At 47.6% G+C, this 72,089-nt stretch overlaps 6 non-coding genes and 3 pseudogenes across 6 annotated transcripts; all 9 read right to left on the reverse strand.

The window, feature by feature from the left end:
* Positions 1–33,948: 33,948 nt before the first annotated feature.
* LOC120026576 lies at positions 33,949–34,065 on the reverse strand. Its single transcript, XR_005473149.1, has one exon. It is a non-coding gene; the product is annotated as a U5 spliceosomal RNA (small nuclear RNA).
* A 265-nt stretch (positions 34,066–34,330) lies between these two features.
* Positions 34,331–34,518, reverse strand: LOC120026516. Its single transcript, XR_005473095.1, has one exon. It is a non-coding gene; the product is annotated as a U2 spliceosomal RNA (small nuclear RNA).
* Positions 34,519–43,968: 9,450 nt separating this feature from the next.
* On the reverse strand, positions 43,969–44,085 carry LOC120026574. The gene has a single exon (XR_005473147.1). It is a non-coding gene; the product is annotated as a U5 spliceosomal RNA (small nuclear RNA).
* Positions 44,086–44,394: 309 nt separating this feature from the next.
* LOC120026646 lies at positions 44,395–44,574 on the reverse strand (annotated as a pseudogene).
* A 10,313-nt stretch (positions 44,575–54,887) lies between these two features.
* Positions 54,888–55,004, reverse strand: LOC120026526. Its single transcript, XR_005473102.1, has one exon. It is a non-coding gene; the product is annotated as a U5 spliceosomal RNA (small nuclear RNA).
* A 309-nt stretch (positions 55,005–55,313) lies between these two features.
* On the reverse strand, positions 55,314–55,493 carry LOC120026647 (annotated as a pseudogene).
* A 12,456-nt stretch (positions 55,494–67,949) lies between these two features.
* On the reverse strand, positions 67,950–68,066 carry LOC120026527. The gene has a single exon (XR_005473103.1). It is a non-coding gene; the product is annotated as a U5 spliceosomal RNA (small nuclear RNA).
* Positions 68,067–68,546: 480 nt separating this feature from the next.
* Positions 68,547–68,724, reverse strand: LOC120026645 (annotated as a pseudogene).
* A 2,747-nt stretch (positions 68,725–71,471) lies between these two features.
* On the reverse strand, positions 71,472–71,588 carry LOC120026528. Its single transcript, XR_005473104.1, has one exon. It is a non-coding gene; the product is annotated as a U5 spliceosomal RNA (small nuclear RNA).
* Positions 71,589–72,089: the final 501 nt, after the last annotated feature.

Consider the following 72,089-nt stretch of genomic DNA (forward strand, 5'->3'; position numbering starts at 1 on the left):
CTTCACAAGTTCCTCCGTCACCCAACCTGGTCCCGGGCGGACACTTGAAACAATTGTTATGCCATCAGCAGCCTTCGCTCAGGGTAACAAAATGCACCATCACCAATAATAGCAACATGGTTGTGACATGGGTTGAAGAAAGAGACCGCTCTCTTAATCCTAGTGAAATATTTCACAACGGTCCAGCCATGGAGGAACCGTCCAACCAATATTAAACATGTGTAAGCAGAAACTAGGCAGGGATCGTCCAACCAGAAACATCCAGCCATGGAGGAATCGTCCAACAATGTTAACCTCTTTGGTATAAGTGGAACGGTAGCGTCCCACTTCGACAACAGCCAGTGAAATTGCAGGGCACCAAATTCAAAACAGAAATTCCATAATTAAAATTCCTCAAACATACAAGTATTATACACCATTTTAAAGATAAACTTCTTGTAAATCCAACCACAGTGTCCGATTTCAAAAAGGCTTTACGGCGAAAGTTCACCACGCGATTATGTTAGGTCAGCGCCTAGTCACAGAAAACCATACAGCCATTTTCCAGCCAAGGAGAGGGCTCACAAAAGTCATAGATATCGATTAAATTAATCACTAACCTTTGATGATCTTCATCAGATGGCACTCACAGGATTTCATGTTACACAATAAATGTGTGTTTAGTTCGATAAAGTTAATCTTTATGTCCAAAAACTTCAGTTGAAATTGGCGCGTTATGTACAGTAATCATTGTCTCAAACAAACATCCGGTGAAACCGAGGAACATTCATCCAACCGAGGACCATTTATCCAATCACGGCTCATTTATCCAACCAGGGCTCATTCATCCAACCGAGGACCATTCATCCAACCGAGGCTCATTTATCTAACCGAGGACCATTTATCGAACCGAGGACTATTTATCCAACCACGGCTCATTTATCCAACCAACGGATTGTCTATGGGAGAACATTCATCCAACCATAGGTCATGTGTCCAAACATGTTCAAACTGTACCATATATAAATTCACAGCAACTCAGTTCCACTATTCACAACCTCGGTCTGTATAATGAATTCCCAGTTATTGAAGAGCTACAAGCACGACATAGCCAACATTTTTCTGTTCTTTGCTCAGGACCACCTTATATTCTGCGCCGTCGTTTAGGTAGAGCTCGGGGACCTCGTGCCCCTGCAGACACAAGATCTTCCTCTTCTCACTGGTAGACGGGGGTGTATCCAACTCGGAGCCCGATAGCGGACTCTCGTCAGATGTGGGGCATAGCGTTTCGAAGATGTAACAGACCGTCTTTGTACTGACACAGCCTTTGTCTACAATGAGCCCCAACCCATTTAATATGTTCTGGGCGTTTGACTCGAAGAACCTAGACAGGAAGGTGCGGTAGAGAGATCCCCTGATCCCGCCTAGGTACAGGTACATAGCTACTGTTTTCTTAAAGTTGACATTACCGTGCTTATCCAGCATGACCTCGAATGAGTCGTGTTGCTTTCGAGTCATCGGCAGCAGGTATTTGTCCTCATCGGCGATGTCGAAGAGCACTCGGAACCTATCCTCACTTGAAGTCAGTTCCCTAAACTGAAGCTTGGGTGGGCGGTTGTCAGGAATGGCAAAAAGCAGCTCCCCGAAGGTCGACATGTGCATGTAGAAGCCATCAGTACGGCCACCAGGTCCGAGTCGCCGGTCCACACAGTCACACTACCTTTCAGAACGTTTGCCAACTCCACGAGCAGCGTGTCACCCTAGACACGCGTCCCTCAGTGTAGACAATTGTATAGTGTCGGGGTCCGCGAAAGTCGCCAGAAAGACGCCCTCGAGTCCCTCAGGCCTGTCTATCGAGCCGTCGGCGTAACTGGGATCTACGTCGGACAGCTCACGCTCGGGAGGTTGCATATCTTCGAGCGTGTTCACAAATACGCTTTCGTCCTGGCACTCCTGGTACTCCAGGTACTTCTGGTGGAACGACACCAGGTTATCGACCAAGGTTCCCTCTAGGAGCTCATCCTCGGAGGAGTCTCCCTTCACGCCGGTCACAAGAAACAACATGTTTTTCATACCCATGTCGGCCAACAGCTTCATCATGGTGTATTCTATGGCGCACAGATTACACTTAGAGAACTCTGTGAGGTGCAGGGGGGCGGTTTAGTCTGATCTCCCTCACGGCCGGCTTCTGTGCTCCCACGCCGTCCTTTACAAGCACTACACACCGGCTGCCTGCATTTTCCGAGATGTTACCACACACCAGTGTTCTTGCCATGCTTACTATGGACGCCTGCGAATCACCCTCGATGTAGTCACTTTCCTTGACTTTGTGGATTACCATGAGATGGTCTATCAGAGTCCAATCCTGTCACTGACACGGTCTGTCAATCAATTCAAACGGCGCCAGGTGAGGGTTTGCAAGCATTGCGTGGATAGCCTTGTGTTTCAACCCCATTTCGGTCAAAGCGTTATCCGGTCAACTAAGAGCCAAATGGAGTAAGTCTATAGAAACAGAAACAGTTCAGCCATGGGAACTTGTTGCGTATACTCTTAGAAATCGTGGGCCTTAAACAACTCCGTATGGTAACCTGGTTGGTCCCCGGCATGATTATTACCAGGTACGTGGCGGACCGCTCTGCCATGCTTGGATATGTGAGCGAGAACATCACCCACGTCAGCCACAGCTGCGTGTTGTATCGCCACAAGGTGGTCTGGTCTAGAATGTTGTTGTTCCTGGTCTTGAGCTCCAACAGCGCTATGTTGTCGTGGGCCACTAGGTTCACCTCGGTTTAGAAGCCCCATGTGTCGCGGATGGACTTGCAGCCTCGCGTACAGCCGTTGTGGTACGTGTAGGATCCGGGTTCACCGAATCTATCAGGCATGGGCACACCGGCAACCTTGAGGCCTGCGCAAATGGGAGTCAGGCGCAGAGCCTCGAACTGCGTGAGAATGAGGCGAGACACGGGGCCCACGTCACGCATTGTCTTCTTTCCGTTGAACACGTCCTTGCACTGCGCGTCTACCGCAACGCCTATACCGGTAGATATATGGCTCCTGTCCCACAGGCGTCTGCAGGCTTCTGGAGACAGGGCTTTAGACATGAACAGTTGCAGCAGCGCTTCCTTGTGACCGGATGAGCGCTTCCTGCAGCACATGATAGAATCTAGGCTTTTGGTGATACCCTGAACCTTGTACCAATGGTGGTCGGCTGTAGACTTCGCTCACAGTGCACCATGTGAGCCTCGGAACTTGATCACAGGGTCTTGGAGCTTCATTGTATTAAATGTTCTAGGATTGTTAGGTTGCTGTGATAACCGGATCCCTTTGAGAGAAACAGAAAGTGGCACCGTTAAGTTACTCCTAGTGTCGCAACGTGAGTAAGTAAGGAAGGACAACCCAGAAAGGGGGAAACAAGAACTCAGGGATCCCCCACGAGAGACATGAATCGCAAGAAACCGAGCCTGGGAGGCATCGAGTCTCTGATATCCACGAGCAAGCATCTGTTTAACAGCAGAATGTCAGCCGTCCCTAACGGCACCATCCTGAGCGCGGCGCGTTTCAGGGGCAAGCTCGGAGCCTTCATCGCTGTCATCACCTCTCTCATTGTGGGGTTTCTGACCATCCCTAACAACATTCTGTACTTCATCAACAACAAGCAGGGTACGAGAACCACGGGCAAGCTGGACGCAGACTCCACGTCGTCACCTCCTTCCGAGGGCAGACCCGACTACGAGTACGCTTACATCCACTCGGGGATAGCCCTCATCACGCTCGGGTGCCAGCATGGTCGTGAGTATAGTGCTCAGCTACTTCGCCTCCAAGAGCAAACGGAAAATGGACGACTCCGAGGGCTCCTACAGGGGTCCGGAGTCCACCAAGAGCACCAGGACCGTGCTGGCGTACCTCATCCAGATGAACACTGAGCTGTTTATGGCTGTGATCGCGGACTGCATGGAATTGCTATACCGACCTCTGATCAGCGATGCTGAGGGGCAGAATAACATGGAGTGTGCTATCGCCGTGTTCAACATCATAATCTACATCATGTACGTGGTGACCATGGTGCTGACTTCGACCGTCCTAAAGGGGAAGCATGAAATAATCCCGGTTGATGTTCAGAGAGACATCCCGGAGGCTGTGACCATACCGTCCTCAGCTTGAGACTACATGAGCAGAAGCATCAACCCTTGCAATTCACAATCCAGCTTCATGTAAGGAACTCAAGCCTCTCTAACATCTCCGCCTCCGCCTGAGCTGAGAAACAAAGGGAGCCTAGAGCTGGAACGCACCCGAACCGCACGCCCTACAGGCTGTAATTTTCAAGGAACTCGGAGTATGTCGTGTGTTGTGGTTACAGCCCAGTTGTCAGGAGCTGCATCAGCAATACACAAAAGCAGCTGACCTGACCTGGTGCTTCAGAAGAAATTAAAACAATGTCTACAGCAGTCTCTCCAGGATAGACCCTACGTCTCCTTCGAATGAGTTGTTATGTAACACGTTTTCTTTGTCTTTTTTTTATTAGTTCTTTGAACTGAATAATACACTGGCCACAACAAGGGAACAATCGTCCAAATAGCAGAATAGGCTCCTGTGTGATTGGGCGATCCCCCTTTGTGTTTTCTCACTTGTCACAGCGATATAGACGTGTGTGTCGTGGATCAACCTGTGGTATCTATGTGAATAAATTACAAGGTCCCAATTTCTTTGAGTCTGGTCTCTCTTTATTGACACACGTTCAACAGAAAAGAATATGAATAGGAACATAGAAAATATTCACAGGTTTAGGTCCATATGAAACCGTACAGTTGTCCGGACCATATAGCTGCTACACTTCACTTCTTTATTACAACCAGCGAAGCGTTGCAGATATGGCAGTGGTAGACTGTGTCCAGACACTCATTTTTGAAGAAAGGGTAAATGCAGCAGCCCACCAGGCATCTAGCGAATGATAGAGATGCGCGTTATTACTTTCATAATGACAACTGGGTACCACAGAAATGAGAAAATAATCATATCAAGACTATCAGTGGAGTCGGCAGTGGAATATGAGGAGCAGAATGAATGGTTTCCGGAGTCTGAATCCAACATGGTTGTGATGAAGAATCATAAAACACGGGACGAGATGTTAAAACTGTCCATTGTGCCAATAGATGGTATGCACTCACATGAGATTTGCCGTGATGTTGACAGAGTGGCATGGGAGGTTTATTTCTTAGACTGGGTTAAGATGTCAATTTTGGGACACATCCTCAGTAGTGTGCCTTCGAATCAGTGGGTGTTTCGGCCTTTAATCACTAAACACCCTCATCAAAGGTGGCCAGCTAAAGGGTGATCAAGCCTTAGCTTGTGTCCCATGCCCAATTAAGATTTCCCACGGGACTATGCAAGGCAGGGGTGTCCTCTTCCCTGAGCCAGCCCTACAGCTGACCGCATACCTCATATGCCCTCCTCAAGTTGGAGGGATCTGAATTGGGTTCTCAGGTGGGGGTGGGGGGTCAAGAAGTTATAGCCCAGCAAGGGTCCTTCCGTTTGATCCAGATCCACTGGCTGCCTCTTTCAGCTGCTTGAGAAACTGCTCTGACGGTCTGCCGCAGAGCCTGTCCATGGATTCCAAGTTCTTTCAGCAACCTGATGGTGGAAGAAGCCACGAATCCTCTGCATCCCACTTCAACTGGCCAGACTTTTGCATTCCAGCCACGCTGAGTTGCGTCTGCTGCCAACTCTGTGTAACGCAGTTTCTTACGCTCGTAGGCCTCTTCAACAGAGTTTTCCCATGGGACTGTGAGCTCTATGATGTACACAGCCTTTCGTGAAGGGGACCAGAGTACCATGTCTGGCCTAAGGTTGGTAGAAGCAATCTCAGGTGGAAAAATGAGTTGCTGGCCAATATCGACAAGCATCTTCCAGTCCCGGGCCATGCCTAGGTGTCCAGTTTCTGGCTTTGTAGGAGGATGCTTGGGCCTTTTCTGTCCCTCCCGGATGAATGTTGTTGTTTTGACGGGATTGCTTGTTTTTGGAGGTAATGAATTGGTTGCACTCCTCTTGGTCTCAAGTGCTGCAGCCAGGCTCTTGAGGACCTGATTGTGCCTCCAGGTGTAGCGGCCTTGTGAGAGGCTGGTCTTGCAACCTGTCATTATATGCCTGAGAGTCGCTGGAGCTGGGCAGAGGGGGCAGGTCGGGTCCTCGCCATACCATTGATGTAGGTTTTTTGGTGATGGAAGCACATCATAAACAGCTCTTATGATGAAGCTGATGTTGCTTGCCTCCATTTGCCAAAGCTCACTCCAGTTGATCTTTCTCCTCTCCAGGCCTTCCCACCGCGTCCATTGCCCTTGTTTAGCAAGAGAGACAGCCTTTGCACTTCTTGCAGTCTCCTCCTGTCTGCGCACCTCCTCGACCACCAGCTTCCTGCGTTCAGATGTTGTTGCCTTATGGAACGTTGGTTTGCTTGCTGCCAGGCCAAAGCCTCCTCTTCCATGCTGGATATTCCCCACAATGTCTTGGTGTCTCAGGGCTGATGTTGCTTGCTGCACAGCCTTGGATGATGTCCATTTCCGTCCAGTTTGTAGGGGAGGTGCAGCCTTGCTAATGGTCTGGTCTTTGGAGTCCTTCAATGTCATCTGAAGTCTTACTTTAGAGCACTTGTACTCCTCCGTTAGACTTGTAAGAGGTAGTTCAAGGACCCCTTTGCCATAGAGGCCGATGTTACTCAGGCATCGTGGGACACCCAGCCATTTCTTCACGTATGAGGTAATGGTTCGCTCCATCTTCTCCACTGTTGTTATTGGGACCTCATAGACGGTGAGTGGCCACATTACCCGGGGGAGAAGTCCAAACTGTAGGCACCAAAGCTTGAGCTTCCCAGGCAGTAGGGTCTTGTTGATGTTCTCAAGACCGTCGGCGATGTCCTGTCTTACTTGCTGCACTTGATCTTTATCCCGGAGGCTTTCGTTGTACCATCTACCCAGGCTCTTGACGGGTTGCTCAGACACCGTTGGTATCGGATCATCTCCAATGCAGAACCTCACATCTTTAACTTCTAGTTCCTCCCAAACCCGGATCCGGGAGCACCCCCATCAGTAAAAAAGCTGACTAGCATAGCCTAACATAGCGTCACAAGTAAATACTAGCATCTAAATATCATTAAATCACAAGTCCAAGACACCAGATGAAAGATACACATCTTGTGAATCCAGCCATCATTTCTGATTTTTAAAATGTTTTACAGGGAAGACACAATATGTAAATCTATTAGCTAACCACGTTAGCAAAAGACACCACTTTCTTACTCCACCATTTTTTTACTCCATCAGTAGCTATCACAAATTCGACCAAATAAAGATATAAATAGCCACTAACCAAGAAACAACTTCATCAGATGACAGTCTGATAACATATTTATTGTATAGCATATGTTTTGTTAGAAAAATGTGCATATTTCAGGTATAAATCATAGTTTACCATTGCAGCCACCATCACAACTCTCACCAAAGCGACTAGAATAACTACAGAGAGCAACGTGTATTACCTAATTACTCATCATAAAACATTTCTTAAAAATACACAGCGTACAGCAAATGAAAGACACAGATCTTGTGAATCCAGACAATATTTCAGATTTTCTAAGTGTTTTACAGCGAAAACACAATATAGCGTTATATTAGCTTACCACAATAGCAAACATCACAACAGCATTGATTCAAGCCAAACATAGCGATAACGTATAAACCACCAAAATATATTAATTTTTTCACTAACCTTCTCAGAATTCTTCAGATGACAGTCCTATAACATCATATTACACAATGCATATAGAGTTTGTTCGAAAATGTGCATATTTAGCGGCACAAATCGTGGTTATACAATGTGATTAGTGGCCAAAACTTCAAGCAATCTGTCCGGCGCCATCTTGGAGAGGCACCTAATCTAATCGAAAACTATTCATAAACTTGACTAAAAAATACAGATTGGACAGCAAATGAAAGATAAATTAGTTCTTAATGCAATCGCTGTGTTAGATTTTTAAAATTAACGTTACTGCGCGATACAGCGTGCGCTAAAGCGAGACCGCACCATAACTCATGGCGGATTTATTATTTGACATTTGTCAACATAAGTACGAATTAACAGCATAAAGACTGCTTACTATTTGCTGAGCTTCCATCAGAATCTTGGGCAAGGTGTCCTTTCTCCAGAACAATCGTCTTTTGGTTGAAAGATGTCCTCTTGTCCTGTCGAAATAGCCGCTAACGTTAGCCACCCACTGGAGAGGTGTCCAACTCGTGAAAGCGCATGACAAAGAAATCCAGGAAAATCGCAATAAACTGATATAAACTGCTATAAATCGGTTTAAATTAACTACCTTATGATGTCTTTAACAACTATAACGAATAAAAACATGACCGGAGATACAGAACTGCTAAAACGAAAGCTTTGCAGGAGGCCATAGTGATGTCCCTGATGCGCCAGGCGCACCGTTGAAAAGGACGGTACTTCCGTTCCACGGTCTTATATAGGGCCCCAGATTGCGCAATCGACTCCATTCAAATTCTCACCGCTTACTGACATCTAGAGGAAGGCGTATGCAGTGCATGTAGCCCGATGGCTTACATGGGGACTTATAAACTGACCTCAGAACAGGGACCTCGATTTCTGAAATCTCACTCCCTGACAGGAAATGTGCTGCAGAATGAGTTCTGTTTCACTCAGAGAAATAATTCAAACGGTTTTAGAAACTAGAGAGTGTTTTCTATCCAATAGTAATAATAATATGCATATTGTACGAGCAAGAATTGAGTACAAGGCAGTTTAATTTGGGAACTCATTTTTACAAAGTCGAAATGGCGCCCCCATAGGCTCAAGAGGTTAAGCTGTCCCTTGACTATGGAGATGCTTCGAGATTTGCTTGGCTTGATTTTCATCCGGGCCCACTTGATGTTATCCTGCAGTTTTGCAAGTAGCCGCCTGGTGCATGCTGCAGTGGTGGTCAGTGTAGTCGGATAGGTGGCCATGTATGCTCGGATAGGTGGGAGACTCTCACCGCCAACCACCCATCTCGATGCCCTGATGATGACTTCCATGGCCATAGTGAAGGCCAGAGGTGAAATTGTACAGCCTGCCATTATGCCATTCCAAGCGCTGCCATGTTGTTGTGAAGTCAGGTGTTGTGAAACACAATTGCAGGTCTTGGAAATAGGCCTTTACCAGTGTAGTGATGGGTTCTGGTACGTGGAAAAAGTTGAAGGATTCCCAGAGGAGTTCATGGGGAACTGAGCCAAAGGCATTGGCCAGGTCGAGGAAGATGACATAGAGGTCTCTCTTGTCCTTCTTAGCTGTTTGGATCTGGTGCCAAATCATACTAGTATGTTCCAGGCAACCAGAGAAACCAGGAATGCCTGCTTTCTGTACAGATGTATCAATGTACTTGTTCCTTTCCAGGTAAGTGGACAGCCTCTGTGCTATTATACTGAAAAAGATCTTCCCTTCGACGTTGAGAAGGGAGATTGGTCGAAATTGACTGATGTCTGTCGCATCCTTCTCTTTCGGGATTAGCACACCACCAGCCCTTCGCCATGCCTTTGGTATTATTTCCTTCTGCCACACTATCCTCATGAGCCTCCAAAGAAAGCGTAGAACATCCGGGGCGTTCTTGTAGAGTTTATATGGTACTCCATTAGGCTCAGGAGCCGAGGCCGCTCTTGCTCGTCGGACAACGTTCTCTACTTCCTTCCATTTTGGAGGGTCAGTGTCCAGATTGAATTCTGGTGGTTGAATAGGTGGGATGTCATGTGGGATGATTATCTGCTCATGCCTTTTCGTGTCCTGGTGGACCTTTTCCAGATGTTCTTCCAGTTCTGGCTTTGGAGTTTTTAGGATTCCGCACTTTTCCTTTGCGAAGAGTTCTTTGACAAACTTAAAGTTTTTTTTATAGAACCGTGTTCTTGAGTGTTCCTTCTTCCTACGAAGTTTCCTTAAGTTTTCCGCTCTTCGCAAGGTTGCCAGCCGACATTTGATGTCTGCTTGGAGTAGCATGAGACCTTCTCTCTCTGCATCAGAGGCCTTCTTCCACTGCTTTCTCAGCTGCCTTCTCTCTCTGACAAGTATCTCGATCTCTTGCTGCCTCCTAGATTTGGCTGGCGCGGGTGGTGTCTTGCCACTTCTCCTTTCGTTTACTCCAAAGCGCTCTTCTCCGTAGTGGTAGATAATGTCTCCCATCCTTTCAAGCTTTTTCTCTGCTGTTCCTACCTGTTGTTCCAAGATTTTTGTCAGGTCGTTGTTGATTGTTTCCCACTCTCTCTTTTCAACAGCTTTGGGCCACTTCACACTCGGTCTGTACCCTTTGACCTTTTCCTCTTTTAGAGGTCTCTGTGGTTGGGTGAGTTCATCCACCGGCATTTCTGTGCTTGTGTTATCCTCCTCCGTTACAGGGGTGCTGATGCTCTGCGAACTTTGGTTTGCGTCCCGTCGCTGTGCTTCATTCGACTGATTTGACTGGGTGCTTCGTAAGAAGTACTGGTCAATGCGAGGTCCCTGTCTCTGCTCTCCCAAGCACCTTTTCCTCCCTTGATGGATCCTTAACCCCCTTGCCGATGTTACTCTCTCCCAACCACAGCTGCACACCTGAAGTGTGTGTCCTGCTGCTGTTATGGTTGTCTCATGTGCTGTGTTCCTACTCGTAGTCGTTTCCATTCCTGGGTCCGTAGCCGTGTGATCAGTCGTTGAGCCATCTTGCGCCCCAGCTCTCGCAGGCTCTAGGGGTATGTTCCTTTGTTGACTTTCAGTAGCACTTAGCGGGTGTCTCCAACATACTGAAGCAGCGTCAGAGACTGCCAACATGGGTAGCTAGCCCATTACAGCCCCATTGGGGTCTATTCCCTCCGGTCAGCTGTCTCTCCAAGCTGTCACACAGACTTTCCTATGTTGTCAGCTGTCCTTTCACAGCAGTCACTGGACGAGTCCAGATAATCAGAATCATAAAACACGGGACGAGATGTTAAAACTGTCCATTGTGCCAATAGATGGTATGCACTCACATGAGATTTGCAGTGATGTTGACAGAGTGGCATGGGAGGTTTATTTCTTAGACTGGGTTAAGATGTCAATTTTGGGACACATCCTCAGTAGTGTGCCTTCGAATCAGTGGGTGTTTCGGCCTTTAATCACTAAACACCCTCATCAAAGGTGGCCAGCTAAAGGGTGATCAAGCCTTAGCTTGTGTCCCATGGCCTGCTGGAGGTCATTTTGCAGGGCTCTGGCAGTGCTACTCCTTGCACAAAGGCGGAGGTAGCGGTCCTGCTGCTGGGTTGTTGCCCTCCTACGGCCTCCTCCACGTCTCCTGATGTACTAGTCTGTCTCCTGGTAGCGCCTCCATGCTCTGGACACTACGCTGACAGACACAGCAAACCTTCTTGCCACAGCTCGCATTGATGTGCCATCCTGGATGAGCTGCACTACCTGAGCCACTTGTGTGGGTTGTAGACTCCGTCTCATGCTACCACTAGAGTGAGAGCACCGCCAGCATTCAAAAGTGACCAAAACATCAGCCAGGAAGCATAGGAACTGAGAAGTGGTCTGTGGTCACCACCTGCAGAATCACTCCTTTTTTGGGGGTGTCTTGCTAATTGCCTATAATTTCCACCTTTTGTCTATTCCATTTGCACAACAGCATGTGCAATTTATTGTCAATCAGTGTTGCTTCCTAAGTGGACAGTTTGATTTCACAGAAGTGTGATTGACTTGGAGTTACATTGTGTTGTTTAAGTGTTCCCTTTATTTTTTTGAGCAGTGTATATAACGGTTAACTTCACTGGGGCAGCATTCGGAATTTTGGATGAAAATCGTGTCCAAAGTAAACTGCCTGCTACTAAGGCCCAGAAGATAGGATATATATATAATTAGTAGATTTGGATAGAAAACACTCTAAAGTTTCCAAAACTGTTAAAATAATGTCTGTGAGTATAACACAACTGATATGGCAGGCGAAAACCCGAGGAAAATCCTACTCTGACAACTCGCTCCCCGTTCTCACCAAACCCCTCAGATAACCGAAGCAGACCTCCTATCCTCTCCTCCCTAGTAACCCGCCATCTACCCCAGGATCCAACCGAATCGACTAACGTAATGGCCACTTGGTACAACTGCCTCCTCCTGAAGAATAGGACTCTGACAGATCACGAGAAGGCAAACCTGGACCGTGTCAACGTGAGATCCGTCATCCACAACAGAGTTGATGTAATGATAGGACCCAAGGACAGTCCCTTCACCAGACACATGTACGTGGAGTTGACGCACTACCACCATCTCGACGCCCTATTAGCCATGATCGCGTGCTACGTCTACCCGACAGTGAAAAGCTTGTACGACTATCCTGTGAGACACGTGCAATTTGCAGCAGCGCAGCGAGTCGTCCACGCATCATGATCAGCTGTCAATTGCAGGGAGGAGAGGACAAGAGTAAGGGAAAGAAAAGACAAGCCAAGAGACGTCATGACAAGAGAAGCCTAAAAGTAAAGAAGATGATCGTCATCACAGTACATCCACCAGTGGAAGGAAATGTTTGACCTGGACCTTGGACCCATAGGTACGTTCAGTGAGCCTTCATGCTGTTACACGGCAAACAGCCATCGTTGGAAACAAGCAACCCCACGAGATTGACTTGACCGCGATCTAGCAACAGCTGAGCCTCATCTCTTGAATCATGACACCGTGCCTGTAAAGCATGTACTATGACAATGAAAACGAATACATAATAAATAACTGAACAGTCTATTGAACACAGCGGTGTCTCTCATTTCATTGAGTATGTGTATCTATCCCTACATCTGTCTCTCCGTCACTACTATGCAAAGCATACCGCGCAGTGTTTCATATACCACATAGGATAGTTGTTACACTCGCATGAGTTACAGAGGAGCAGTAGCAATCTGCATTTTTTTTATTTATTTAACCTTTATTTAACCAGGTAGGCTAGTTGAGAACAAGTTCTCATTTGCAACTGCGACCTGGCCAAGATAAAGCATAGCAGTGTGAACAGACAACAACACAGAGTTACACATGGAGTAAACAATAAACAAGTCAATAACATAGTAGAAAAAAAAGAAAAAAAATTGAATCTATATACAATGTGTGCAAAAGGCATGAGGAGGTAGGCAATAATTAGGCCATAGGAGCGAATAATTACAATTTAGCAGATTAACACTGGAGTGATAAATCATCAGATGATCGTGTGCAAAAGAGCAGAAAAGTAAATAAATAAAAACAGTATGGGGGTGAGGTAGGTAAATTGGGTGGGCTATATACCGATGGACTATGTACAGCTGCAGCGATCGGTTAGCTGCTCAGATAGCAGATGTTTAAAGTTGTTGAGGGAGATAAAAGTCTCCAACTTCAGAGATTTTTGCAATTCGTTCCAGTCGCAGGCAGCAGAGAACTGGAAGGAAAGGCGGCCAAATGAGGTTTTGGCTTTAGGGATGATCAGTGAGATACACCTGCTGGAGCGCGTGCTACGTGTGGGTGTTGCCATCGTGACCAGTGAACTGAGATAAGGCGGCACTTTACCTAGCATAGCCTTGTAGATGACCTGGAGCCAGTGGGTCTGACGACGAACATGTAGCGAGGGCCAGCCGACTAGAGCATACAGGTCGCAGTGGTGGGTGGTATAAGGTGCTTTAGTAACAAAACGGATGGCACTGTGATAAACTGCATCCAGTTTGCTGAGTAGAGTATTGGAAGCTATTTTGTAGATGACATCGTCGAAGTCGAGGATCGGTAGGATAGTCAGTTTTACTAGGGTAAGTTTGGCGGCGTGAGTGAAGGAGGCTTTGTTGCGAAATAGAAAGCCGACTCTAGATTTGATTTTGGATTGGAGATGTTTGATATGAGTCTGGAAGGAGAGTTTGCAGTCTAGCCAGACACCTAGGTACTTATAGATGTCCACATATTCTAGGTCGGAACCGTCCAGGGTGGTGATGCTAGTCGGGCGTGCGGGTGCAGGCAGCGAACGGTTGAAAAGCATGCATTTGGTTTTACTAGCGTTTAAGAGCAGTTGGAGGCCACGGAAGGAGTGTTGTATGGCATTGAAGCTCGTTTGGAGGTTAGATAGCACAGTGTCCAAGGAAGGGCCAGAAGTATACAGAATGGTGTCGTCTGCGTAGAGGTGGATCAGGGAATCGCCCGCAGCAAGAGCAACATCATTGATATATACAGAGAAAAGAGTCGGCCCGAGGATTGAACCCTGTGGCACCCCCATAGAGACTGCCAGAGGACCGGACAACATGCCCTCCGATTTGACACACTGAACTCTGTCTGCAAAGTAGTTGGTGAACCAGGCAAGGCAGTCATTAGAAAAACCGAGGCTACTGAGTCTGCCGATAAGAATATTGTGATTGACAGAGTCGAAAGCCTTGGCCAGGTCGATGAAGACGGCTGCACAGTACTGTCTTTTATCGATGGCGGTTATGATATCGTTTAGTACCTTGAGCGTGGCTGAGGTGCACCCGTGACCGGCTCGGAATCCGGATTGCACAGCGGAGAAGGTACGGTGGGATTCGAGATGGTCAGTGATCTGTTTGTTGACTTGGCTTTCGAAGACCTTAGATAGGCAGGGCAGGATGGATATAGGTCTGTAACAGTTTGGGTCCAGGGTGTCTCCCCCTTTGAATGGGGATGACCGCGGCAGCTTTCCAATCCTTGGGGATCTCAGATGATACGAAGGAGAGGTTGAACAGGCTGGTAATAGGGGGTGCGACAATTAATTTCCAAGTTGTAGTGACAGGCTGAAGTTAGTGTTTACACTGGGAGGGAAGTATAGAATATGTCTCCCTTGACAGATACACTTTAAATAGTCAGTCTGGCCAAGCAACTTTCCCAATTCACTCTGCGAACCGGGGATATGTGATGAATGCAATACATCTAAGAATTGCGAGTGTGATTCAGTGGCATAAAGTGTAGTTACAGAGAGAGTTTGAGAGAGAAGAGAATAGCAAATTAAATGTGCCCCATGAGCGTTTGGGTATTCATTTTTAAAACGCCCCGCACCCCCTGTGCCTAACCCTAACCCAAACTAACCGTAGGAAGGAGTTTGATCGTGACACCTAGGGAAAGTGTCACATTCTACCAGCCAATTGTAGACCTGTATCTCTGACTCAACTCATTGTTCATTTCACACTTGTAATGATGTCAGAGGAGAGTGGTATAGAAACCGACAACAGCGAGCTCAGCCCGGTAGGATACACATGACTATATCCTAAGTTACACACACCTTGTTTATACAACATGCTAATCGTAATATTTTATCTTGTACGGTTCTGACGGCTAATCTCCACTCCACAGGCATCTACCATAACCCTGAGCCGTTCTGTAGGTACACAGATAGATTGTGAATGACGATTTCGATCACGTTTCATGTACTGTTATACCATGTCTATGTAATATTTCTATCCCATGCATATAATACACATCTCAGGAGAGCAATTACACACTATCCTCTGACGGAGAGGGACCTGAAAACCCTGTGGTACAACATGAGCGTACACTGTTGCCCCCGGAGGTCCCCAACCATGCCCCAGTTGAACAGTGGTAGAAGATGACATGGTAGATCTGTAAATGTACAAGGTGATGACACTTTGCCTGTGTGTATGGCCTCTTGGTAATGTGATTATTTGTCTTTCTCTCAAGTACATGGCCGATGACGAGGAAGAGCAGGGGGGTGACGATGTTTCACTGTAGTGAGGACTAAGGAGAAGAACCCGTTTTATTCCTTTCTGGGCTCAATAAAGTTCATGTTCTTTGGAAATGAATGCTGCCCCTGCTTCCCTGGTTGTGGACAGTGACGGTTTGGGTATGGATTTATTGACAAAGTGAATGCTTCTAATGTACTCTGTCAATAAACGTGAATGATCATTCGGTTTCAGAAATACTTTGTCTTTATTCACATATTGATATGGGCATTGATGACTACAACACAAGGACTTTTGAAATGACATAGTGAAACAGGGATAGAACAGTGATTACATATGCTACCAACTTCCATCTGTAGTAATCTGCAGATTTCTTGTCGACTCTGTGACACGCGGTGGACCTTCCATGTCTTCATCCCCGACGCGCGGGTTCGCTTGCATCGTGGAACAGGGTCGAGTTGCAAAGGTGACTATTTCAACCATGAGGATGTAAGACAGTACACTTGTGATCTCGGAGAAGCGTGCACTTGTCCCAAGCGTAAACCCCAACGTATCAAACGTCACCTTGAATCTCTTTCCCTTGGCAGTTACAATCTTGAACAGGTATCCCAAACTCTCGTCATCCATATAATGCATTGCTGCACCTGGGTCGGCGTACAGTTTTTCCTTCATTCGTAGATGCTGTATCACTTCACGGTGCTCGGGTGACCTTTCGGAACTGCCGTATGAAGCTCCCCACCATGCACCTTTCAGCCCCTTTATCATCTAACACATCTCTTCCACTATATGTGTCACAGAAAAGTAGTCAGGGTTATGAGGTATTTTCCTCCGTCTAGGCAGCAAGTGCCCTTCTCCCAGTTTACAAACGAGATCTCTTATAATGTCAATAGGATTTGAAAATTCACCTTGTACCAAGTCGTTACATATGTAACTGCCTCGATGGATGAACACAGCAAATGTCACGACTGCGTCGTTGGTCTTCACCGTCACCAAACACACTACTCCGGGCGTGTCACCAAAGTGTGCTGCGATGACAATATCTCCACGTGAATCTTAGGTGTATCCATGAAAGAGCTAATCTGCTCTTCAGAGACCGAGCCCCACCAGCTGTTCAGTAGTGACCAATTAAGCTTACGTTGCATCTGCTATTTTTGTCTCGCATCTTCCTCAGCACCAACCGTGTCGTCAACCTCGTCGTTGTCGTAAACCTTGTCGTCTTCCAGAAGGTTGTTGTTGTGATTGTATTGGTGATGAGTTTCGGCTTCGTGGTCCCTGGTATCCTCCAAGTCATCACCCAGAGTTTCGTGTTCATGCTCATCGTCCTCTTGCCAGTATCCGGGATCATCCTCACACATTCAATCATTGTTTTCACTGGACCTTGTTGCTCGCCATGCTCTCTCAGAATCGGGCGAGTTGGAGGCTGAAGACTTGAATGTTTGTGGTGTAACACTGTTCCCACTTGCAGCTACTTTGCAGTAACCATAACAAGACTGCATCTGAGGCCTCTTGACGCAAACAACTGTCTCATAATGGTTCCCACGATTCTCCAAATAAATCCCCTTGTTAGACACCTGTAAACCGTTACAACTGTATTCAGTTGGTGTAGTATGCATATATGCTTACACCCAAACAATCTGCTGCTGCTTGAATCTCCACTTCGGTCACCCAACTACCTAGAGAGCTCATTTTGGATTTACTAATATATTCTGACACTGAACTGAAACCCATTCTCTAAATGCTCCTATATGTACTGTTGCTTTCTAGCTGCTTCACCACGACATTTCGAATTGTTCCATGATACTCATCTGTACCACACACCGCTTCACTGACCGCTCTCCGTTTATTTTTACATTCTTACAAGGAGCCCCTAACTCACCAGCAGCTGTAAGAGTTACAGACTGCTGCTTGCACTGCACCTTCAGCCTCTTGCACAGAAGCTGCGCAACTGCAGCTCTAACAGGGTTGAGCTGCAGCTCTCTTCATGTGTTGCCACTAACAAACTCAACGTCTGAGTCATCGCTACTGTCATTCCCCTTTCTTGTATCATAATACCTGAGTGTATCGAAACACGCTGATGTAACATGTGCCATTATTCACTCTACTCTTGCGTTGGAGTGCCTTTGCTACTGTCATTAATATATTGTGTTGGGCACCTATCGCCAAGGACCCCTGCATCCTGTACAGAATGTCTCCACATTCCCTGAGTTGTGGACTGTGTGTGTTTTGGGTATGGATTTTAAAATGCCCCCCTCCAAGACTAACTTACCTAGTTGTGGACAGTTGTTCATTTTGCCATTTGCCACAACTTTGGAAGTATTACTTGGGTTTCATTGTCCATTTGGAAGACCCATTTGTGACCAAGCTTAACTTCCTGACTGATGTTTTCAGATTTTGCTTCAATATATCCACATAATTTTCCTGCCTCATGATGCCATCTATTTTGTGAAGTGCACCAATCCCTCCAGAAGCAAAGCACCCCCACAGCATGATGCTGCCACACCCGTGCTTCACGGTTGAATGGTGTCCTTCAGCTTGCAAGCCTCCCCCTTCAAACATAACGATGGTCATTATGGCCAAACAGTTTTTTTTTGTTTCATCAAACCAGAGTACAATTCTCCAAAAAGTACAATCTTTGTCCCCATGTGCAGTTGCAAACTGTATTCTAGATTTTTTATGACGGTTTTGGAGCAGTCCTTGCTTGCTGAGCGGCCTTTCAGGTTAATTCGATATAGGACTCGTTTTACTGTGGATGTAGATGATTTTGTACCTGTTTCCTCCAGCATCTTCACAAGGTCCTTTGCTGATGTTCTGGGATTGATTTGCACTTTTCGCACCAAAGTACGTTCATGTCTAGGAGACAGAAGGCGTCTCCTTTCTGAGCGGTATGACAGCTGCGTGGTCCCATGGTGTTTATACAGATTAACGTGGTAGGTTAACAATTAACAATTAAAGTGGAAATTTCTCCCAAGGATGAACCAGACTTGTGGAGATCTACAATTTTGTTTCTGAGGTCTTGGCTGATTTCTTTCGATTTTCCCATTATGTCAAGCAAAGAGGCACTGAGCTTGAAGGTAGGCCTTGAAATACCTCCACAGGTACACCACAAATTGACTCAAATTACGTCAATTAGCCTATCAGAAGCTTCTAAAGCCATGACATCATTTTCTGGATTTTCCAAGACGTTTAAAGCTACAGTCAACGTAGTGTATGTAAACTTCTGACTCACTGAAATTGTTATACAGTGAATTAGAAGTGAAACAATCTGTCTGTAAACAATAGTTGTGTCATGCACAAAGTAGATGTCCTAACCGACTTGCCAAAACTATAGTTTGTTAACAAGAAATTTGTGGAGTGGTGTTAAACTAGTTTTAAGACTCCAACATAAGTGTATTTAAACGTCCGACTTCAACTGTACATACTGACCCACAAAGGCAGTTTTGGAGGATCCCGTATGCGAGATTGGGGGCAGAGGAACAGTTCAAGTGGATTTCAGTCAGCAAGTTCCTTTGGTTCTGGTAATGACGCATTTCCATCTAGATCCGAACATGGTTCATGTGGACAGAATGATGTAAGTAAAATCTGTAATTATTGTCAAGGTAAAGGTCACTGGAAGAATGAATGTCCTGTTCTTGGTAAAAAGGTCAGCAGATTGGCCAGCACAAATGTTAAACCTGTTGCGTTAGCTGGGCCTGTTCCTCATGTTAATCCTGTTGCGCAAGCTGAATAATTGTCCAAACCTTTTAGTACTGATTCTTTGCAATTTGGATGAAAAGGTTGTTTGACCGGCGAGCTGAGCCTCGACAATTTAGTCCAGGGGACCAGGTTCTGGCTCTGCTGCCCATTGTTGGTTCTCCTTTTCAGGCAAAATTCAAAGGCCCATACACTGTGGTTCGTCAATTGTCCGATCTGATTGCTACCCCTGAGCGCAGAAAGGCGAATCAGCTCTGCCATGTCAATTTGTTAAAGCCCTATTATGCTCGTTTGTCTTCTGAATTGGCTAAATCAGAACTATGTGCTAAAACTGACGTGGTTAGTCCTGTTCTTTTGGTGGAATCCGTTGATCTGAGGTCAGCCACGTCACCTTCACATGCAGTGTGATTAACAGGGGGTGCCGGGCCCTGGTGGTGGTATTTTGCAGGGTAGGTTGAATTCAGAGTCCCTTGCAAACTTGGAGAGTTTGTTGGGTCACCTGTCTGATTGTCAAACAGAGTTAACTGATTTGATCACTGATTTTCAGTTTGTTTTGCTGACACATAGATATGGTAGGAGAAAATCCAAATAAAAATCTTTACGTATAAAATATTATAGTTTAATTACATTTTAGGGTACCTGAGGAATAAATATAAATGTATTTTGACTTGTTGAAACAAAGTTTAGGCGCAGATTTTCGGATTCCTTTCTCTGCATGTTGAACGAGTGGATTAGTCAAATCGATGGCGCCAACTACTTGACTTTTTGTGATATGAAGAAGGATTTTATCTAACAGAATGACACTACATGTTATAGCTGGGACCCTTTGGGATGACAAATCAGAGGAAGATTTTCAAAAAGTTAATATTGAATTGCTATTTGTGATTTTATGAAACCTGTGACGGTGGAAAAATATGTTGATTTGGGGCGCCGTTCTCAAACAATTGCTTTCGCTGTAAAGCCTAATGTAAATCGGACAGTGCAGTTAGATTAAATTATTCAGCGGGGGAGAAAGAGGCCCTTGCTTTATTCTGGGTGTTGCAGCATTTTGAGGTATATTGTGGTTTACACTGACCACAACCCCCTTACTTTCCTGCACACCATGCTTTGCCCAAATCACAGGATTATGCGCTGGTGTTTGTTCCTGCAGGCGTTCCATTTGGATGTACGACATGTAAAAAGTGTGGATAATGTGGTGGCTGATGCGCTTTCCCGTGTACCAATTTAGTCGATCTTCGGACGCCTTCGTTGTTGTTTTTTATTTTCGGTTGGTGGTCTGTACAGTGTTTATTTTGTCCTTCCTGTTGCTCTGGCTTCTGCTCTCCTGTCGCTTGGTCTCCATTTCTTTCTCTTAAATTGTTGCTTCCAGGTACCAGGGTTGCTGAGGTTGGATGGGGTCAGGTGATTTGGTTGGGCTGGTATCATGAGCATCCGGTGGGCCTCTTACCTTTATGGTTTGTATAGTATTTTGTGTCTGAACCTTTATTAGTTATGGTTTTTGATCAGTTGTATTGGCTTATTTGTGTGGTTGTGGGTTTTGTTTTCAGGTCTTTGTAAGTTCCTGATTTTCATACACCCCCTCAGTTTCCCTGCCTCCTTCTCTGTGTTTGTGTTTATATTTGCAGATTGGGGACAGGTGGAGCTGATTGGGTCATTAAGGTGACAAGTTGCACCTGGGTTTGGGATCAACTAGGTGATATAAGGTCCTGGTGCCCAGTCCTGCCTTTCTTTCTCTCTCTCCACAAGCACCATTTTGGTTTGAGATCTGGTTGATTGTTTTTGATTAGGTGCACCTTTAACACTTACACACATTTTACCTTCAGTTTTTGGTTTTCTTGTTCAAATCTAGGCTAAGCACTATGCCTCCCTCAACAGTCATATGTCGAGTAATATCCCTCCCGGGAACACTGTACATCCGACTCAGATATGATACTCCCCATCACTTTATTAACACGGTTAGCAAAAACCCTTGCCAAAATCAGATCAGTATTCCGTAAATTTAAAGGCCTAACATTTTCCAGCTTCTCCCTACTCCATGTGTTTTATAATATTTAACAATCCCGTGGACAATGATTCTGGAACGATCTGTGCCCATTCCATGTACACATACAGGTCCAACAATACAGATGCAAAAATATCCACAAATTGATGATAAAACTCACTTTTCAACCCATCTGATCCCGGACTTTTTTTCCCCCTATTACTGGCCAAGATAGCCTCCCGTATCTCCTTAACCGTCATATCTTTGTCATTCAGCATCAGATAATTTAGCATCAATAAAACCTAAAATCTCCTCACTACAGCCTTGATCGCCAACCCCAATTGCCCACATACATGCACTCTTTTCAAAGTTCTCTACAGCAGCCTGAGCTTCCATAAAGCCTGCCACATCATAACCCTCCACTGTATCAACTTTTTCCAGCTCAATGTCAAGTCGTTTATTCAAAGCTATCCGCTGCCTCTAAAAGAAAATTCCTCTGTCTTGCATAGTCAACACTCGACCATCCCACCACAATCCAATATAAACACATTTTAAAATCACTCAACATTTCTGTTTAACTTCTTTGGGGTACCCCCCTTCTCAATTTCCGCCTAAAGACATACCCTAATCTAACTGCCTGTAGCTCAGGCCCAGAAGCAAGGATATGCATATTCTTGGTATCATTTGAAAGGAAACACTCTGAAATGAATGTAGGAGAATATAACACAATATATCTGGTAGAAGAAAATACAAGGAAATAAACATACGTTTGTTTTTTATTGTTGCTGCATCTTTCAAATGACCAAGAACAGCCAAACATACAGATAGGATGCTGTGGATGATTTGAATGAAGAACATAAGATGGCAACAATAGCTGAGCAAAGTATAAAAAATGAGCGAGCTACATGACATTGAACATGAAGTCAACCAGGTGTCCCACACAAATGTACCCAAATATACCCAAGTGGCCGAATTGGTACAGTGATACATTTTGAAGGAAAGAACTATATACACTGCTCAAAAAAATAAAGGGAACACTAAAATAACACATCCTAGATCTGAATGAATGAAATATTCTTATTAAATACTTTTTTCTTTACATAGTTGAATGTGCTGACAACAAAATCACACAAATTATCAATGGAAATCAAATGTATCAACCCATGGAGGTCTGGATTTGGAGTCACACTCAAAATTAAAGTGGAAAACCACACTACAGGCTGATCCAACTTTGATGTAATGTCCTTAAAACAAGTCAAAATGAGGCTCAGTAGTGTGTGTCGCCTACATGTGCCTGTATGACCTCCCTACAACGTCTGGGCATGCTCCTGATGAGGTGGCGGATGGTCTCCTGAGGGATCTCCTCCCAGACCTGGACTAAAGCATCCGCCAACTCCTGGACAGTCTGTGGTGCAACGTGGCGTTGGTGGATGGAGCGAGACATGATGTCCCAGATGTGCTCAATTGGATTCAGGTCTGGGGAACGGGCGGGCCAGTCCATAGCATCAATGCCTTCCTCTTGCAGGAACTGCTGACACACTCCAGCCACATGAGGTCTAGCATTGTCTTGCATTAGGAGGAACCCAGGGCCAACCACACCAGCATATGGTCTCACAAGGGGTCTGATGATCTCATTTCGGTACCTAATGGCAGTCAGGCTACCTCTGGCGAGCACATGGAGGGCTGTGCGGCCCCCCAAAGAAATGCCACCCCACACCATGACTGACCCACTGCCAAACCCGTCATGCTGGAGGATGTTGCAGGCAGCAGAACGTTCTCCACGGCGTCTCCAGACTCTGTCACGTCTATCACGTGCTCAGTGTGAACCTGCTTTCATCTGTGAAGAGCACAGGGCGCCAGTGGCGAATTTGCCACTCTTGGTGTTCTCTGGCAAATGCCAAACGTCCTGCACGGTGTTGGGCTGTAAGCACAACCCCCACCTGTGGACGTCGGGCCCTCATACCACCCTCATGGAGTCTGTTTCTGACCGTTTTGAGCAGACACATGCACATGTGTGGCCTGCTGGAGGTCATTTTGCAGGGCTCTGGCAGTGCTCCTCCTGCTCCTCCTTGCACAAAGGCGGAGGTAGCGGTCCTGCTGCTGGGTTGTTGCCCTCCTACGGTCTCCTCCACGTCTCCTGATGTACTGGCCTGTCTCCTGGTAGCGCCTCCATGCTCTGGACATTACGCGGACAGACACAGCAAACCTTCTTGCCACAGCTCGCATTGATATGCCGTCCTGGATGAGCTGCACTACCTGAGCCACTTGTGTGGGTTGTAGACTCCGTCTCATGCTACCACTAGAGTGAAAGCACCGCCAGCATTCAAAAGTGACCAAAACATCAGCCAGGATGCATAGGAACTGAGAAGTGGTCTGTGGTCACCACTTGCAGAACCACTCCTTTATTGGGGGTGTCTTGCTAATTGCCTATAATTTCCACCTGTTGTCTATTCCATTTGCACAACAGCATGTGAAATTTATTGTCAATCAGTGTTGCTTCCTAAGTGGACAGTTTGATTTCACAGAAGTGTGATTGACTTGGAGTTACATTGTGTTGTTTAAGTGTTCCCTTTATTTTTTTGAGCAGTGTACAAAATACATAAATGCTATTCTAAAACACCCCCCCCAAAAAAAAATATATATATATATATATAAAAAATAAACAAACAAGGTTAACTATTTACACATTTTCTATTTACAATATTGTATATTTTATAAATAAATAGATAAATATTGTGAAGACCCTCAGTCCTCTACACAATATTGTGCTGCTGGTGCCATGGCCCATAGCAGTCTATTTCTGCTGTAAAGCAGAGGCTTACTGTGCAGGTGATGGGGCATTTCCTGTGACAAAGGGCACAACGTCACCTCCCCACTGTGCCCTTTTTGCCCAGAGGCACATTCATTTCTGCAGAGATGAATCTGGGCAGGTGAACACCACTGGTTGACGGAGCAGAAGGTGCTGCAGTGGACTTGCTGTAGCTAGCAAGCTCCTGGATGAGCAGCTCCCTGAAGGTTAGCTGTGAGATGGGGGGCTGTCTCTATCAATTTCCTCTATAATTTGGGTTAAATCTGTATACCTAGACTTTGTTTTAGCTTTTCCTGATTTTATTCGCCATAATTTTAATATATAAACTTGTTAAATGCTATTGAATATGTTCTGCTATGCGTAACACTCGTGGCTCCGTCAAGTAGGATTTGCAATGGCGAATGAACCTCTTTTACACCAGAGTTTACGACAAAGGCTGGTCTTCAAACGTATAACCATTACATATTGCCGTTTACCTCAGCTCATTGGCTATCTTCCAAGCTAGATTTCAAGATCAGTGGTCATTGGGCCAAAATAGTCAATCAACGATAGACCGGTCCTACCATTGGTGCGCAATGAGGGCATTGATTGGTGTCTTCAAATCGGTTTGTTTCGGTCAATACTTCCCGGGAAAAGAGCCATCAAGTATGGTTGTGTTAGTAACAACCAGAGGATTGCAATGAAACCAACCATGACTGGATAAACGTTTGTTTAGTGTGTGTAATTACCACGAACGCTTCATCCAAAGTTGAATGAGACGGAAATCACGAAGCAACCAGTTTACAAATGTTTCGTGTTAGCCTATAAAAATAGATTTTATCAAACAAAACGAACATTCACTGTGTAGTTAGGACACTTGGCATTTGCCAAGCATTGCATTTCGTGACGCTAATGCTTGGTTGGAAAATGCTACTAATACTTGTGTGTGTGTGGGGCGCCGTCCTCAGAAAATCGCATGTTTGCTTTTGCAGAAAACCTTTTTGAAATCTGACAGAGCGGCTGGATTAATAAGACGTTAATCTTTTAAATGATGTAAGATACATGTATTTACAAGAATGTTTAATACAACATGCTGTATTTAAAATCACCGGATGTTGGCCTGGTGGGACGTTAGCGTCTCACCTACCCTAGAGAAGTTAATATAATCGGCAATCATATCAATATATTTTTCTTCATTTAGTAACTCAGCATTCAAACACCATACACCACCCCCTCTAGTAGGCACACTATGACCCAGCAGGAACCCAAGAGAGGCATGATCACTTAAAACATGTAAATCATACCTAATCTTGTGAACATATTGCACCACATTTAAAGGCGCTAAACAATAGTCAATGCGGCTTTGCCTGAGACGGTTTAAAACAACCTGCCTCCTCGAAAGCTCTCACCTGGATGCATACCCCAACATACATCACTCAATGATCCTTCATTACCCCCAGCAAGACTAGCCTAGACAGATCAGAGCACAACAATGTACTCCTTGACGTGTCCAGTTTAGTCAAACAAACGTTAAAATCCCCCAACCTATATACAGTTACCCACACAATGTTGCTCAAGTGACTGAGAACACGGCTCGGTCAATCTCATTATTAGGTGCATATTTTTTTTTTTTTAAATTACACTTAAAAAGCCTACCCTCACCCGTGTGCACTTCTCTAATATTCTGCACACTATCCCGCTTAATTAAAATAGTAACCCCACACGTCCTCTCCCTACCATTATTCAAATAAAGCAAATCCATCCACCGCTTTCTTACTCCATCATACTGTCAGTCCAGTGTTTCTTGAAGGCATAAAATATCAGCCTGAAGTAGGCTTACTGTCTGGTCTAACTTTTCCATTTGTCTTAGTCTCATTAATATTGACAGATGTAACGCTCACCATGAATAGGAGTATGATGTTTATTGTTTCCATCATATGGACTGCGTCTGAAGCTGCTGTTTTGGCAGATGAGTACAGTTGAAGTCGGAAGTTTACATGCACCTTAGCCAAATACATGTAACATCGTTTTTCACAATTCCTGACATTTAATCCTAGTAAACATTCCCTGTCTTAGGTCAGTTAGGATCACCACTTTATTTTAAGAATGTGAAATGTCAGAATAGTAGAGAATGATCCATTTCAGCTTTTATTTCTTTCATCACATTCCCAGTGGGTCAGACGTTTACATACACTAAATTAGTATTTGGTAGCATTGCCTTTAAATTGTTTAACTTGGGTAGCCTTCCACAAGCTTCCCACAATAAGTAGGGTAACGTCATGACTGATCCTGTCCAACGCCTTCTCCTGATCAACATTCAACACACACAAAGGTAGGTTTCTGTCTTTGGCCCAAATTATCACATCCCTGGTTAAGGGAGGATTGGAAAAAGCAAGAATGGAGGAATTATTAAATAATATAAGCAAAAAGCTGAACAAATTTAGAAAGGGAGGTATCCAAAAAGGAAATAGAGGAGATATTGAAAACTCTGAAAGCTGATAAAACACCTGGGAGTGATGGATTACCAAAATAATTGTATTGTCATTTTTGAGGAATCCTAGGTAAGGATTTACTGGAGGTGTATAAAGAGTTCTTGGTCGAGGGGATGATGCAGGAATCTTTGAGGTCTGGTGTAATAAGCTTAAACAAAGCTTGATAGAATTCCTGAGCGTGAGTCATTATCTTATTTTTTGATAACTTTACCCCTACCTATTCATAATATGGAAATGAAAGACTTTCTTTGTTTTTCTTTAATACTTTGAAAAAAAAAAACGTTGAACATTTTATCTTGTTATTTTTCTGCTATTTTGGCCAAAAATGTAAAGTTCTTGACCTTTGTTTCAATGTTGTGTTCTATTTTCTTTTGGATGTTTCTGTATTCCTCCCCGCACACCTGCTTACCCTCATTTATTTCAGAATATATAGCCTGTAATTCATCTTGCAGTTTTTTCTCAAGATGCCTCTTCCTTTTTTTCCTTTTTCTATAAATTTGACTAAAATACCTTATTTAGATTTTTACAGCCTCCCACCATTCAGCTGTGTTTTTAAATGCCCATTTCATATCCCTCCATGAATTATAAAAGGTCGTAAACTTGGCTCTAAATTCCGCAAATTCCAGCTCCTTCGTGTTTAACTTCCAAAATCCTCTTCCTATCTCCACTCCTTTAATTTCACAAGAAGCCCCAATTGTGTCGTGGTCTGAACCAGTTTGGATATATGAAGAAACTCAAGCTTTGGATGGTCTTGGAAACAAACAGATCATCTAATCTTTTGCTTGCTCTTGAGTTTCTCCATGTATGCCCTATACCTTTTTTATTATGTCTTCTATATATGTCTGCCAAGTTGTAGTCACCCAAAACATGTTTTAAATAATGTGCAGTAAAATCATATTCCCCTTCTAAGTATGTGTTGAAATCCCCCCCCATTATCAGTATGCGGTTTGTGCACAGAACATTGGGTTAATGCTTAAAGAAATCTAACCTTTCCTTTTAATGCAGGAGCGTACATGTTTACTAGGCGCAGCTTGTTGTTTAGCCTGCCATCTACGTATACAAGCCTCCCTGGAATAGGGCATAGACAGAGTGGAGATCGTACTGTCAATATCCTCTAGGGGCACAGGGACCGATGAGTCGTTCAAATACAGGGGGGCCACCTCAGCGGCACTGTCTTTTACCCCCATCGCTCGCTTGCCCGCCCCCTCCCCTAAGCCCCCCACCTCACTCTGCCCCTCCCCCTTCCGCTTCACCCTTCTCTTCTTTCCTTCATAGGGGTCTGGCCTCAGCTCTATGATTGTCCCCTCACCTGTCAGCTCCTCCCCATCCTGCCCGGGCGGGAGCGACATAATGGAGGTAGAGGTCTCCTCCCTGCCCTTGATCCCAAGACCGGCAGATTCTCCACCATCTCTACTAGGGTCCCAAGCCCCTCCACCTCATCCAGTGAAGACCCCAGCTCCTCCGTTCTGCCCCAAACCTCCTCCACCTCCGGCTGCTGGATAGTGGACTCCTTCCTTCCGCTGGCGCCAATGGTCTCTCCTGCTCTTTCCTCTCTGGGCACTCCTCCCTAGCCCCAGGGTCCTTCCTCCCTGCCGCCGCGTCGGCATACGACTGCCGACGGGACGGGCAGTCCCGGAACAGGTGCAGCCTACTACCACACCCGTGGCATCCTTCGGCTCCCTACAGTCCTTTGCCTCATGCTCCCCCAATTTGCAAAATCGGCATTTCTCCGCACAGCAGGCAGCCGTGACGTGCCCATACTCCCTACACTTCTTGCAAAAAGGGGGTTGACGGGTGTAGAAGAGCATCCCCCTGTCTGAGCCCAATGAAAGACCGCCGGGGGATGGAGGAAGCCGTCAACCTCTTATCTGGCCTCAGCAGTACCTGGAACTGGTGACGGCCATTCCAGAACCCCAACGAGTCCTTCATGTACCTTGCCCCCGACGTTACATCACAATACTGGCCCAGGAACGCTCCTACCGCAATGTCCGCCACATGCGGATTGTACATATGTGCATTGATCATCCTAAAGTTCGTCTTTTCCAGGCACGTTATGTCAAAGAATGACAAAGGCCTCAACCCAGCTGCCGCTTTTGCTCTGTCCATCACCACATCTTCTGTGTGAAGAGTCACGTCGTATGCCTCCTCCAAAGAGTTGCCCTGGAGAAACATCACCTCTGGGATTCTAAGTTTCAGGGCCCCCATCAGCACGGTTCTCCCAAATGTATCTCTTGGCATTCGTACTTCTTCTTCCAGGCAAACCGAATAGTGTTCTTCAGTCCAGTCCTAGGTATCGACCCAGTGCTGCTGTTGTTGGCCATCTCCTCACGAAAACAGCTGTAAATCCACGTTTCTTTCTGGGAAAAAATAAACGTGATCTACCTCTTACGGCCTCCGGCCATTGGCTTTTAACTCAGCAAGCTTTGAGGCACCGCAGTACCGAGCTTGATCTGAGCCAAAAGGCCGAGAAGCGATAACCCACAAATTGACCCCTGCACCCGGGGGTCTCGGCAGACCTCAGCGGTTTGGCAAAAGTTGGCTCCTCCCCACCCAACGTTTCCCTGGCGACAGGCAGGTGTTTTTTTTTTAAAGTTGCCAATGCGTCTTTAAGTCACTAGCTCTTTACGCCCGTCGTTGTCGGGCTTGAACTCAATTGCCCGAGCGACTACTTTGAGTGGAAAAATACACCGGCCGGTCAGCTCGATTTGAAGTCAAACGCCTGAGCAAAAAGTCTCGGCGTCATCTGTCAATTTCTCTTGAAACAAGATATACCGGGCTCTGCCAGAAGCAAAGCCCTTCCAAAAATACGTTGAACTCGTGAGTGTTCCTCTCCACGGAAGTCTTTAGGAAAAGGCGAAAGGGACAGAGCATGCGTGCCCTGGCGACCCACTCGTACCTGCCACGCCACATGAACTGAAACACAAGCCTCACTAGAGGCCTCCTCAGACAAGCCGGCAATGGGTAGATGTACGCCAAATACAAAAGAGATGGCAATACATCCACCTTGAGAACCAGGACCTTGCCTATAAAGGACAAAGACCTAGCCCTCCACATCGCTAGCTTCCTCTGTACCACTGCGACACCCATGTTCCAGTACAGCGTCGCTGAGCCGGAGGTCTCAAAATGGACCCCGAGAATCCTCAGGGCCCCGTTACAGAGAGAGAACCCCCCGGGCACATCCATCCTACCACGCCATCTTCAGAAAAACTTGACGGAAGACTTAGTGTGGTTAAGAACCGCTCCCGACGCTCGGGTGAAGTCCCCAATAATGGCAAGGGACCTTGTCAGGCACAAGTCCTTGCAAAGCAGCAAGGAAGTATCATCAGCGTACTGCGTCATCTTGACGCGCAAACCACCGCTTCCAGGGATCAGCAAGCCCTCCACCCCTGTGTCTGCCCTAATGGCAGCCCCCAGAGGCTCCATGTACAGAACGAAGAGGAGAGCCGAGAGCGGGCACCCCTGCCTGACCCCTGACGAGAGGTCAAAAACTTCACCCATGTTACTGTTTACGGTTACTCGGCACCCCGCTCCGACATATAAAGTACGGATCCATCCTATAAACTTCTCCCCAAATCCTAATCTACCTAACACCCTGAAAAGAAAGGATCTATTCACGCGATCAAAGGCTTTCGCCTGATCTAGCGCTGCTACCATTAAAGGCAGACCTCTATCTTCTACCCAAGCGATGGAGTCCCTGATCAACTGTAGGTTCCATCTAATAGAGCGTCCCTCTACCCCGCACGTCTGATCCTCATGGCTGACGTAGGGAAGGGAAATGCGCAACCGGTCTGCTAAAACCTTTGCAAGTAGCTTGTAATCTACACACAGCATGGTCAACGGCCGCAAGTTGCCAAGGTCAGTTGCTTCCCCCTTCTTATAACGAAGTGACAGCACACCAACAGCCATTGATCCCCCCGGGACCCCCGTCTCAAGGATGGCCTTCAAGACTTCGAGGACCACCGGTCCAAGTATACCCCAAAACTTGAGGTAAAACTCAGCCGGCAGCCCATCCATGCCAGGCACCTTCCCTTTTCCCATCCTCCTAAGGGCGCTCTGAGCCTCCATCACGTCTCTAATGTCCTCCGGCATTTGCCTGGACAAGTGTTCTAAAAACACATTTCCCTGCTCTACTTCTATTACCCTCTCCTTAAAAAAAACTCGGAAATGGTCAGTTGTCAACCTGACCATTTCCTCCGGTTTTCTAACTATACTACCATTTTCTTCCCTAACCCCATGCATTACCTTCTTACTCTGTCTGGCCCTAACCGCATTAAAGAACATAGCGGTACAAGTCTCGTTATGTTCTAGAAAGCCATTATGCGCCCGCTCCAGGAAAGCTCGAGCCTTCCGCTCCTGCAGCTCCCTGAGCTGCGCCTTCAGGGCTGCGGATCTCTCCCAATGTATCGACCCGCCGAGGTTGCCTGCCTCGTACTCGAGTTCGAGCAACCTTTTGATACGATCCACCTCCCTCCTTTCCTCCCTTTTTTTCCTCCTGCAATACCCTATTATAAAAGCCCTAATCCTCACCTTCACTAAATCCCACCACTCCAACACCCCCCCACACATGGACCGGAGGCCTTCAAGTCCCCGAAAGAAACCAAAAAAGGCGTCAACGAAAGCTTGCTCCTCCAGCACATCCCGATCTAACTTCCAGTACCCCCTACCGAAGAGGCAGACTGGCGACCCCACCTGCAGGAGCACCCCGTCGTGGTCTGAAAAGAAAACAGGCAACAGCCGCCCAGACAACTGACCCAAAGACCTGGAAACAAAAATGTAGTCGAGCCTCCGCGCAACCCCCTGGAGTTGCGCCATGTAGGACCTGCCATTGTCGGAGTAGTGTGCAGGCCACCTTCAATCAGACCATGGCAAGCCATTAGCCCGGTGATGGCCCCTGCACTTCCCTCCCCTCCTACCCCTAAAAATATATTAAAATCACCTATCACCAAGTGCCTATTTGTAACACACAGGGGCGTCAGACAGTCCACATCTCCCTCCTGTCTGCCGCCACCTGCGGCCCGTACACCCCCACTAACCTATACCTACTATCCCTAAAAGTGACATCCACCCCCAAAACCCTCCCCTGCATTACAACAAAAGTGCCCTCTACCTTCACCTCCCTATTCCCAAACAAAATCCCTACTCCTGTCGAGTGCACCCCTCCTATTCCCCAATACAATTCTCCCTTATCCCACTCCCTCCTAAATCTATTAACATCCCCTCCATCCCTCAGATGAACCTCCTCTAAAAAACAAAAATCAAAACCAACACCCTCCAAATAACTAAAAACCGCCCTCTTTACAAAATCCCTTAAACCCCTTACATTTAAACTAATAAACTTAAAATTAGACCCCATGATACAAATAAAACGAAAAACCAACCTTCACCCAAAATAGAAAACAAAACAGGAGGCTCCCCTGCTTCATCTCCACCGGCAGGGACGCCATCTCCTCTCCCGACGTCCCCCCGTCTTCCTCATCTCCCCAATCCAGGATGCAGGAATGGTATTAGGTACCCGAGTGCCCTGCATCCTAGATTGACCCTCCAAACCCTCTATTTCCTCTGCCCCATCAGTTCAGCAGCTGGGGAAACCAGCGAGGACACAGATGATGCCTCAACTTCTTTTTCACCCATTATCCTCTTGGCCTCCCCCTCCTCACCGCTTTCCCTCTTGTTGCCCGTGGATAGCCCCCTCTTCCCTTTCCTCTTCAGTGTAGGTGGTAAAGGCAGCACATGGGAAACATCTCCCCCCCGCTCCTCCAACATCCCCCTCATTTCTTCCACCAATGCACTCGTTGTTCCACTTTCTCCCCAATCCTTCCTTCCTCTCCTCCTCTCCGTCTGGTCCTGCCACCGCTCCTTTCACCTCTTCCTCTCGCTCCGCCGTCACCGTCTCCTGCCGCTCCACTCCCTCTCCTCCTTTCTGCTCCTCTCCTCCCGGTGCCACCTTTTTCCCTTCCTCCTCCCGTGTGGATCTTTCTTCTGGGCCTGTTCTAGTGTCCGGGCCTCCTTTTCCTCCACCCCCTCCAGCTGCAGACGCGTACCACCTCTGACGAGCCGGGCAATCCCGCCACAGGTGTGCTGATGAGCCACACCCGTGGCACACCTTGGGCTCGTCACAGTCCCTAGCCTGATCCTCACCTGATCCACAGAATCTGCACTTCCTGATGTCACCGCACGAGGCCATGGTATGTTCGTAGGCCATACAACGCCTACAGAGCGGAGGCTGACGGGCATAATACAACGTACCCCTGTCAGCCCCCAGGGAGAACATTGCAGGGGGATGGAGGTACCCTCCCAGGCCCTTTGGGTCTTCTTTAAGGAGAGCCTGGAAACTTCTCCTCCTATTCCAGAAGCCAAGAGAATCCCTGAGGAGCCTTGCTGAGGAGATGTTTTCCATATATCTCCCCAGGAAGGCCCTCACATCTTCATCCTTTACATGCGGGTTATACATGTTTTCAGTCACCACCCTGAAATTGTTCTTAGCCAGGCTGGTGACTGCATAATGGCCCATCGGCCTTGCACCTCCCACTTCCTTTACCATCTTCATAGTCCCGTCGTGCTTCTCCTCGGTGTAGAGGGTCACATCGAATGCCCCCTCCGTCTGGTTCCCTTGGAGACAGAGCAAGTCCTTCACCGCGAGCCTCAGGACTCCCATCAGGATAGTTCTCCCGAAACTCTCTCACCCAAATGGCTCCATATCCTTCTCCTTCCAAGGAAACCTTATCGTGTTCGCTTGCCCGATCCCAGGGACCATCCTGCTTGCTGAATTTCGTGCCATTCCTCCCTGGTAAATGGCGTAATCGGAAAAAACTAAATCAAAAACCGTCCCTCTTCAAAAAAAAGAAACCGTTGAAAAAATGTGTTTTTGGAAAAAGGAGGGAAAGAAAATAACCCGGTTCAAACAAAACTTCGTACTCCCTCCTACTTCGACCTTTCGACTCAGCGAGCTCTGGGGCACCTCGGTACCAAGCTTGATCTGAGCCAAAAGGCCGAGAAGCGATAACCCACAAATGGATCCCTGCAATCGCCGGGTACCCGGGGGTCAAGTCAGACTTCTGCGGTTTGGCAAAAGGTGGCTCCTCCCCACCCAACCTTTCCATGGTGACAGGCGGGTGTTTTTTTTTAAAGTCGCCAATGTGTCTTTAAGTCACTAGCTCCATACGCCTAGTGCGACAACTATTTGTTCAAAGCCCGGTAAATACGCCAGTCGTCGGGCTTGACCTCAATTGCCCGAGCGACTACTTTGAGTGGAAAAATACACCGGTCGGTCGGCCCGATTTGAAGTCAAACGCCTGAGCAAAAAGTAATCTCTGTCAATTTCTCTTGAAACAAGATTTACCGGGCTCTGCCAGAAGCAAAGCCCTTCCAAAAATACGTTGAACTCGTGAGTGCTCCTCTCCACGGAAGTCTTTAGTAAAAGGCGAAAGGCTTGTGCGTAATGAAGAGAAACCAGAGTCGTATGGAAGTCAGAGGTCGGGGCCCGAGACACTCTGTGCACTCTAGGCCGGGATGGTCACCCAACCCACTCTGTCAACTTTCCTGGCCAACGGTTTTTATTTTTTTAAGTAAAATGGCGGGAAACGGGGGAACCCACGAAGAGCGCTTCGCCCTACTTTGACTTTGGATGTTTCTTCTTTTTCCTTTCCTGCTGCTGCCGCCGCCGCCGCTAGCTAGCTAGCTGTTTACATAGCTTTGTATTTTTTTGTCCTTGACAACGGGAGAAAAGTGTTGCACCGTTCCCGGAGGTACTGCAATACCGGGTCGATGCGTGGAGCGGACGGAGCAAGCCCCATTTCCGACTCCCTGTTCGAAAAATTAATTTAATATGTAGTCCCCCGATGGGGGACGTATCAGATATTAAACTGATAAGAACATTTATTTTTTATTTTTATTTTTTATTATTACAGAAATTTACAATTTACTTTGACATTCTTTTTCCATCAACACTTTTCCATTTTTATACAAGTTTTACACTTCCCCAAATTCCCTTACAAAAGTCTTCCCCGTGCACGTATTTGTCCATTTCAATCACATTTCTTAACTTCCATACAAACAAATAGAAGGCATCTGCTGGTACCGTTGTGTCTTTCTCCTTTTTAATACAAACATTCCTTTTTTCCCACAGTACCAGCTTCCCCAAACAACTAATAATACGCCACACGGCTCTAAACTGTTCCTTTGGCAGTGTTAGGATCTCCTCTCCATACACTATATTCTTACCATTCAAAACAATCTTGTTACAGACCATGTTAATAACGGCTGCGCACTTTCCCCAGAAATCTCTTGCAAAACCACACTCCCAGAATACATGCATTACTGTTTCACTTTTTTTGCACCTGGGGCACTCTGCGTTCACTGCGCAGTTGTGCCTATACATCCTCTCCTTTACGGCCAACCTATTTAAAGCACACAGCCATCCCAAATCCTTGCACTCGTTATCCATCCATTTTGGTTGTATCCCCTCCCAATTAACTACTTTCAGATCAGCCTCATATCTCTGCTCCCAGTTTTTCCTTATAATTTCATACATTTTCCTGTGGTCCAATAAGACCTCTCTTTCAATTTCCTTTATGTTTATTTTCAGAAATTATATGGCCTGTGCGTAATACTTAGGTTTTACCTCTGCATTCGGGAAACCTGTTGTCCCTAGGTAACATCCCTTTTAAAGTGGACCCGAACCACAACCTGACAAAGAAAAATGATTTATGTTGTATTCCTTTCAACAAGGTTTTACACATCTGATTGAGGAAAAGACAATCCAGTTTCACCGACAGACATGGGATGATACTTTCCCATACATCATCTCTCTCTTTACACTTTCGTATGAGCCGCCCCATATAAATGAAAATATCAACCTTGTCACAACGATTTTGCTCCTGGCATTGATTGGGAACACCAGTGCCAGGTAGATTAAGGTTGGTAATATATCTGTTTTTATTACCATAATCTTTCCCCTGATCGTTAACCTTCTGCTTTTCCACATATTGAGTTTTAACTTTACTTCTCCAATCTTTCCTTCCCAATTTTCCTTTATCCCGTCCTCTTGAAAGAAATACACCCCTAATATTTTTAGCCCATCTTTACAGACAGTTATGCCTCCCTTGCCCTCTGTTCTCCCTTCCCAGGCACCGCAGTACATCATAGAGGACTTCCCCAAATTCACTTTTGACCCCACTGCTTCTCCATAAGTTTTCAACAGTACGATCACCCTATCTATCGCTCGGTCAGAACATATAAACAAAGTGGTGTTGTCTGCATACTGGGCAATTTTAACCCTTTCTCCATTACTCCCTGGGATATGCACCCCGTCTATACCTGTATCATTCCTCATCAAATTCGCTAGCGGTTCAGCAAATAACACGTACAGTAGTGGTGACAATGGGCACCCCTGTCTCACCCCACCTTCTTGTAGTACCGGTTTGCTGAGAAACCCGTTGATTTGTACTCTACTGTATGCCTTATTGTACATTGTCTTAACCCAATTAATCAAAGTCGTACCACAATTAATTCTTTCTAGAATTGAGAACAGGAAGTCATGACTGACCCTGTCGAACGCCTTCTCCTGATCGACATTCAACACACACAACGGTAGGTTTCTGTCCTTGGCCCAAACGATCACGTCTCTGGTTAACTGTAGGTTGTATGTTGCAGACCCATTCATAACCCCGCATGTCTGGTCCTCATTAACCAGGCTAGGCATCACCTCTTTCAGCCTATTTGTTATTAATTTCCCAAAAATTTTATTGTCCACATTTAGCAAGGTAATGGGCCTCCAATTTTTTAAAAGCTCTTTTTCTCCCTTCTTGTAAATTAAGCTTATTACGCCGGACCTCATAGATTCCGGCATCATCCCCTTGACCAAGATCTCTTTGTACACCTCCAGTAAATCCTCACCTAGGATACCCCAGAAACAACATTAAAATTATTTTGGTAATCCATCACTCCCAGGTGTTTTATCGGCATTCAGAGATTTCATTGCCTCCTTTATTTCCTTTTTGGATACCTCCCTTTCTAAATGTGTCCTTTCTTCATTGTTTAGTTTTTTGCTTATACTATTTAATAATTCCTCCATTCTTGCTTTATCCACCTCTCCCTTCTTAAACAAAGCTTGGTAGAATTCCTGAGCGTGCGTCATTAAATCTTCGTTTTTTGTAACTTTCCCCCTACCTGTTTCTAATTTGGTAATTACAGACTTTCTTTGTTTTTCTTTAATACTCTGGAGAAAAAAAAACGTTGAACATTTTTCATCTTGTTCTTTTTCTGTTATTTTTGCCAAAAACGTAAAGTTCTTGACCTTTGTTTCAATGTTGTGTTCGATTTTCTTTTGGATGTTTCTGTATTCCTCCCCACACACCTGCTTACCCTCATTTATTTCAGAATGTATGGCCTGTAATTTGTCTTGCAGTTCTTTCTCAAGATGCCTTTCTTCCTGTTTTTTCCTTTTGCTATAAATTTGACAAAAATACCTTTGATTTTTACCGCCTCCCACCATTCAGCTGTGTTTTTAAATGCCCATTTCATATCCCTCCATGAATTATAAAAAGACGTAAACTCGGCTCTAAATTCCGCACCTTCGTGTTTAACTTCCAAAATCCTCTTCCTATCTCCACCCCTTTAATTTCACAAGAAACCCCAATTGTGTCATGATCTGAAAACCAATTTGGATATATGGAGAAACTCAAGCTTTGGGTGGTCTTGGATACAAACAGATAATCTAATCTTTTGCTTGCTCCTCTTGAGTTTCTCCATGTATGCCCTATACCTTTCTTATTATGTCTCCTATATGTGTCGTAATCACACAAAACATTTTTTAAATATTGTGCAGTAAAATCATATTCCCCCTCTAAATCTGTGTTGAAATCCCCCCCCATTATCACCATGCGGTTTGTGCACAGAACATTGGGTAAGTGCTTAATGCAACCGCTGTGTTAGATTTTTAAAAATAACTTTAGTACGACATGCAGCTTACGTTATAGCGAGACAGCGCCCAAAATAAGGGCGGAATATACGTCTAAACATTTTCGACAGAAATACGAAATAACATAATAATAATAATATTGGTAGGAACCATAATAATGGTTCCTACTATTTGATGAGCTTCCATCAGAATCTTATACAAGTTGTCCTTTGTCCAGAATAATCGTTCGGTTGTAAAATGTCCTCTTCATCTGTGAAATTAGCAAAGAAAGCTAGCCATGTGGCGCAATAGTGTCCAACTCACCATAACGCATAGAAAAGAAAATTCAGAAAATCGCAATAAAATGATATAAACTGATATAACTCGGTTTAAAATAACTACCATATGATGTTTTTAACACATATATCAAATTAAATCAGAGCCGGAGATATCTAACGTCTATAACGAAAGCTTTTCAGAACGCAATGCAGAGGTCCATCTCGCGCCAAGCTGAAAGGTGAAAAGACTGGTCTCGTCTTTCCAACAGGTATTATTCGGCCTCAGATAGAGCTATACACCCCATTCCAACTCTCAGTCTATTGACATCTAGTGGAAGGTGTATGCAGTGCATGTAGACCCATAGATTTCATGCAAATTAATAGGATGACCCTGGAACAGAGCCCCCGATTTCAGATTGTTCAGTTCCTGACAGGAAGTTTGCTGCAAAATGAGTTCTGTTTTACTCACAGATATAATTCAAACGGTTTTAGAAACTAGAGTGTTTTCTATCCAATAGTAATAATAATATGCATATTGTACGAGCAAGAATTGAGTACGAGGCAGTTTAACCTCTAACACCTCCCAAACCCGGATCCGGGATCCCCCCCATCACAAAAGCTGACTAGCATAGCCTAGCCTAAAGTTACAGGGATATCATAAAATAAAATGTTCATGAAATCACAAGTCCAAGACACCAAATGAAAGATACAGATCTTGTGATTCAAGCCATCATCTCTGATTTTTAAAATGTTTTACAGGGAAGACACAATATGTAAATCTATTAGCTAACCACGTTAGCAAAAGACAACAATTTTCTTACTCCACCATTTTCTTACTGCATCAGTAGCTATCACAAATTCGACCAAATAAAGATATAAATAGCCACTAACCAAGAAACAAACCTCATCAGATGACAGTCTGATAACATATTTATTGTATAGCATAGGTTTTGTTAGAAAAATGTGCATATTTCAGGTATAAATCATAGTTTACAATTGCAGCCCCCATCACAACTATCACTAAAATGACTAGAATAACTACAGAGACCATCGTGTATTAGCTAATTACTCATCATAAAACATTTCTTAAAAATACACAGCATACAGCAATTGAAAGACACAGATCTTGTGAATCAAGACAATATTTCAGATTTTCTAAGTGTTTTACAGCGAAAACACAATATAGCGTTATCTTAGCTTACTACAATAGTCAGTCACACAGTAGCATTGATTCAAGCCAAAAATAGCAATAACGTTATAAACCACCAAACGCTATAAATTTTTTCACTAACCTTCTCAGAATTGATGACAGATGACAGTCCTGTAACATCATATTACACAATGCATATAGTTTGTTCGAAAATTTGCATATTTAGCCGCACAATTCGTGGTTACACAACGTGTTTAGTGGGCAAAAAATCAAGCAATCTGTCCGGCGCCATTTTGGAAAGGCACATAATCTTATCGAAAACTATTCATAAACTTGACTAAAAAAATACAGGTTGGACAGCAATTGAAAGACAAATTAGTTCTTAATGCAATAGCTGAATTACATTTTTAAAATTAACCTTACTGCGCAATACTGGGTACAATACAGGGTGCGATAGCGCAACGCTACACGGAAAATAATGGCGTCTAATACATTTTTCTTTTTCAACAGAACAACGTTTTATCAGCATAAATAGTACTTACTATTAGCTGAACTCCCATCAGAATCTTGGGGAAGGTGTCCGTTGGCCAAAAGAATCGTTGCTGGGTTGGAGAATGTTTCCCTCGACGTTGCAATTAGCAGTACAGAATGGCATTCGAGAGAGAGACACCCACGTTTCTACAGCGCCATGGAAATAAATACCTGAAAATCGCAATATACTGACCTAAACTGGTATAATTCGGTTCAAAATAACAAGATTATGATGTCTTTAAAGCCTATAGCGAATAAACAGAGCCGGATACATCTAGGAGCTAAAACCAGACGTTCTAAAAAGACATGCCAAGACCCTCTTTGCGTCAGCGCGAAGTCCCAAAAGGTCGGACACCTCGGTTCCAATCAATTTATAAACTTTGGGAACTACGTAGAGACGTCATTTCAACTCTCCCTATTCGCTAACAGCCAGGGGAAGGCGTATGCAGTGCATCTCAACCAATAGAAGACAGGCAAAGTTAAAGACAGGTCTCAAAGCAGATGATAAAATTTCCCATTCTCACACAGACATAGGAAAAGTGCTCTAAGTCGAGTTCTGTTTCACTTACAGACATAATTCCAACGGTTTTAGAAACTAGAGAGTGTTTTCTATCCAATAGTAAGAATAATATGCATATTGTACGAGCAAGAATTGAGTAGGAGGCCGTTTACATTGGGTACACATTTGTGCTATGTCGAAATAGCACCCCCCTAGTGGCAAGAAGTTAATTTGGGAACGATTTTTTACAAAGTGAAAACAGCACCCCCCCTATTGAGAAAAGGTTAAAGAAGTCTAGCCTTTCCCCTTTTACTGCAGGAGCGTAACACGTTTACTAGGCGCAGCTTGGTGTTGTTCAGCCTGCCATCTACGTATACGAGCCTCCCTGGAATAATAATTATTTCCTCCTCAATTACAAACCCAGTATCCTTAAATACACTGCTCAAAAAAATAAAGGGAACACTAAAATAACACATCCTAGATCTGAATGAATGAACTATTCTTATTAAATACTTTTTTCTTTACATAGTTGAATGTGCTGACAACAAAATCACACAAATTATCAATGGAAATCAAATGTATCAACCCATGGAGGTCTGGATTTGGAGTCACACTCAAAATTAAAGTGGAAAACCACACTACAGGCTGATCCAACTTTGATGTAATGTCCTTAAAACAAGTCAAAATGAGGCTCAGTAGTGTGTGTGGCCTCCATGACCTCCCTACAACGCCTGGGCATGCTCCTGATGAGGTGGCGGATGGTCTCTTGAGGGATCTCCTCCCAGACCTGGACTAAAGCATCCGCCAACTCCTGGACAGTCTGTGGTGCAACGTGGCGTTGGTGGATGGAGCGAGACATGATGTCCCAGATGTGCTCAATTGGATTCAGGTCTGGGGAACGGGCGGGCCAGTCCATAGCATCAATGCCTTCCTCTTGCAGGAACTGCTGACACACTCCAGCCACATGAGGTCTAGCATTGTCTTGCATTAGGAGGAACCCAGGGCCAACCGCACCAGCATATGGTCTCACAAGGGGTCTGAGGATCTCATCTCGGTACCTAATGGCAGTCAGGCTACCTCTGGCGAGCCCATGGAGGGCTGTGCGGCCCCCCAAAGAAATGCCACCCCACACCATGACTGACCCACCGCCAAACCGGTCATGCTGGAGGATGTTGCAGGCAGCAGAACGTTCTCCACGGCGTCCAGACTGTCACGTCTGTCACATGTGCTCAGTGTGAACCTGCTTTCATCTGTGAATGAAGGAGGCCTGTTACAGGGCGCCAAAGGCGAATTTGCCAATCTTGGTGTTCTCTGGCAAATGCCAAACGTCCTGCACGGTGTTGGGCTGTAAGCACAACCCCCACCTGTGGACATCGGGCCCTCATACCACCCTCATGGAGTCTGTTTCTGACCGTTTGAGCAGACACATGCACATTTGTGGCCTGCTGGAGGTCATTTTGCAGGGCTCTGGCAGTGCTACTCCTTGCACAAAGGCGGAGGTAGCGGTCCTGCTGCTGGGTTGTTGCCCTCCTACGGCCTCCTCCACGTCTCCTGATGTACTGGCCTGTCTCCTGGTAGCGCCTCCATGCTCTGGACACTACGCGGACAGACACAGCAAACCTTCTTGCCACAGCTCGCATTGATGTGCCATCCTGGATGAGCTGCACTACCTGAGCCACTTGTGTGGGTTGTAGACTCCGTCTCATGCTACCACTAGAGTGAAAGCACCGCCAGCATTCAAAAGTGACCAAAACATCAGCCAGGAAGCATAGGAACTGAGAAGTGGTCTGTGGTCACCACCTGCAGAACCACTTCATTATTGGGGGTGTCTTGCTAATTGCCTATAATTTCCACCTGTTGTCTATTCCATTTGCACAACAGCATGTGAAATTAAATGTCAATCAGTGTTGCTTCCTAAGTGGACAGTTTGATTTCACAGAAGTGTGATTGACTTGGAGTTACATTGTGTTGTTTAAGTGTTCCCTTTATTTTTTTGAGCAGTGTATTATCCCTACCCCGTCTGAGTGCACGTTGCCTATGCTCCATACTGAAGCACCTGCCTTCCATTCCTTGCTGAACCTTTTGATGTCCTCTGCGTTCTTTAGGTGACACTCCTGAAGGAAGCACACTTGGAAGTCCAGTGCCTTTAAGGAAAAAAACAAATGTCCTCTTGACAGTGTCTCTCAATCCCCTGGCATTAACTGACAGGACATTAAACATCGTTTTCTTTTATGTTCCGTCTCTTTGCCCCTTGGTCAGAAACATTTGTTTTTGACCTCAAGCTTTCCACCATAGAGCCACTCACGAATTCTGGCTGGGAATCCCCGCTGCCCTCGCTATCCTCCTCTGATGGTACAACCAACGGCACTGGTGGAGGCTCTCCCGCTGAGGGCGACTCAGGACCTGGAGTTCCTTGCTCTCCCGGCTCCTTGTTCTCCAGAACGTAGAACCTGTTGGATGTCTCTATTATTTGTTTTTTTGCCTCTTTGTCCGGCCTCTCCCCTGGTACTTTCCTTTTTGCTGTTCTCTTCCCCTCGGTCCAATCCATCTCTTTATCCTCTTCTGTTTCACCCCAATGTACTCTCCTCCACCGGGGTATCTGATATTATTATCCCCTGTGACGACTCCTCTGTTGCCACCTGTTCTGGTTGAGCTGAAGTTCCTGCCACCGGATTCTCTAAAACGTAGGGCTCCGCCACATCACCCGGGCCCATTCTCGGAGAAGCCTCCGGAAGAGGCCTCGGGAGGTTCTCAGGTGCGGGGGGGAAGGTCTCTCGAGATCTTGTCCAATACCACCTCGATGTTTCACAGTGATTCTGCGTAGGTTTTGTGTCTGTCGGGGCAGTCTTTGAACATGTGCTCAATTGAATCACACAGATTACACGATTTGTTTTTTTTACAATCCCTTGCCAGATGACCCGTCTCCAAACAGTTTCTACAGAATGTGTTCGGGCACAGCGCTGCAATGTGGCCCTCTTCTCCGCATCTTCTACATGTTTTGGGCTGTCCATAGAAGTAAAGGTACCCCTTTACACCGCCAATGTAGAAGGATGCTGGGGGTGTTCAATTCCTCCCGCCCGTGTTCTAAATCGGACAGCGTATTTTCTATTCCCATTCCACATACCATCATAATCCATTTATTTTGTTCCAACCCCCAATACATCACAGTATTTACCTAGGAAGGATCGCATATCCTGCTCTTTCACAAACGGATTTTGCATGCAGACTGTTATGGTCCTTACCCGACTTGCGAACAGAGGCTCCACATTGAAGTTGGAGATCGGTGTTTCGTCCTTGTGTTCCAGGCACTTGTTCCAAGCTTCTTCACACAGGTAATCCCCCGTGAAGGTGACCTCGAAAGCATTCCGTGCAGGAAAATCCCTGTAGCAGTAGATTCGTTCCGTCGTCACTCCCAGAAATTCAAAGATGACTTCCTTTGCAAAACTCCTTCTTCCCATAACGAACTGCATTCCGTCCATTTCTTTCCCGACAAACCGGATTGTGTTCAAAAGTCGCGCCGCAGGGGCCGACGTAAAGTCTCCCGTCGCCATCACCTTCTCTTTCCTTTCGTTGATCAAACTGCGGGCAATGCCACACACTTGATTTTAGCCAAAAGGCCGAGAAGCGATAACCCACAAATGGACCCCTGCACCCGACGGGCACCCGGGGGTCTCGGCAGACTTTGGCGGTTTGGCAAAAGGTGGCTCCTCCTCCCCATCCACCCAACCTTTCCCTGGCGACAGACAGACAGACAGGCGGGTGTTTTTTTTTTTAAATCGCGAATGCGTCTTTAAGTCACTAGCTCTTTACGCCTCTTGCGACGACTATTTGTTCAAAGCCCGGCAAATACGCCAGTCGTCGGGCTTGAACTCAATTGCCCTTAGCGACTACCTGGGAGTGGAAAAATACACCGCTCCGATTCTAAGTCAAACGCATGAGCAAAAAGTCTCTGCGGCGGCGGCGTCGTCATCATCTCTGTCACTTTCTCTTGAAACAAGATAAAGCGGGCTCTGCCAGAAGCAAAGCCCTTCCAAAAATACGTTGAACTCGTGAGTGTTCCTCTCCACGGAAGTCTTTAGTAAAAGGCGAAAGGCTTGTGCGTAATGAAGAGAAACCAGAGTCGTATGGAAGTCAGAGGTTGGGGCCCGAGACACACTGTGCACTCTAGGCCGGGATCTCACGGGTGGTCACCCAACCCACTCTGCCAACTTTGAGGGCTGTGTGTGGGTAAAAAGTCACAGACACTCACTCACTCACTCACTATCCTGACCAACATTTTTTTTAAGTAAAATGGCGGGGAACGGGGGAACCCATGAAAAGCGCTTCGCCCTACTTTCACTTTGGATGTTTCTTCTTTTTCCTTTCTTTCTGCTGCTAGCTAGCTGTTTAGATAGCTTTGTGTCTTTTTTTTTTATCCTTGACAACGGGAGAAATGTGTTGCACCGTTCCCGGAGGTACTGCAATACCGGGTCGATGCGTGGAGCGGATGGAGCAAGCCCCATTTCCGACTCCCTGTTCGAAAAATCCATTTAATATGTAGTCCCCCGATGGGGGACGTATCAGATTTTAAACTGATAAGAACAGATTTTTTTTTTCTTTTGGAAAAAGTTATTGACACATTTCCTTTAAAAGCAGCTCATACATCATTTATACACATAAAAACGGCAATAAGGCATAAAACACAGCATTTGAAGGTTACATTTAAATTGGGTAAAAAGTACATGTTGTTAAAAACAATGAAAACAACCATGAATAAAAGTACTTTCCTTGTAAAAACATCAATCTGTAAAAGCCATTTAAAATGTGTACTAATGATTTAACAAAGGTAAAACGTTTTTAAGACATGAAAAACATGTTAAAAAGTCACTTTGTTAAAAAGCTGTCTTCGATCCTCTGTACAGGAGCGGGGTGAGTCCTTATCAAACTCGCCTCATCCTGCTCCTCTGAATAAGCCACCGTCCCGTCCTTCGGGGCCCAGAGGAGATCCCTCCCCTAGGCTCCGCAGAGCTGTCAGGCCGTGGCCGCCGGGACCTCAGGTGTTGTGGGGGACCCTTCGCTTGGGGTCGAGGCCCCCTTCCTTCTGTACCACCCCAGGGCTTCCGTGGCTACCATGGCCACTGCCTGGGGCGTGGTCTCTATACTTTTAGCTACCAGCAGGTTACGGGAGGACCACAGGGCGTCCTTCAGGCACGTGAGGGTGGGCCAGAGCTTGGTGAAGGCCTTCGATGGAATAGGCCTTCGGCCCACCCCGTACAGCACGAGCTGAGGCGTTAGGTCCTCCCCTGCTGGCAGGCACGGGGTGATCAGGGGGCCTGCTTCCTTCCACAGGTCCCTGGCGGCTCTGCACTCACAGAGCAGGTGCCTCACCGACTCCTCTTGGCCGCAGCCTGGTCGGGGGCACGCGTATGTCCTCGCCATGCCCCGTGAGTGCATAACGGCCCTGACCGGGAGGATCTCGTGGGCGACCATCCAGGACAGGTCCCGATGCCGATTCAGGAGAGCAGGATGGGCCACGTTACGCCAAACCGTTGTGGGCTCGCCTATAGCAAGCCCACATACTGGACACACTGGTTCCCGATCCTGCACAAGAGAGAGAAGAGAGCGGTGTTTAGTTAAAACCGTGACTGCTTCTTTTTCCAGTTTAAAATGTCTTAAAAACTTCTGGAGCTGGATGTAGTGTGTGGGTAGCAGGAAAGAGACTGGGGCTCGCAGGTCTACTGGGATCAGCCTCAGGGTCCTGAGGTAAGATCCCAGCCAGAACCGTGCGAGGGCCTGGGTCTTGTTGACCGGGGAGGTGGCAAGAGTGAGATGTAACGCTGTATAGCGGCTGCCCAGGAACAAGTAGAGGTCAGGCAAGCCTTTCCCCCCCTTGGACCTGGGCCTCTTGACCACCTCCCTCCTCAGCCTCTCCCACTTGCTCCCCCACAGGAAGTAGAACAGCATCCGCTCCAGGGCTAAAAGACTCCTTCGTGGGGGGATAAAAACAGAACTGATTAATAAAAGCACAGGTAAAATCACAGCTTTAATGATTAAAACCTTGCCCTCAAAAGTCAGCTGTCGTAGTCCCCAAAAACCCAGTCTCTGTCTTACTGTCCCCAGGATCCCATTCCAGTTGCCGCTCCCTCCTCCCTCCCGGTCAAACTTTACCCCCAATACCCTTATGTCCGTCGTTTTGACCGTCAGTGGTAGTCTGGTCAAGTCTGGGTCTGCCCATGGTCCGAAAAATTGGGCCTCGGTCTTGTCTCTGTTCAGTCTCGCCCCAGAGGCTCGTCCGTACCAGTCGGTCCTGTCCAGGGTCCTGTCGACGGATAAAAGGTCGGTGCATAAAATGTTGACGTCGTCCATGTAAAAAACGCACTTGGCGGTCATCCCCCCACTCCCCGGGATCCCCACCCCACTGATCCGTTGGTCCCTTCTCAAGACCTGTGCCAGTGGTTCAATGCAGGCCACGAACAGAAGAGGAGATAATGGACAGCGCTGACGGACGCCGCAGTGTACTCCCACTGCTTTTAACAGATGCCCATTTACGAGGATTTTGCTGGTGATGTCCCCGTACAGCAGTCCCACCCAAGCTAAAAACCTGTCCGGGAAACCCATTTTTTGCAGTACCTTAAAGAGGTACTGGTGCGAGACCCGATCAAAGGCTTTTTCAAAATCTAAATTTAGGACTACAAGCCGCATGTTTCTGTCTCTCGCATAACAGATGGCATCTCGGATCAGTATCAGGCTGTCCGTGATCTTCCTTCTGGGAACGGCACAGGTTTGGTCCGGGTGGATCACCTCCCCTAAAACAGAATACATTCTGAGTGTTAAAACCTTAGTAAAAAGTTTACAATCAAAATTTAAAAGGGTGATCGGTCTCCAGTTCTTCAGGTCAGTCCTGTCGTTTTTCTTATATAAAAGAGTCACGATCCCCACTCTAAAACTGTCAGGTAGTCTGTCCAGGTGTTCAAAGTCAGTAAAAACAGTCAGAAGTTCGTCGGCTAAAACATCCCAAAAGGTCAGATAAAACTCCAAAGGGAGGCCGTCCTCCCCCGGTGATTTACCCCTCTTAAAATGCTTCAGTCCCTTGTCGATTTCTGTCCTCGTCAGGTCTTTTGTCAGGTCGTCTGTGTTGGGTAGGGTCTTGTCGATGTAGGTTAAAATGTCCCCCATCGTCTCTTCGCATACCTCTTTTACCCCAAAGAGTTCCCCGTAAAAATCCTCGACCACTTCCTTTATTCCTTCTGTGTCTGTTTTTAAAACCCCATCCTTGTTTTTTAACCCTGTTATTGTCCTACCCTTACTAACTATTTTCTTAAAAAAGTACCTGGTACACTTCTCCCCCTCTTCTAATTCCCTTTCTTTACTTCTTAAAATAACCCCCTTGCTTTTCTGTTCTGCTAAAAATGCCATTTCCTTCTTTACTTCTTTAATTTCTTGGTTAAAATCAAGGCCCTGTTGGCATAAATTAAAATACCTTTCCAGTCGCTTTTGCAGTCCCACCATACGGCTATCTTTTTCTCTGCTTTTTTCTTTCCTATCTCTCTAATGAAGGTCCTCGTCTTTCCCTTCACCATTTCCCACCACTGTGCTCGTGTGTCAAAGAAGTCCTGTAGCGTCTGCCACTGGCTGAACTGCTCCCGGTACTGACTAACTACTCTATCATCTTCTAAAAGGGAGCAGTTCAATTTCCAGGGCCCTCTTCTAACAGTCACACCCGAAGTTAGTGAAAGGGTGCACGTCAGCATTACGTGATCTGAGAAGAAAGCAGGGGTTATTCTAGCATCAGTTGGGGGACAGTCCCGGGTAAACAGATAATCAATGCGAGAGGCTCTGGTGCCGTCACCACTGGTCCAGGTGAAGCCCTCCTCTCTTGGATGGGGGGTTTTAAAACAGTCAGTCAGTTTAAAATCCCTGCACAGCCCTTGCAATAAAACACTTGACCTGTCTACCTTAAAATCCTCTCCTGCCCCTCTCCTGTCTGCTCTACTTAACTTCTTATGGCTGCAGCCCGGTGTCGGAACACTTATGACAACAGCAAGCTCAAGTGCAGGGTGCGAAATTCAAAATATATATATTTTTTAATATTTAACTTTCAGACATTAACAAGTCCAATACAGCATATGAAAGGTACACATCTTGTGAATCCAGCCAACATGTCCGATTTTTAAAATGTTTTACAGCGAAAACAGCACGTATATTTATGTTAGCTCACCACCAAATACAAAAAAGGACAGACATTTTTCACAGCACAGGTAGCATGCACAAAGCCAACCTAACTAACCAAGAGCCAACCAAACTAACCAAGAAACAACTTCATCAGATGACAGTCTTATAACATGTTATTCAATAAATCTATGTTTTGTTCGAAAAATGTGCATATTTCAGGTATAAATCATAGTTTACATTGCAGCTACAATCAGAAATTGCACCGAAAGCAGACAGAATAATTACAGACACCAATGCCAAATACCTAAATACTCATCATAAAACATTTCTGAAAAATACATAGTGTACAGCAAATGAAAGACAGGCATCTTGTGATTCCAGCCAATATTTCCGATTTATTAAGTGTTTTACAGTGAAAACACAATATAGCGTTATATTAGCTTACCACAATAGCCAGAAACACAAGCCATTTCCCAGTAGCAAAGGTTAGCGATCGTAACAAACCAGTAAAAGATATATAGTTTTTGACTAACCTTGATATTCTTCATCAGATGACAGTCCTATAACATCAGGTTATACATACACTTATGTTTTGTTCGAAAATGTGCATATTTAGAGCTGAAATCAGTGGTTATACATTGTGCTATCGTAGCTACTTTTTCCCACAACGTCCGGATATTTTTCTGACACTTTTTCTGACACACATATTCTGACCAAATAGCTATTCATAAACATAACTAAAAAATACATGTTGTATAGGAAATGATTAGTTCTTAATGAAATCGCAGTGTTAGAATTCTAAAAATAACTTCATTACGACATCCAGGTTCGGTATAGCTAGAGTACCCAAAAGAGTACCCAAAAGCTGGGCGCCGACGACTAGTTCACATGTACGACAGATATATGAAATAGCATCATAAAATGTTTCCTACTTTTGCTGATCTTTCATCAGAATGTTGGACAAGGGGTCCTTTGTCAAGATCAATCGTTGTTTGGATTTAGAACGGCCTCTTTCCCTCTCGATTTAGCAAGCACACTAGCCAAGTGGCATGAATCTCTCCATGTCAACAAACAGATGAGAACGGAACACGGCAAAACTCCCGAAAAAATTTCAATAATCTGATTAAACTATATTGAAAAAACATACTTTACGATGATATGGTCACATGTATCAAATAAAATCAAAGCCGGAGATATTAGTCGCCTATAACGAAAGCTTTTCATAAGGCAAATCCAGGTGCCTCCTCGCGCTCTCCAGAAAACAGGAAATGGGTGACACGTCATACAAAGAGCTTGTATTCCACTTCAGACCAAGATAAACACTCAATTTCTTCTCTCACCGCCTCTTGACATCCAGGGGAAGGTGTATGAAGTGCATGTATACTAATACGTATCATGCCCATTTATAGGCAGGAAGTAGAACAGAGCCTCGATTTCAGACTTTCCACTTCCTGGTCAGATATAATTCAAACGGTTTTAGAAACTAGAGTGTTTTCTATCCAATAGTAATAATAATATGCATATTGTACGAGCAAGAATTGAGTACGAGGCCGTTTGAAATGGGCACCTTTTATCTGGCTACTCAATACTGCCCCTGCAGCCCAAACAGGTTAAAACACAATTAAAATCCCCACCCACCACTAGAGGATCCCTCCCTAGCATGTGGGACTGCAGGTCTTCTAAAAGTGCGCACCGGTCATGTTTGTCATTAAAACCATACACATTTAGCACATTAAAATCCCTCCCTATAAAAGTACAATTGGCTAAAAGAGCACGCCCGCCTACCACCACCGTGCTCCCCCTCACCACCACCTGTGGGGTCTTGATTAAAATGGCAACACCGTCGTTTTTGTTAAAATTGGAACCACTCCAAATGGAGGGCCCGTGCTGCCACTTATCCTCCCATTTCCTGTAAGAAGATAAAAAGGGTAGACCACACTCCTGTAATAAAAACACATCAGAGTTAAACCTTTCTAAAAAGGATAAAACCGACTGTGCTCTTGTTGCTGTTTTTACACTTCTAACATTTATTGTGGTGATTTTAAAAGCCATAAAAGGGGTGAGTAAAAACAGTGCTAAAAGAAAAGAAGGCATTGAAACAGTTAAAAGGGGGTTACTTTTCTTGTGATTTCTCTCTCTCCCTCCGGGGTAAAGGGGGTTGGAAGGGAGAGGAGGATAAAACAGGACTTAAAAAGGAGACTTGATTGGGGGAGTTGGAGGGGAAGGTTCTGGGTTCTTCCTCCCCCTGGGAGCTCTCCCATTCCAACTTTCCCTTTTTCTCATCAGCCTGTTCGGGATCGGAGAGCTCCTCAGCGTTTCTTTTACGTGGGGGGAGGTGTTCCTCCAGAATCTCCCCCCCCTCTCCCATGTCTCCTGACACCGTCTCCATGGTGCTTTCTGACACCGTCCCTATAATGTCTGACCCACTTGGGGAGCTTTTACTAAAAATCTCTCCAGAGCCGTCTCTCTCGGCCCTTTCTCCTTCAGGGGTCACATTAGTCTGGGGCAGGGGGGTTGGGGTGGGGAGGGTTTTGTCCTCTCCTCCCACTTCATCCACCACTGTACCTTCCGCGCCCTCCACTACAGCCACCACCTCTACAACTGTCTCCTCCGCCACCACCACCGGCTCCACAACCACCGCCGCCTCCTCAACTGTCTCCTCCACCACCACCGGCTTCACCACTGTCTCCTCCACCACTACCTCGGCAACTGCCGTTCCAGCCCTCTGGCGCTCGGAAGCCCGGTCCACGGCCGCCACCTCCCTCCTTTCGGCCCTGACCTTATTGGCCCAGGAGGAGGGGCAGCCGCGGATGAGGTGGGACCGCTCGCCACAGAGGTTGCACGACCTTCCGTTCGTGCATTCCTCGTAGCGGTGGCCCACCTCCCGGCACTTCATGCAGACGACCTTTTTACAGGCGTCTGCAAGGTGGCCATGTTCACCACACTTACGGCACAGCTTGGGCTGGTCCTGGTAGTGAACATGGCCCCTGTTCTCTCCGAGGACTATGGTAGATGGGATGGCTTTCAACCCACCATAGGCCCCAGGGTCCTCCCTCTGCTGATCAGTGACCCTCCAGGCCCCTGTCCAGATCCCATCGGGATCTTTCACCAGCATTCCGAGGAGTATCTGTTTCTGTCCCATATCCAACTCCTCCACTTCTGCTTCCTTCCCCTCTGTCCCGACCACCTCTCCTTCCATCTCGACCACCTCTCCTTCCGTCTCGACCACCTCTCCTTCTGTCCCGGCCACCTCTCCTTCTGTCCCGGCCACCACTCCTTCTGTCCCGGCCCTCTTCTCCTCTTCCTCCTCTTCTCTCTCTGGCTCCTTCGGTGCAGTTCTTCCCCCTCTGCCACCACCTTCTTTCTGCTCCTCTCCTCTTCTACCCCCATCCGCCACCACCTTCTTTCTGCTCCTCTCCTCTTCTACCCCCATCCCCCGCTCTCGCTCCCCCCCCAGCTGCAGACGCGTATGACCCCTGCCGAGCCGGGCAGTCCCGCCACAGGTGCGCTACCGAGCCACACCCATGACATGCCTTAGGCTCGGCACAGTCCCTCGCCTCGTGCTCACCAGACCCACAAAATCTGCACTTCCTTGTGCTACACGAGGCGAGGATGTGGCCATAGGCCATACATCGCCTGCAAAACGGGGGCTGACGTGCATAAAACAACGTCCCCCTGTCAGCCCCCAGGGAGAACATTGCAGGAGGATGGAGGTAACCACCATTCCCCTTTGGGTCCTCCCTGAGGAGGGCCTGAAATCCTCTCCTCCCAGTCCAGAACCCAAGGGAATCCCTGAGGAGCTTTGCCGATGAAACATTGTCCATAAACCTCCCCAGAAATGCCCTTACATCCTCGTCTTTAACATGTGGGTTATAGATGTTCACTGTCACCACCCTAAAATTGTTCTTGGCCAGACTTGTGACCACGTAGTTACCCATAGGTCTCGCACCTCCCAAATCCCTCACCTTCCTCATGATTTCTTCATGCATCTTCTCTGTGTACAGGGTAACATCAAAGGCTTTCTCTATCGGGTTGTCCTGAAGGCAAAAAACATCTTTAACTTCCAATTTTAAAGCTCCCATCAAGACTGTTCTACCAAACGTCTCTCTCCCGAATGGCTCCGTCTCCCTATTGCTCCATGTGAATCTCACTGTATTTGCTAGCCCCATCCCAGGCACCACTTTTCTTGGCACTTCTTGCGTCATTTTCTCAGGCAAACAGCTCTCTTCTAAAAGAAGCCTCTGGTATAAAAGGACTACTACAACCAATTTTTACACCACAAAACAACAAACTTTCCTCCCTCCGGGCTTCCTTCGACCTTCTGACTCAGCGGGCTTTGGGGCACCTCGGTACCAAGCTTGATCTGAGCCAACAGTCCCCCTTCTCCTTCCTTTTCTCTCCTTTTCCCTCCTTCCCCTCCTCCCCCTCTGTCCCGACTACCTCTCCTTCCATATCTACCTCTTCTGCCCCCTCCATCTCTCCTTCTGCCCCGGCCACCTCTCCTTCTTTCCCATCTCTACCATCCTGCTCCCCAGACAAACCCTTCTCCCTAACCTCCTTCTCATACTCCATCTTCACCCTCTCAAATTCCCCTGCCCTCCATCCCTTCACCGGCCCCTTCTCTATCCTCTCCCTCAACTTTCCAAGGAGTTCTTTTTTCTGCCCCATGTCCAAATCATCCACTTCTGCTTCCTTCCTCTCCTCTCCCTCTGTCCCGACCACCTCTCCTTCCATCTCGACCGCCTCTCCTTCTTTCCCGGCCACCTCTCCTTCTGTCCCGTCCACCACTCTTTCTGTCTGTCAGATAGGAGCCTCCCCCATCCCGAAGTCACTCACCCCTTCCAGGTATTTGTCACTGTTAGGCGTGCCTGGCGCCACGAAAGAGCGTTCAGGGCTGGAAAAGTCCACACAGGTTGATACCTGTCCACTGACCTGCGATGCTTCCCCAGGACTGGAAGAGTGGCCCCCGGACAGTACCTGTGCACAGTCCAATGAAGCCTCCTCAGGATTGGTGTCCATCTCCGAGGTGCCTGTCCCAGGAAGCGCAGGAACCAAACAGGGCCCATGGACCTGCTCCCCAGACCCCCCCACCGAGGCTTCAGAGGCCGCCGACGCAGGAACCTTCAAAACAACTGGATCCTGGGTCTTAGCCCCCACATCTGACCCTTCATCCCCAGTATCAGGGTTCAGCACTGTAAACCGGTCTGGCCTCCTATGCTTTTCCACCACCACCCTTTCAGTTACCCTCCTCCTCTTCTTTCTTTTCCCTTTGTACACCTTCCCGGACTCTCCATTATCTGAAGATGCCGATCCAGTTGACCCGCCTGCCGAAGACGACCTCATCTTCCGCGTAGGGGTTCGGGAAGCCGAATCTTCTGACATCTCACTCAGCAGACTATCCTCCCAAGCTCCCGTCAGCAGCTCCATCTCCTCCTCAGTCCCCTTCGGACGGACCTCCTTTACTGCACTTTCCCCTGGGGCTTTCGCCACCCCCGCTGCCGCCGCTCTAATTTCCTCAAGAACCTCTTCTATTGGCCGGAGGGGAGAGCCCGCAGCACCTTCCTCGTTGCCATGGCCGGCTGCCTCCGCATAGGTCCGTTGTCTATTTGGACAGTCTTTGTACAAATGGCCCTCCTTCCCACAGCCATTGCACACTCAAGCCTCCCTGCAGTTGGCTGCCCCGTGACCTGGTTTCCCACAGTTTCTGCACTTCAGTAGATTGCATCCCGTGGCCAAATGACCGAAGCTACGGCAGTGTCTACAAAAACTTGGTTGGCCTGAATAAAACAGGTACCCCCGGTCCGCTCCAATGGAGAAATAGGCTGGTGGGTGAACCAACTTATCGTCTCCTTCCGGATCTCTGTTCAGTGCGACACGGAACTGTCTCCTCCCTGACCAGATTCCATACCCGTCCCGTAAGTACCGCACCCCGGGACTCACTTTACCAAACCGGCCTAGAAAAGCCCCAATGCTGTCATCCCCCACGTAGGGGTTGTAAATGTGCACGGTGATGATCTTTAAATCCAACCGGCACAAGGGGAGAACCTGAAAGTTTGAGAAAGGCTCACTGGCTGCCTTCTCTTTGCAAGTGTCCAAACACCGCCTGTACAAGGCCTCGCTGTTTAGAGACAGGTCGTAGCCCTCCGCCGCCATATTCCGCTGCAAGCAGTAAACGTGCCCTGGGTCCACCTTTAACCCTTCAATGATCATCGTCCTGATGAATCATTCTCTATTCCCAATTTGCTGGCCCTTGTTCTTCCAAACGAACTGCAATGTATTGCGCAGTCCAGCCCCTCTGGCTGACTGTTGATCCTGCCCTCCGGCCATCGGCTTTTAACTCAGCGGGCTCTGGGGCACCTCAGTACCGAGCTTGATCTGAGCCAAAAGGCTGAGCCGAGAAGCGATAACCCACAAATGGACCCCTGCACCCGCCGGGCACCCGGGGGTCTCGGCAGACTTTGGCGGTTTGGCAAAAGGTGGCTCCTCCTCCTCCCCACCCACCCAACCTTTCCCTGGCGACAGACAGGCGGGTGTTTTTTTTTTTTTTTTTTTAAGTCGCTAATTCGTCTTTAAGTCACTAGCTCTTTACGCCTAGTGCGACGACTATTTGTTCAAAGCCCGGCAAATACGCCAGTCGTCGGGCTTGAACTCAATTGCCCTTAGCGACTACTTGGGAGTGAGTGGAAAAATACACCGCTCCGATTCTAAGTCAAACGCATGAGCAAAAAGTCTCTGCATCATCTCTGTCAATTTCTCTTGAAACAAGATATAGCGGGCTCTGCCAGAAGCAAAGCCCTTCCAAAAATACGTTGAACTCATGAGTGTTCCTCTCCACGGAAGTCTTTAGTAAAAGGCGAAAGGCTTGTGCGTAATGAAGAGAAACCAGAGTCGTATGGAAGTCAGAGGTTGGGGCCCGAGACACACTGTGCACTCTAGGCCGGGATCTCACGGGTGGTCACCCAACCCACTCTGCCAACTTTGAGGGCTGTGTGTGGGTAAAAAGTCACAGACACTCACTCACTCACTCACTATCCTGACCAACATTTTTTTTAAGTAAAATGGCGGGGAACGGGGGAACCCATGAAAAGCACTTCGCCCTACTTTCACTTTGGATGTTTCTTCTTTTTCCTTTCTTTCTGCTGCTAGCTAGCTGTTTAGATAGCTTTGTGTCTTTTTTTTTTATCCTTGACAACGGGAGAAATGTGTTGCACCGTTCCCGGAGGTACTGCAATACCGGGTCGATGCGTGGAGCGGATGGAGCAAGCCCCATTTCCGACTCCCTGTTCGAAAAATCCATTTAATATGTAGTCCCCCGATGGGGGACGTATCAGATTTTAAACTGATAAGAACAGATTTTTTTTTTCTTTTGGAAAAAGTTATTGACACATTTCCTTTAAAAGCAGCTCATACATCATTTATACACATAAAAACGGCAATAAGGCATAAAAACACAGCATTTGAAAATTACATTTAAATTGGGTAAAAAGTACATGTTGTTAAAAACAATGAAAACAACCATGAATAAAAGTACTTTCCTTGTAAAAACATCAATCTGTAAAAGCCATTTAAAATGTGTACTAATGATTTAACAAAGGTAAAACGTTTTTAAGACATGAAAAACATGTTAAAAAGTCACTTTGTTAAAAAGCTGTCTTCGATCCTCTGTACAGGAGCGGGGTGAGTCCTTATCAAACTCGCCTCATCCTGCTCCTCTGAATAAGCCACCGTCCCGTCCTTCGGGGCCCAGAGGAGATCCCTCCCCTAGGCGCCGCAGCGCTGTCAGGCCGTGGCCGCCGGGACCTAGGGTGTTGTGGGGGACCCTTCGCTTGGGGTCGAGGCCCCCTTCCTTCTGTACCACCCCAGGGCTTCCGTGGCTACCATGGCCACTGCCTGGGGCGTGGTCTCTATACTTTTAGCTACCAGCAGGTTACGGGAGGACCACAGGGCGTCCTTCAGGCACGTGAGGGTGGGCCAGAGCTTGGTGAAGGCCTTCGATGGAATAGGCCTTCGGCCCACCCCGTACAGCACGAGCTGAGGCATTAGGTCCTCCCCTGCTGGCAGGCACTGGGTGATCAGGGAGCCTGCTTCCTTCCACAGGTCCCTGGCGGCTCTGCACTCACAGAGCAGGTGCCTCACCGACTCCTCTTGGCCGCAGCCTGGTCGGGGGCACGTGGATGTCCTCGCCATGCCCCGTGAGTGCATAACGGCCCTGACCGGGAGGATCTCGTGGGCAACCATCCAGGACAGGTCCCGATGCCGATTCAGGAGAGCAGGATGGGCCACGTTACGCCAAACCGTTGTGGGCTCACCTATAGCAAGCCCGCGTACTGGACACACTGGTTCCCGATCCTGCACAAGAGAGAGAAGAGAGCGGTGTTTAGTTAAAACCGTGACTGCTTCTTTTTCCAGTTTAAAATGTCTTAACTTCTGGAGCTGGATGTAGTGTGTGGGTAGCAGGAAAGAGACTGGGGCTCGCAGGTCTACTGGGATCAGCCTCAGGGTCCTGAGGTAAGATCCCAGCCAGAACCGTGCGAGGGCCTGGGTCTTGTTGTTGACCGGGGAGGTGGCAAGAGTGAGATGTAACGCTGTATAGCGGCTGCCCAGGAACAAGTAGAGGTCAGGCAAGCCTTTCCCCCCCTTGGACCTGGGCCTCGACCATCTCCCTCCTCAGCCTCTCCCACTTGCTTCCCCACAGGAAGTAAAAGAGCATCCGCTCCAGGGCTAAAATACTCCTTCGTGGGGGGATAAAAACAGAACTGATTAATAAAAGCACAGGTAAAATCACAGCTTTAATGATTAAAACCTTGCCCTCAAAAGTCAGCTGTCGTAGTCCCCAAAAACCCAGTCTCTGTCTTACTGTCCCCAGGATCCCACTCCAGTTGCCGCTCCCTCCTCCCTCCCGGTCAAACTTTACCCCCAGTACCCTTATGTCCGTCGTTTTGACCGTCAGTGGTAGTCTGGTCAAGTCTGGGTCTGCCCACGGTCCGAAAAATTGGGCCTCTGTCTTGTCTCTGTTCAGTCTCGCCCCAGAGGCTCGTCCGTACCAGTCGGTCCTGTCCAGGGTCCTGTCGACGGATAAAAGGTCGGTACATAAAATGTTGACGTCGTCCATGTAAAAAACGCACTTGGCGGTCATCCCCCCCACTCCCCGGGATACCCACCCCACTGATCCGTTGGTCCCTTCTCAAGACCTGTGCCAGTGGTTCAATGCAGGCCACGAACAGAAGAGGAGATAATGGACAGCGCTGACGGACGCCGCAGTGTACTCCCACTGCTTTTGACAGATGCCCATTTACAAGGATTTTGCTGGTGATGTCCCCGTACAGCAGTCCCACCCAAGCTAAAAACCTGTCCGGGAAACCCATTTTTTGCAGTACCTTAGAGGTACTGGTGCGAGACCCGATCAAAGGCTTTTTCAAAATCTAAATTTAGGACTACAAGCCGCATGTTTCTGTCTCTCGCATAACAGATGGCATCTCGGATCAGTATCAGGCTGTCCGTGATCTTCCTTCCGGGCACGGCACAGGTTTGGTCCGGGTGGATCACCTCCCCTAAAACAGAAGACATTCTGAGTGTTAAAACCTTGGTAAAAAGTTTACAATCAAAATTTAAAAGGGTGATCGGTCTCCAGTTCTTCAGGTCAGTCCTGTCGTTTTTCTTATATAAAAGAGTCACGATCCCCACTCTAAAACTGTCAGGTAGTCTGTCCAGATGTTCAAAGTCAGTAAAAACAGTCAGAAGTTCGTCGGCTAAAACATCCCAAAAGGTCAGATAAAACTCCAAAGGGAGGTCGTCCTCCCCCGGTGATTTACCCCTCTTAAAATGCTTCAGTCCTTGGTCAATTTCTGTCCTCGTCAGGTCTTTTGTCAGGTCGTCTGTGTTGGGTAGGGTCTTGTCGATGTAGGTTAAAATGTCCCCCATCGTCTCTTCGCATACCTCTTTTACCCCAAACAGTTCCCCATAAAAATCCTCGACTACTTCTTTTATTCCCTCTGTATCTGTTTTTAAAACCCCATCTTTATCTTTTAAACCCGTCATTGTCCTACCCTTACTAACTATTTTCTTAAAAAAGTACCTAGTGCACTTCTCCCCCTCTTCTAATTCCCTTTCTTTACTTCTTAAAATAACCCCCTTACTTTTCTGTTCTGCTAAAAATGCCATTTCCTTCTTTACTTCTTGGATTTCTTGGTTAAAAGGCCCTGTTGGCATAAATTAAAATACCTTTCCAGTCGCTTTTGCAGTCCCACCATGCGTCTATCTTTCTCTGCTTTTTTCCTTTCCTATCTTTCTAAAGAAGGTCCTCGTCCTTCCCTTCACCATTTCCCACCACTGTGCTCGTGTGTCAAAGAAGTCCTGTAGCGTCTGCCACTGGCTGAACTGCTCCCGGTACTGACTAACTACTCTATCATCTTCTAAAAGGGAGCAGTTCAATTTCCAGGGCCCTCTTCCCACAGTCACACCCGAGGTTAGTGAAAGGGTGCACGTCAGCATTACGTGATCTGAGAAGAAAGCAGGGGTTATTCTAGCATCAGTTGGGGGACAGTCCCGGGTAAACAGATAATCAATGCGAGAGGCTCTGGTGCCGTCACCACTGGTCCAGGTGAAGCCCTCCTCTCTTGGATGCAGGGTTTTAAAACAGTCAGTCAGTTTGAAATCCCTGCACAGCCCTTGCAATAAAATACTTGACCTGTCTACCTTAAAATCCTCTCCTGCCCCTCTCCTGTCTGCTCTACTTAAAACACAATTAAAATCCCCACCCACCACTAGAGGATCCCTCCCTAGCATGTGGGACTGCAGGTCTTCTAAAAGTGCGCACCGGTCATGTTTGTCATTAAAACCATACACATTTAGCACTTTAAAATCCCTCCCCATAAAAGTACAATTGGCTAAAAGAGCACGCCCGCCTACCACCACCGTGCTCCCCTTCACCACCACCTGTGGGGTCTTGATTAAAATGGCAACACTGTCGTTCTTGTTAAAATTGGAACCACTCCAAATGGAGGGCCCGTGCTGCCACTTGTCCTCCCATTTCCTGTAAGAGGATAAAAAGGGTAGACCACACTCCTGTAATAAAAACACATCAGAGTTAAACCTTTCTAAAAAGGATAAAACCGACTGTGCTCTGGCTGCTGTTTTCACGCTCCTCACATTTATTGTGGTGATTTTAAAAGCCATAAAAGGGGTGAGTAAAAACAGTGCTAAAAGAAAGGAAGGCATTGAACAGTTAAAAGGGGGCTACTTTTCTAGGGAATTCTCTCTCTCCCTCCGGGGTAAGGGGGGGTGGCAGGGAGAGGAGGTTAAAACAGGACTTAAAAAGGAGATTTGATTGGGGGAGTTGGAGGGGAAGGTCCTGGGTTCTTCCTCCCCCTGGGAGCTCTCCCATTCCACCTTTTTTTCCTCACCCTGTTTGGGGTCAGAGAGCTCCTCTGCATTTCTTTTTCGTGGGGGGAGGTGTTCCTCCGGAATCTCCCCTCCCTCTCCCGTGTCTTCTGACACCGTCTCCATACTGTCTAACCCACTTGGGGAGCTCTCACTCAAGACCTCTCCGGGGCCGTCTTTCTCGGCCCTTTCTCCTTCAGGGGTCACCTTAGTCTGGTGCAGGGGGATTGGCGTGGGGAGGGTTTTGTCCTCTCCTCCCACTTCTTCCACCACTGCACCTTCCGCGCCCTCTACTACAGCCACCGCCTCCACCACTGTCTCCTCCACATTTACATTTTAGTCATTTAGCAGACGCTCTTATCCAGAGCGACTTACAGTAGAGTGCATACATTTTTATTACATTTTATATACTGAGACAAGGATATCCCTACCGGCCAAACCCTTCCTAACCCAGACGACGCTATGCCAATTGTGCGTCGCCCCACAGACCTCCCGGTTGCGGCCGGCTGCGACAGAGCCTGGGCGCGAACCCAGCCCAGCCTGGGCGCGAACCCAGAGACTCTGGTGGCGCAGTTAGCACTGCGATGCAGTGCCCTAGACCACTGCTCCACCACCACTACCTGCTCCACAACCACCTCCTCGGGAACTGCCTCGGTGACCACCACCTGACGCTCGGAAGCCCGGTCCGCGGCCGCCACCTCCCTCCTTTCGGCCCTGACCTTATTGGCCCAGGAGTAGGGGCAGCCGCGGATGAGGTGGGACCGCTCGCCACAGAGGTTGCACGACCTTCCGTTCGTGCATTCCTCGTAGCGGTGGCCCACCTCCCGGCACTTCATGCAGACGACCTTTTTACAGGCGTCTGCAAGGTGGCCATGTTCACCACACTTACGGCACAGCTTGGGCTGGTCCTGGTAGTGAACATGGCCCCTGTTCTCTCCGAGGACTATGGTGGATGGGATGGCTTTCAATCCACCATAGCCCCCGGGGTCCTCCCTCTGCTGGACAGTGACCCTCCAGGCCCCTGTCCAGATCCCATCGGGATCCTTCACCTGGGTCAGGGGCCCCTTCACATTGCAGTACCTGCCCAACCATACTGCAACGTCCTCCGGCTGTACCGTTTCGTTGTACATACGGACAATAACGGTTTTAATGCTAATGTCCGTCAGCTTGATCACCTTAAACATAGCTGCCAGGGATCCCTGGGTGTTCTGGGCGTTCTGGAGTTGCCTCCAGAATTCCCTCAGGAAGCTGGCGCAGGCGAAACTAACATCGAAGCCCTTCCCATAAGGGAGGGTTAGGATGCAGTTCACCTGCTCAGGTACAAAACGGAGTTCCTTTTGGAGGAATTTTCTGGAGAAATCCAATCGGGATAACTCCATTATTTTCCCTCCCTTCTCCTTTAAAAGGAGGCGCACGGCGTGGTGCCTCCGCATGCCAGCCTGTGCTGCTGACATGGTGAAGGCCCACTCCCTTTAACCCAACACCAGTGAAAGAATTAAAAAAAATAGGGGAGGGGCAGCTGGCAGGTCCAGCCGAGGCAGCTGGCAGGTCCAGCTATGCTAGGCTAACAGGGCCTACCAACACCACGGGACACAAAACGAACTAACACAGCACCCAGGTGAACTTATCAACAATAGGGAAGACGCAGGGGAAAAATAAAAGGTAAACCTGACAAAACAATTAACAAGGGCTAGGAGGCTAGCAGGCCGCACCAGCCGGTCAGACTAAGCTAACAAGCTGGTAGGCCAGGTACTAAAACCTCCCAGCTGACAAAGACAAACAGAAGGAAATTTGAACGGGGGAAGGAGGCTAAAGGGAAAAATAAAAATAAAAAAGGTACACCAAACAAGACAATTTACGAGGGCTGGGAGGCTAGCAGGCCGCACTAGCCGGTGAGGCTAAGCTACCAAGCTAGCAGGCCAGGTACTAAAACCTCCCAGCTGACAAGAAACAAACAAAAATGAAATTAAAGGGGGGTAGAAAACTAGGGAACAAATATGGATTGGGGGGGGGCGGGACACAAGAAAAAACAACAAGTACTAACAAAGAACAAGCCAAAATTGAGGGGCAATGAGGCTGGCAGGCCTCACCAGCAGGCCGGGCTATGCTAACCAGCTAGCAGGCCGGCCAGCCAGCAAGAGTCCCCCAAGTGGCAACAAAAACCAACAAACAAATACTAGGACCAGGGAAAGTTCAGGGGATAGAAAAAACAATTAGAAGAGTAGGGATGGGTTAATGGGGGCTACGAAACAACAGAAGGAAACAAACAATGCCTGCCAAACCTGAGGGGCGAGGAGGCTAGCAGGCCAGTCCAGCTAAAGCAAAACAGGCCGGCTAGCAAGCAAGCCAACCCAGCTAGCAAACACTACAAACAAACGGAAAAAAACTAAAGGGAAGCTAAGGGTAAAAGGGATGGGGAAACACGAGGAACACAAACAACTTTTTTTTTTAAATATTTTTTAAGTGAAATAGGAACACAAAACACAACAACAAACTAACATACAAAAATACAAGAAGTAATTAAATTAAACCTTGACTCACCCTACAGGTGCATCTGCACCTGTAGTCCACCACCACCCCACACTGATAAGAACAGATTTTTTTTTTATATAAAATATATTTATTACATTCAAAACCAAACTCAAATCTTCAATCTTTACATAACTTCAAACTATATTTCTCCAACCAAAAAATCCCATCCAAAAATTTAAACAACAGCCAAAACCATAACCAACAACATCTAGGGGAGCATCCTCCCTCCCCCTCCCCTCTCCCATCCACCCACCAACACAAAAATGTCACTCCGGGCCATCTCCCGGCACCTGACTCCCTCTCCTCGCCTCCCTACCCCATTCCCTCAACTGGCGGTCCAGCTCCTCCATAGGTATTAAAGAAGCAGAAAGAGAGGGAGCCCCCGAAGGTCCTGCCACCTCTCCCCCCCCTCCCCCACCACCTCTCCCCCTCCCACTGTCCAAAGTCTCCCTGTTCTTCTTCTTCTTCCCCCCATACAACGGCACCAAGGGGTTCCTTTTCTCCCTTGCCTTATCCGTCTCCCTGAATAAACCCTTCTCCCTCATCTCCTTTCCTAATTCCTTATCATATTTTTTTAGCACCCTCTCAAATTCCCTTTCCCCCATCCCCCTAATCTCCTTGTTTACCTCTACATTCATCCTCTCAAATTCCCCTGCCTTCCATTCCCTCACCTCCCCTTTCTCCCCCACCATTTCCAAAATCCTCCCAAGGGCTATTCTTTTTTCCTCCTCTTCCCTCACCTCTGCTGACTTCTCTTGTTTCTCCACTCCCCCCCCTCCTCTATCCCTTTCTCCTTTCTTTTCTCTCCTTTTGCCTCCTTTCCCTCCTCCCCCTCTGACCCAACCACCTTTCCTTCCATCTCAAAACCCTCTCCTTCTTCCCCAGCCTCCTCCCCTTCTATCCTGGCTCCCTCTCCTTCTACCCCCGACACCACTCCTTCTACCCCCGACACCACTCCTTCCGTCCCGGCCACCACTCCTTCTGTCCCGGCCTCCACTCCTTCTGTCCCGGCCCTCTTCTCCTCTTTCTCCTCTTCTCTCTCTGGCTCCTTCGGTGCCGCTCCTCCCTCTCTGCCACCACCTTCTGCGCGCTCCTCTCCTCTTCTACCCCCATCCCCCGCTCTCGCTCCTCCCCCAGCTGCAGACGCGTATGACCTGTGCCGAACCGGGCAATCCCACCACTGGTGTGTCAACAAACCACACCCGTGACAAGCCTTCGGCTCGACACATTCCCTCGCCTCATGCTCACCAGAACCACAGTACCTACACTTCTTTGTGCTGCACGATGCTAAGGTATGGCCGTAGGCCATACAACGCCTGCAATACGGGGGCTGACGTGCATAATACAACGTCCCCCTGTCAGCCCCCAGGGAGAACATAGCCGGAGGATGGAGGTAACCACCTTCCCCCTTAGGGAAGACACAAAGCAGAGCCTGGTATCCTCTCTTCCCAGTCCAAAACATTTACATTTACATTTAAGTCATTTAGCAGACGCTCTTATCCAGAGCGACTTACAAATTGGTGCATTCACCTTATGATATCCAGTGGAACAGCCACTTTACAATAGTGCATCTAAATCTTTTGACTGGGCTGAGCGGGAACTGTACTTCCTCAGAGGTAGGGAGGCGAGCAGGCCAGAGGTGGATGAACGCAGTGCCCTTGTTTGGGTGTAGGGCCTGATCAGAGCCTGAAGGTACGGAGGTGCCGTTCCCCTCACAGCTCCGTAGGCAAGCACCATGGTCTTGTAGCGGATGCGAGCTTCAACTGGAAGCCAGTGGAGAGAGCGGAGGAGCGGGGTGACGTGAGAGAACTTGGGAAGGTTGAACACCAGACGGGCTGCGGCGTTCTGGATGAGTTGTAGGGGTTTAATGGCACAGGCAGGGAGCCCAGCCAACAGCGAGTTGCAGTAATCCAGACGGGAGATGACAAGTGCCTGGATTAGGACCTGCGCCGCTTCCTGTGTGAGGCAGGGTCGTACTCTGCGAATGTTGTAGAGCATGAACCTACAGGAACGGGTCACCGCCTTGATGTTAGTTGAGAACGACAGGGTGTTGTCCAGGATCACGCCAAGGTTCTTAGCACTCTGGGAGGAGGACACAATGGAGTTGTCAACCGTGATGGCGAGATCATGGAACGGGCAGTCCTTCCCCGGGAGGAAGAGCAGCTCCGTCTTGCCGAGGTTCAGCTTGAGGTGGTGATCCGTCATCCACACTGATATGTCTGCCAGACATGCAGAGATGCGATTCGCCACCTGGTTATCAGAGGGGGGAAAGGAGAAGATTAATTGTGTGTCGTCTGCATAGCAATGATAGGAGAGACCATGTGAGGATATGACAGAGCCAAGTGACTTGGTGTATAGCGAGAATAGGAGAGGGCCTAGAACAGAGCCCTGAAGGACACCAGTGGTGAGAGCACGTGGTGCGGAGACAGATTCTCGCCACGCCACCTGGTAGGAGCGACCTGTCAGGTAGGACGCAATCCAAGCGTGTGCCGCGCCGGAGATGCCCAGCTCGGAGAGGAGGATCTGATGGTTCACAGTATCAAAGGCAGCCGATAGGTCTAGAAGGATGAGAGCAGAGGAGAGAGAGTTAGCTTTAGCAGTGCGGAGCGCCTCCGTGACACAGAGAAGAGCAGTCTCAGTTGAATGACTAGTCTTGAAACCTGACTGATTTGGATCAAGAAGGTCATTCTGAGAGAGATAGCAGGAGAGCTGGCCAAGGACGGCACGTTCAAGAGTTTTGGAGAGAAAAGAAAGAAGGGATACTGGTCTGTAGTTGTTGACATCGGAGGGATCGAGTGTAGGTTTTTTCAGAAGGGGTGCAACTCTCGCTCTCTTGAAGACGGAAGGGACGTAGCCAGCGGTCAAGGATGAGTTGATGGGTGAGGTAAGGGAGAAGGTCTCCGGAAATGGTCTGGAGAAGAGAGGAGGGGATAGGGTCAAGCGGGCAGGTTGTTGGGCGGCCGGCCGTCACAAGACGCGAGATTTCATCTGGAGAGAGAGGGGAGAAAGAGGTCAAAGCACAGGGTAGGGCAGTGTGAGCAGAACCAGCGGTGTCGTTTGACTTAGCAAACGAGGATCGGATGTCGTCGACCTTCTTTTCAAAATGGTTGACGAAGTCATCCGCAGAGAGGGAGGAGGGGGGAGGAGGGGGAGGAGGATTCAGGAGGGAGGAGAAGGTGGCAAAGAGCTTCCTAGGGTTAGAGGCAGATGCTTGGAATTTAGAGTGGTAGAAAGTGGCTTTAGCAGCAGAGACAGAAGAGGAGAATGTAGAGAGGAGGGAGTGAAAGGATGCCAGGTCCGCAGGGAGGCGAGTTTTCCTCCATTTCCGCTCGGCTGCCCGGAGCCCTGTTCTGTGAGCTCGCAATGAGTCGTCGAGCCACGGAGCAGGAGGGGAGGACCGAGCCGGCCTGGAGGATAGGGGACATAGAGAGTCAAAGGATGCAGAAAGGGAGGAGAGGAGGGTTGAGGAGGCAGAATCAGGAGATAGGTTGGAGAAGGTTTGAGCAGAGGGAAGAGATGATAGGATGGAAGAGCAGAGAGTAGCGGGGGAGAGAGAGCGAAGGTTGGGACGGCGCGATACCATCCGAGTAGGGGCAGTGTGGGAAGTGTTGGATGAGAGCGAGAGGGAAAAGGATACAAGGTAGTGGTCGGAGACTTGGAGGGGAGTTGCAATGAGATTAGTGGAAGAACAGCATCTAGTAAAGATGAGGTCAAGCATATTGCCTGCCTTGTGAGTAGGGGGGGAAGGTGAGAGGGTGAGGTCAAAAGAGGAGAGGAGTGGAAAGAAGGAGGCAGAGAGGAATGAGTCAAAGGTAGACGTGGGGAGGTTAAAGTCACCCAGAACTGTGAGAGGTGAGCCATCCTCAGGAAAGGAACCTATCAAGGCGTCAAGCTCATTGATGAACTCTCCAAGGGAACCTGGAGGGCGATAAATGATAAGGATGTTAAGCTTGAAAGGGCTGGTAACTGTGACAGCATGGAATTCAAAGGAGGCGATAGACAGATGGGTCAGGGGAGAAAGAGAGAATGTCCACTTGGGAGAGATGAGGATCCCAGTGCCACCACCCCGCTGACCAGAAGCTCTCGGGGTGTGCGAGAACACGTGGGCAGACGAGGAGAGAGCAGTAGGAGTAGCAGTGTTATCAGTGGTAATCCATGTTTCCGTCAGTGCCAAGAAGTCGAGGGACTGGAGGGAAGCATAGGCTGAGATGAACTCTGCCTTGTTGGCCGCAGATCGGCAGTTCCAGAGGCTGCCGGAGACCTGGAACTCCACGTGGGTCGTGCGCACTGGGACCACCAGGTTAGAGTAGCAGCGGCCACACGGTGTGAAGCGTTTGTATGGTCTGTGCAGAGAGGAGAGAAGAGGGATAGACAGACACATAGTTGACAGGCTACAGAAGAGGCTACGCTAATGCAAAGGAGATTGGAATGACAAGTGGACTACACGTCTCGAATGTTCAGAAAGTTAAGCTTACGTTGCAAAAAATCTTATTGACTAAAATGATATAGTACTGCTGGCTGGTGAAGTAGGCTAGCTAGCAGTGGCTGCATTGTTGACTTTGTTTGAAAGTGTAGCTGGCTAGGTAACCTCGACAATTACTCTAAACTACACAATTATCTTGGATACAAAGACAGCAAAGACAACTATGTAGCTAGCTAACACTACGCTAATCAAGTCGTTCCGTTGTAATGTAATAGTTTCTACAGTGCTGCTATTCGGTGGCTAGCTGGCTAGCTAGCAGTGTTGACTACGTTACGTTAGAAGGACGAAAATAGCTGGCTAGCGAACCTCAATAATTACTCTAAACTACACAATTATCTTTGATACAAAGACGGCTATGTAGCTAGCTAAGATCAAACAAATCAAACCGTTGTACTGTAATGAAATGAAATGTAATACTACCTGTGGAGCGAAGCGGAATGCGACTACTCGCTCCAACCCGGAGCCCAAGCGAGAGCCCAAAACCCGGAGCCCAAAACCCAAGCGAGTCCTTGAGGAGCCTTCCTGAGGAGACATTATCCATGTACCTCCCCAGGAAAGCCCTCACCTCTTCATCCTTTAAGTGTGGATTGTATATCATGACCGTCACCACTCTAAAATTGGTCTTAGCCAAGCTTGTCACTGCATAGTGACACATGGGTCTTTCCTTCTCCACTTCTTTTGCCTTCCGCAGCAGTTTCCTCAAGTTGTTTCTCCGTATAAAAAGTCACATCATACGCTGCCTCTAAAGGATTTCCCTGGAGGCAGAACACATCTTTTACCCCAAGCTTGAGCATTCCCATCAGGATAGTCCTCCCAAATACTTCCCTCTCCAACTGCTCCACCTTCCTGTCCTTCCACGCAAATCTTGCCATGTTGGCCAATCCAATCCCCGGAATCGCCCTTTTTTCCATGTTATCCATCACACCAAAAATTCCTTCAAAAAGGAAAATCACCAAAAACAATAAAATTTCCTCCCTCCGGGCTTCCCTCGACCTTCTGACTCAGCGAGCTCTGGGGCACCTCGGTACCAAGCTTGATCTGAGCCAAAAGGCCGAGAAGCGATAACCCACAAATGGAACCCTGCACCCGCCGGGCACCCGGGGGTCTCGGCAGACTTTGGCGGTTGGTTGGTTTGGCAAAAGGTGGCGGCTCCTCCTCCTCCCACCCACCCACCCAACCTTTCCCTGGCGACAGACAGGCGGGTGTTTTTTTTTTTTTTTTTTTAAGTCGCTAATTCGTCTTTAAGTCACTAGCTCTTTACGCCTAGTGCGACGACTATTTGTTCAAAGCCCGGCAAATACGCCAGTCGTCGGGCTTGAACTCAATTGCCCTTAGCGACTACTTGGGAGTGGAAAAATACACCGCTCCGATTCTAAGTCAAACGCATGAGCAAAAAGTCTCTGCATCATCTCTGTCAATTTCTCTTGAAACAAGATATAGCGGGCTCTGCCAGAAGCAAAGCCCTTCCAAAAATACGTTGAACTCATGAGTGTTCCTCTCCACGGAAGTCTTTAGTAAAAGGCGAAAGGCTTGTGCGTAATGAAGAGAAACCAGAGTCGTATGGAAGTCAGAGGTCGGGGCCCGAGACACACACACTGTGCACTCTAGGCCGGTAACTCGCGGGTGGTCACCCAACCCACTCTGCCAACTTTTCGAGGGCTGTGTGTGGGTAAAAAGTCACAGACAGACAGACAGACAGACAGACAGACAGACAGACAGACAGACAGACAGACAGACAGACAGACAGACAGACAGACAGACAGACAGACAGACAGACAGACAGACAGACAGACAGACAGACAGACAGACAGACAGACAGACAGACAGACAGACAGACAGACAGACACTCACTCACTATCCTGGCCAACGTTTTTTTTTTTTTTTTTAAGTAAAATGGCGGGAAACGGGGGAACCCATGAAAAGCTCTTCGCCCTACTTTCACTTTGGATCTTTCTTCTTTTTCCTTGCTTTCTGCTGCTTGCTAGCTAGCTAGCTAGAGGTAGCTAGCTTTGTCTCTTTCTTTTTTATCCTTGACAACGGGAGAATGCACCGTTCCCGGAGGTACTGCAATACCGGGTCGATGCGTGGAGCGGACGGAGCAAGCCCCATTTCCGACTCCCTGTTCGAAAAATCCATTTAATATGTAGTCCCCCGATGGGGGACGTATCAGATATTAAACTGATAAGAACAGATTTTTTTTTTTTTAATAAAATATATTTATTACCTTCAAAACCAACAAAAACCTTCCAAAAGTACTTAATTACAAATTATATCTTTACCCAACACAAATCATTTTCAAACACCTACTAAACAATAACCAAAAACCAAAACTAATAACATCTAGGGGAGCATCCTCCCTCCCCCCCCCCACTCCCATCAACCCACCCACCCAAAATTGTCACTCAGGGCCATCTCCCCACCCCTTCCTCCTTCCCTTCGTTTCCCTACCCAATTCCTTCACCTGTCTATCCAGCTCCTCCAAAGGAGAAAAAAGACTAGAAATAGCGGGAGCCCCCGAAGGTCCTGCCCCCTCTCCCTCCCCGCCTCCCTCCCCACCACCTCTCCCCCCCCACTTTCCACCGGCTCCCTTTTTCTCTCCCTCCTCGTCCTTTTCGACACCGTATATAACCCTTTCTCCCTTGCCCTATCCTCCTCCTCAAAATACCCATTATCCCTCAGCCTCTCCTCATACATCCTCCCATATTTTTCCAGCTCCCTCCTAAACTCCCTTTCCTCCATCATCCTAGCCTCCAAACGTAACCTTGTCTCCATCTTTTTAACTTCCACCTGATCCCACCCCATTATTGGCCCTTTATCCTTCTCCATATCTAACATTCTTCCCGCGATTATCCTTGTCTCCTCCTCATGGCTCCTCTCCTATACCCTATTTGGTTCCACCACCCTCCCCCCCTCTATCCCCTTCTCCTTCCTTTTTTCTCCCTTCTCCTCCTTCCCCCCCTCTGCCCCTACAAACTTTCTTTCTACCTCTATCTTCCCTATCCCTGCCCCCTCCACCTCTCCTTCTGTCCTGGCCCTACCCTCCTGATCCCCAGACGAACCCTTCTCCCTAATCTTCTTCTCCAACTCCCTCTTCACCCTATCCAATTCCCCGCCCTCCATTCCTCCACCGGCCCCTTCACCCGTATCCTCTCCCTCATCATTTCTAATACCCCCTCCTTCTGTTCCATATCCAACTCCTCTTCTTCTTCTTCTTCTTCTCCCCCCTCTGTCCCGCCCACCTCTCCTTCCATTTCCACCACCTCTCCTTCTGTCCCGGCCTCCTCTCCTTCCATCCCAACCACCTCTCCTTCTATCTCAAACACCACTCCTTCCCTCCCAGCCCCCACTCCATCTGTCCCGTCCACCCCTCCTTCTGACACGGCCACCACTCCTTCTATCTCGGCCACCACTCCCTCTGTCCCGGCCACCTCTCCTTCTGTCCCGGCCACCACTCCTTCTGTCCCAGCCACCGCTCCTTCTGTCCCGTCCCTCTTCTTCTCTTTCTCCTCTTCTCTCTCTGGCTCCTTCGATGCCGTTCCTCCTCCTCTGCCACCACCTTCTTCCCGCTCCTCTTCTCTTCTACCCCCATCCCCCGCTCTCCCCCCAGCTGCAGACGCGTATGACCTCTGCCTAGCCGGGCAATCTCGCCACAGGTGTACCACCGAGCCACACCCGTGGCACGCCTTTGGCTCACTACAGTCCCCTGCCTCGTGCTCGCTTGACCCACAGAACCTGCACTTTCTTACGCTGCACGAGGCCGAGGTATGTCCATAGGCCATACAACGCCTGCAAAATGGAGGCTGACGTGCGTAAAGCAACGTCCCCCTGTCAGCCCCCAGGGAGAACATAGCCGGAGGATGGAGGTAACCTCCGAAACCCTTCGGGTCCTCCCTTAGGAGGGCCTGGAAACTTCTCCTCCCAGTCCAAAATCCCAGCGAGTCTTTGAGGTGTCTTGCTGAAGATACATTATTCGCATATCTCCCCAAAAACGCCCTCACGTCTTCATCTTTAACGTACGGGTTATAAATGTTCACAGTAATTACCCTGAAGTTATTCCTCGCCAAACTTGTCACCTCGTAATTACTCATCGGGCTTTCCCCTCCCACTTCTCTTGACCTTCTCAGCACCCCGTTGTGCATCTCCTCTGTTCTCAACGCCACTTCATACGCCTTCTCCAAAGGATTATCTTGCAGGCAGAACACATCCTTCACCGTCAATTTAAAAACCCCGATTAGGATGGTCCTGCCAAATGTTTCCCGCCCAAAAGGCTTACTCTCCTTATCCTTCCACCTAAACCGCACCGTGTTCGCCAGCCCAATAACCGGCACCGACCTATCAAATGTACTTTCCTCCATCTCCACACTGAGAAAGGAGTACTTGACTCCGCTCACGCTCTCTCTTCAGATACCAAAGACCCGACAATAAAAAAAAAACAACAACCAAACGTCAATACACAAAAATCCAAACCCTTTACCGCCCTCCTATCTCCGACCTTCTGACTAAGCGAGCTCTGGGGCACCTCGGTACCAAGCTTGATCTTAGCCAAAAGGCCGAGAAGCGATAACCCACAAATGGAACCCTGCACCCGCCGGGCACCCGGGGGTCTCGGCAGACTTTGGCGGTTGGTTGGTTTGGCAAAAGGTGGTGGCTCCTCCTCCCCCCCCCCACCCACCCACCCACCCACCCACCCAACCTTTCCCTGGCGACAGACAGGCGGGTGTTTTTAAAAAAAAAAAATTTTTAAGTCGCTAATTCGTCTTTAAGTCACTAGCTCTTTACGCCTAGTGCGACGACTATTTGTTCAAAGCCCGGCAAATACGCCAGTCGTCGGGCTTGAACTCAATTGCCCTTAGCGACTACTTGGGAGTGAGTGGAAAAATACACCGCTCCGATTCTAAGTCAAACGCATGAGCAAAAAGTCTCTGCATCATCTCTGTCAATTTCTCTTGAAACAAGATATAGCGGGCTCTGCCAGAAGCAAAGCCCTTCCAAAAATACGTTGAACTCATGAGTGTTCCTCTCCACGGAAGTCTTTAGTAAAAGGCGAAAGGCTTGTGCGTAATGAAGAGAAACCAGAGTCGTATGGAAGTCAGAGGTCGGGGCCCGAGACACACACACTGTGCACTCTAGGCCGGTAACTCGCGGGTGGTCACCCAACCCACTCTGCCAACTTTTCGAGGGCTGTGTGTGGGTAAAAAGTCACAGACAGACAGACAGACACAGACAGACAGACAGACAGACAGACAGACAGACACACAGACACACAGACACAGACAGACACAGACAGACACAGACAGACACAGACAGACAGACACAGACAGACAGACACAGACAGACACAGACAGACAGACAGAAGACAGACAGACACAGACAGACAGACACAGACAGACAGACAGACACAGACAGACAGACAGACACAGACAGACAGACAGACACAGACAGACAGACAGACACAGACAGACAGACAGACACAGACAGACAGACAGACAGACACACACAGACAGACACAGACAGACACAGACAGACACAGACAGACACAGACAGACACAGACAGACACAGACAGACACAGACAGACAGAGAC

The sequence above is a fragment of the Salvelinus namaycush genome, chromosome 31 (genome assembly GCF_016432855.1).
Source record: "Salvelinus namaycush isolate Seneca chromosome 31, SaNama_1.0, whole genome shotgun sequence".
Taxonomy (NCBI): Eukaryota; Metazoa; Chordata; class Actinopteri; order Salmoniformes; family Salmonidae; genus Salvelinus; species Salvelinus namaycush.